The following is a 72,089-nucleotide window of genomic DNA, read 5'->3' as shown; positions in this document are numbered from 1 at the left end:
CGCCTGATTCACCATGACTGTTCTTCTTAGATCAGATACAATTAAAGAGGTCTCTTGTGCGTTGGGCCAATGATCTCCATCTTGATGGTTACAAACACTCGATGCTTACTAAATCATACACTATTATTTGATTCAAGTTATCAAGTGATGTCATTAATCTCTGAGGGGCAGATTTACAAGCCCCTTGCAACACTTTTACACCACTGTTGCATCACTTTTGTGACGCAGCGGCATCGTAAACAATGCACCATGTTGCGACACATTTACTACGTGACGCATCTAGGGAGATGCGTCACATTGTAAAGCCCTGCGCTACATTATACCTGCGTCAGGTATAATGTATGCCGGGTGGGCTTCTGACGTAAGAAAGCCTTGTAAAAGTGACGTAGTGAAATCTACAAGATATCACTGCGTCACTTCTAGAACGCCACAGCATCAAAACCTTACGCCTGCCTGAAGCAGGCATAAGGAGTGACGCAGTATAATAGAAATAGGCATTCCGAAGCATTGCTGGAGTTACGTCATGCTTGCGATTCGACTCTAGCCATGGGTTGCCTTTACGCCAACAGATGCATCACGCATCTGTCAATCCTTGCGCCGTGGTGCGCTACATTGTAAATGCTACACATCCATGGGGGCGCAAGGATTTTTTTGCGTGACGCAAATTAACTGACGCATCTCTGCTAATATGCAGGGATTCGTCAGTTCTTGTAAATCTGCCCCTGAATGTTTTGCCTATTTAAGATATGGCGCTTGCCTTCTGAGTTGTATAAAGGGTAATAGATATGTTGTGTTGATTCAAAAGGGTTCAGTCTAGATTTCCTCTCTTTGAGCATGCTTGTGTCATGTTTTGAGTAAGTGTAGATTTGCCCGTGCAAATTAAGCTTTTGATTGTCGTAGTGCTGACTAAAATCCGTTATATTTAGCTGAGATTTCATACAGCATATTACTTGTTTATATTTAACTTTAGTGCCTTGATTAGTAACCTTTGCGATTTTTATTAAAGAAGTACTCAAGTTTATATCTATTTTGTTGATCACATTTGCGATGTTTCTTAACATCTTGTTGTTTATTTCTTCATCAATATCTGCTGCAGCAAGATAAGTTTTTGTTTCTAATATTGAGGGTATTTCTTGCGTGTTATACCTGATTAATCTCAGATGTTGTTGTTTGCTTTAATATACTTTTTTGGAGTTTTGTTAACTTTCTTAGTTTATTGAGTCTATGTTTACTAACAATTTATTCAAAGCCTTCATTTTCTTACTGTTCCAGTACCTCAATGCTGTCTGTTTTGGGTAGGTTTGTATTTGTTGCCTTTCTACTTTTACGTGGGTTATTTGTTATTAACTCACTTTCTTCTCAGAGATTTGGTTGAGATGCTATTTCTTCTGGCATTGTTGTATTCTGTAGGGGAGGTTATAGTTTATTCTGTTTGAATCTGCCTTTCTGTTATCTTGAGACTGCCTCTCCAATTGAGCCTGCACTATTGGGCTGTTGGAATTGTGTTGCTATTTTTATTGGTATCAATGCATTAGGTCAATGAAATTATGAGTCTGAGAGAGGTCAGTAATCTTCGCAGCGGAACCTTTATTAAGTTCTCTTTAAATGATTTTTTCGGTTATTTTTTTTCAGTTAAAGATTTAGGGCCATATGTATGAAACTTAGGTTTTGCGATTCTCAAATAGCAATGGGGGTCTCTGGTTGGCAGTGGATGGCCACCGTCCAAGCAGGGACCCTTCTTTCTAAGTCAGAGTGAAGGGCTGCACCCCCTTGACAACCCCTGCTCCACCCTGTGGTAACGTGGCACGAGCAGTTAGGCTAATCTCAAAGGCAATGTATAAAGCGTTGATAATCATACACAGTAAATACAGTGAGGAACACTACAAATGGACACAACACAGGTAGTTATCAAAGGAAATAGTTATATTTATAGAGACTTATCACAAGACCAAATAACGAGGAAATCACAATACTGTACAAAAATAGTTCTCTCTGGATGCTGCAAAAATAGTTCCAAGGGGTAAGGTAAAGTTCAGTTCAGGACAGTGGTCTCTGCGACCCCTCTACTCACAGTTCTGAGATGTTGACAAATAATCCACAAGAAATGTCGCTCCGGCGGGTTAGCGATGTTTTTCCTCACACTCTGGTCGTGGCTGCTCACTAACAGGGGTTAGCGACGATTTTCTTTACGCTCAGCAGCTGTAGCGATGATTTTCTGGCCGCAAACGTGCGGGGCGATGATCAGGCCAGCGGGCCCTCAGCGGCAGCGATGCGACGATTTTCTTCACGCTCAGCAGCTGCAGCAATGATTTTCTGGCCTCAAACGTGTGGGGCGATGATCAGGCCAGCGAGCCTTCAGCGGCAGCGATGCGACAATTTTCTTCACGCTCAGCAGTTGCAGCGATGATTTTCTGGCCGCAAACGTGCGGGCGATGATCAGGCCAGCGAGCCTTCAGCGGCAGCGATGCGACAATTTTCTTCACGCTCAGCAAGTGCAGCGATGATTTTCTTCACGCTCCTCGGCTGCGGCGGCTCGCTAACAGGCCTTGGCAATGAAAATGAAGTCTACTGGTCCTGAGACGGATGTATGACGTTACAACGCACACTTTTACAACGCATGCACTTACAACGCATTTTTTACAACGCATAATCCATTACAACGCATGACATTACAACGCATGACACTACAACGCATTTTTAAAAAATACCTTTACAACGCATTTCCATTACAACGCATACTACCTTTACAACGCATACCATTACAACGCATAATATTAAATTACATTTAAGGTAAGTATTAGATAGTATAGGGGTAAAAGTTACTTTTCTAACTCCAGGGGGTGCAACAGTAGGGTAAGTGTTGGATAGTATAGGGGTAAAAATTACTATTCTAACTCCAGGGGGTGCAACAGTGGGGTAAGTGTTGGATAGTATAGGAGTAAAAATTACTATTCTAACTCCAGGGGGTGCAACAGTAGGGTAAGTGTTGGATAGTATAGGGGTAAAAATTACTATTCTAACTCCAGGGGGTGCAACAGTAGGGTAAGTGTTGGATAGTATAGGGGTAAAAATTACTAATCTAACTCCAGGGGGTGCAACAGTAGGGTAAGTGTTGGATAGTATAGGGGTAAAAATTACTATTCTAACTCCAGGGGGTGCAACAGTAGGGTAAGTGTTGGATAGTATAGGGGTAAAAATTACTATTCTAACTCCAGGGGGTGCAACAGTAGGGTAAGTGTTGGATAGTATAGGGGTAAAAATTACTATTCTAACTCCAGGGGGTGCAACAGTAGGGTAAGTGTTGGATAGTATAGGGGTAAAAATTACTATTCTAACTCCAGGGGGTGCAACAGTAGGGTAAGTGTTGGATAGTATAGGGGTAAAAATTACTATTCTAACTCCAGGGGGTGCAACAGTAGGGTAAGTGTTGGATAGTGTAGTGTAATATTATGCGTTGTAATGGTATGCGTTGTAATGGTAGTATGCGTTGTAATGGAATGCGTTGTAAAGGTAGTTTTTAAAAATGCATTGTAGTGTCATGCGTTGTAATGTCATGCGTTGTAATGGATTATGCGTTGTAAAAAATGCGTTGTAAAGGTAGTGCGTTGTAAAAGTTGCGTTGTAAAGGTTGTTCCCCCCTGAGACTTCAGTCAGGGGGCTAGTTCTCTCTCTAGCCCTTGGGTGATTGCAGGGTCAAGATTAAAAAGTTCTCTTACAGCTCCTTTTCCTTCCTTTTTCCAGTCCAATGAAAACTACTGCAGGCCAATCCAGGGAACAGCACACAACACCAGGACAGTCCTCTCCTGCAGCTTTCTTCAGTTCCACTGACAGAGGTTCGTCTTGAAATCCAGGGGCAATACAAATTGTAGGGGTTTGGGCACAAATATTTATACCCCCAAAGTCTTTGTTCTTAGAAGCTACAAGTCACCTATTCAAGTGCAGAAGCTACCCCTCCCCTCACTCCAAGGCAAATCTCTCTATTCAACCTAGGTCTGACTCAGCCTGCCCTGTCCCTCCAAAACCAGACAGCCAATACACATAATAGCAGAGCACACTGAAAGGCTTAGGCAAGAAAGTACGTCGGGCCCGATTCACAGAACTAACTTCTAAACTTACCACCATTTTCGTATTCACAGAAGGCACTTACTCATTTTGGTATTCACAGAAGACACTTACTCACTTCGGTATTCACAGAAGTTAGGAGTCCTTACTTTAGGACTCCTAAATGCCTTTTGTGAATACGGAAAGTCTTAAAATGAGGATTTTTCTCAGTTTAGGAGTCCTAAAGTTAGGACTCCTAACTTTACTACTACTAAACTGAGAAAAATGCTAATTTTAAGGCTTTCGGTATTCACAGAAGGCATTTAGGAGTCCTAAAGTTAGGAGTCCTAAGTTTACTACTACTAAATTGAGAAAAATCCTAATTTTAAGACTTTCGGTATTCACAGAAGGTATTTAGGAGTCCTAAAGTTAGGAGTCCTAACTATACTACTACTAAACTGAGAAAAATCCAAATTTTAAGGCTTTTGGTATTCACAGAAGGCATTTAGAAGTCCTAAAGTTAGGAGTCCTAACTTTACTACTACTAAATTGAGAAAAATCCTAATTTTAAGACTTTCGGTATTCACAGAAGGCATTTAGGAGTCCTAAAGTTAAACCTCCCATTCTGGCCTATGGAGAACAGGTAGCCTTACAGTAGTGAAAAACGAAATTGGGTGTAATTCACTACCAGGACATGCTACACACATCAGAGCATGTCCTACCTTACACATACAATGCACCTTACCATAGGGGGGCTTACATGATGCCAAGGGAAGGTTCAGGGGCTGGGAAGTGGGTGCACTTCACAGCCAAGATGGCAGTTCCAGACTGCACACAGACACTGCAGTGGCAGGCCTGAGACATACTATACAAGCTGCTTCTGTGGGTGGCGCAAATCAGCGCTGCAGGCCCACCAGCAGCACTTGGGTTACCAGCCCTGGGCACACACAGGCCACATTACTAGGGACTAACAGGTAGACCAAATAAGCCAATCAGGGATACACCAATCCATGTGTCATATTTCTACAGGGAGCATCTGAGCTGCGGCACTGAATGGCAGTGGCGCAGCGCCCAGAGCACCTATCACCAGAAAAAAACAGAGGAGGCACAGTGAAAAAATGGAAGGGAGACTCACGCCAATGGTGCCAGGTCTAACAGCGATTTTTAGAGAATCGCTATTTGAGAATCGCAAAATGCTATGTATGTAGGATTTGCAAATAAATTTGCAAATCCTACATATTCCTTAATTGCGAATCGCAAATTGCAATTCGCAATTAAGGAATACCTCCCCATTAATTACTATGGGCTTAAAGGCCCATAGGAATGAATGGGAAGACATTCTCAATTTGCGATTCTCAATTAGAGAATCGCAAATTGAGAATGCAATTTCAAGGGTGCCAGGGTGTCAAAAGGACACCCTGTTGCACCCCTGAAATGTGCATGTGTGCACATGTGGCACACATACATGCCCTAAGGGCATGTATGTGCGCCACATGGCACTTTGAAAAATGCAAAAAAGTGAATTTTTCAAAGAAATCGCAAATTAACACCAACTTGAAGTTGGTGGTAATTTGCGATTCCTTAAGGCCAAATTGCACTTTTTCTGTGCTTCTTACATTGCATTTAAGGAATAGCAATTTGCGGTTACTTAAATGCAATCGCAATATAAGGAATCGCAAATTTTGCGATTCCTTATTTTGTGAGGCAGTTTTGCTTTCATACATACCACTGAGCCAAATTGAGATCGCAAACGCCTTTGCGATCTCAATTTGGAATGATACATATGGCCCTTAACTTCTTTCGCCATTGTTTTAAGAACGATTGTTTGCTCCATAAATATGGATAAATGGTTGATTAAAGACTCAGAGGTTTAAGTCAGCATGCCACTAATAGCTCCCAATACGGAGAATAAGGGCCATAATCAGAGTTGTTTTATGGCATGGACAAAGTTTGCAATTGCCCTGCAACACCACCTTCCAAGGGCCACCCTGGGAAAGTAAACTTTCTAGCTCACTTCTGAGTATTGTTGTATCTTATTCTTTAACATACAATTCAATATTGTTAGGCACCATATGGCTTGAATTTTCAAAAAAATAAAAGTAAATGTTGTTTTAAACAGAGGCCTCCATAATATTTCTTGCCTGAGGACCCCAGAATCCTTAAGATGACACTGGCTATAATAGTATGTTCTGATTACTAATTTAATTTTCCTTTACTATTTAGAGAGCTCTCATTAGTTGATTAGTTCTGTCCCATTATTTCTTCTGTGATTCGATCTGTTGAGAGTTATAAAGATCATATGAGGGATCTTGTATGGAATCATTTGATAGGAGGTCATCTTTGCCATATACTGGGTCCGAGTCATAATCTTGGTTTGTGTGCAGTTCTGTCGCAGGTTGATGGTTTATTTGTGCAGCAGTGGTAATAGAGCTGTTAGGATTGAAGAAGTGAGCAGTCAGTGTAGTGAGGTTCTCTGCGATTTCTTCTTTGGTTGTGGTGGAAAACTGATCATATCTTTCCATCTAGGAGAATTTATTTGTCAAAAAGCAAACTAAAAACGTGATTTGTTTTATTATTTGTTTTCCTCAGGGGCCGTGTATTTAGTTAAGGCATGCAATTATGACTTCTTTTGTTGGAAATCTGAGAGTTGGTTGCAAACTTAATGGATTTTGTAATTATTAAGTAGTACTACTTTATACAACATTTTTTCAGCTGAAGTTTTATGTTTGAGGACACCTGGGTTTTTGTGATTTTGTTGTATTTGCTTGACTGATATTGCTCTAAAATTGATGTTTTTTGGGACCTAGATTAACATGAGATAAGAATGCAGTACCTTTAGCTCTATGTGAAAGAATAGAATGTGGAATAGGTAAGTGTTGACAAGTATGGTTATAGCGTCTGAGTCAACAACTTAATCTTAGTCGAAACAGGTGATATGCATCGTGCTGTCCGTGTTGCATGTGTTAATGCCCACCAGAGGTTATATTCTTTGAAATGAGGGCTGCAGCTTTCATCTAGCGCTTTGCTGTTGAATTGAGTACTATGGCCAAGGGCTCCTGATTGCTCAATTAATAAGGCTGGTCACAAGTTTTTCAATAAAAATAAAAGAAAAGAGCTTTTTACAGTTGATGTAACTGCTCTTTTCTATGATAATGCTTGTTTTCCTTAAGGCTGGAGCACACAGCCCTGCCAAATATATTGTAACACATGTTAGACTAATGCTTTTGCATTAAATAACCACATGCCCACATCCAATGACAGTTATCAGGCACACCAGATGAGCAACTAAGTTTATAGCATGTTCGCTCATCTGTTAGTACTCATCTTTATTCATACTCAGTGTACACACACAGCATGTGCTTTAGCTTTAAGTTTCAGTCAGTGATGCGACTTGGCGTGCCATAACTCATGAAAGGCGACAGGTCATTTATTTAACCCTTTGCCATTTCCACACAATTCTGGATTCACTGGGGCTGGGCTGCTGTCCTACAATCTCCTGTATGAATGCTGATAACCTTTTGCCTGGATGCAAAGAGTGACCACAGCAAAGGAGTTTAGCTGAACTGTGAGAAGCGCAGAAGCCAAAGTACGGACACTGTGCTTCACCCCCAGACTAGAATTGGAGTGTATTTACTATAGTGCACTTGAGCAAGACAAATGTAGGAGAGAAAGATGGAGGTTACGTTCTTTAGATGCAAACATAAAGGAAATTACTATTTATCCAGCCTCTGGCCAAATCGTACATAATCTCTGCTATTTACCTAGCAGCCAGCAAAATAATCCAGCATTTCTGCTATTTCACCAGCGGCCAGCTAAACATCTCAGACTGCTCTGTTTATCCGGCCATATGCTAACTAGTAGAGATCATGTACTATTTGACAGGCGGCTGGAGAAATAGTGTGAAGTATGGTCTTTATTTGGTTAGACATGAAGAAAAAGTGGACTCCAGGTAGGGTTTGTGGCGTGTATGCAGCATGGGTGAAGCACTTTTTGAAAATACCTCCATAGAAAAATGTACAAAGTATGTACAAAGCTAAATGAATTAAGGTACATTGTTTGCATGTGGAAAAACAGTCAAATGAATTTCAAATAAAACATGCATAGTAATATAATAAACAACATTAGAAATATAAGAATCAAACTTCTGTTTCCAGAGCTTCAGGATATGGCATATAGATAATTTTTTGCTGCACTTTTGGAACATTTAGCTGGCTGCAAAGAATAAAGGGTATTGTTTTAAAGCATGTTACACAAACGTTTTCTTCACACATGAAGATCATGAACATTAAAATAAACAATGTATTTCCCTTTTGACGGCTTGGCTCATTTTGGGCTTCTTATTTAGGGCATTGTAGTAGTTTTAGGCTTCTTTTTAAGGGAGATTGTGCTTGTTTAGTATTTCAGGCCCAGCAGCACAGCAGTAGGAGACAAGCAGCAGAAAGCAGGGAATGCAGAGTTAGGTGGTGTATGGGCCACAGAGGAAGAGACACTTTCAGTAGGCAACTGGCACTTGGGGACACAGTGTTTAGGGACACTAGCAGGGGGTAATTGAATGAGACACAGTAATGGGGTTTGTGTGAAAGTGAAAGCAACAGACAGATAGGCAGTACATATTTGGAATTCATGGGATGAGTTTCTATCCACTAAACTGCCATCTGAATAAACACACTGTTTCATACTACATACCCAGTAAAGAGAGTTTCAGGCATAGATGATTATTAGTCTCAAGACATGAATAGCCACTTCAGTCACGCTGACATTTCAGTCATCCACCCAATTAATCTTGGAATAGTAGTTATGTTTTTTTCATGCTATACAGTGTTTTCAGTGGGTAAGGCCCTGTCTCTACTGAGCCCCCATTTATGTCCTTGACAGTGTTGTCTTAGCAAAAGAAATCTGGAAACCAAAAAACATAAATAAAGAAATACCTTAGTGACAGGCTTGGAGGATTTACCTGACTAAAGTCATTGTGAATGGGACTTGGGGAAGGAAGTGTTGTGTAAGCTATGACTTTGGTGCAGCTTTGCAAGGGGTGCTTTCCTATCCTCGGGTGATACAGGTGAACTTGGTTCAATTAACCAACGATGAATGCGAAAGATAGGTTATTGTAGCCCCTCAAAATACTACTCAATGTGTAATTGAAATAGGGGTATTGATTTTGGGCTGCTAACAATCCCATAAAGGGATCAGGGGCTCCGTGGTAACAGTAACAAACCTTATTTCATTATTCACAGTATCACACACACTGTGTAGGAGAGTAGGATCTGCTTCTTATGGTGATCCCCACGATTTTAGTCTGGCTGGGGCCCTGCTATTCAGGACCCCAGCCTAGCTGCTTCCTCTCTAAATGGATTCCTAGTACCTTAGGTACACCACAGATTGGATTCTGGGGTGCCCTTAACAGTTTGTTCCTAGTCCACTCCTAAGTGTCCTTAAACTTTAAAATTCTAACCGCGACTTTCCCCATAGAAGCTAACGGGAGCTCGCGGCTGTGTTATCACACTGCACACGTCCCCCATGGGTCCCCTGTGTCACTACCTTGCGTGGTTCCTTGGGGTTCCAGCGATTCTACAGGCTCTAGGCCTTGTGCATAGTCAAGTCTTGGTTCTTATACCACTTTACTAATATATGGTTTGGTTCGCCCCTAGGGCCTATCGTATATTGTGCTAATTTACTGTGATATTTGAAATGTAACATGTGCTTTGACCTCTAGCCTCATAAAGAGACTAGTAGGGTGTGTTTAGAAATAAATATATATATTTTATATATATACCTGGTGTGGTCTCCTTTGATTTAGCCACTCAAGAGATTATAGACTGGTAAAACAAGCTGCTTTACATTCCTTCAAGACTTAGCCTGAAGGCTGCTCTCCATAGCTACACTAGGACAGCTTTCAAATAAGGTTGTCTTTAACCTATCATCAATAAGGGATTGTTTGGACTGGTGCAAGGTGCCACCATAACTAGTGGACAGCATATACCAGGCCAACTTCTCACACACTGCACGTAGAATATTGAACACTTTTAAGTAACAGTATTTATTACTACAAGAATAATCTGTTTCTCAGTACATCTATAACAACTGCACAGAAAAGATGGCACAAAGATGTAATAAATTACGAGAATAAAATGATAATTTCTAACATGGTTAAAGAGTCATCTAGAACTTAATGCCCTAATGCCTACTACTATGTGCTACACTAAGAGAGCATGGAAGGCAGAGCAACTTGCAGTCTAGAGTTTCTAAGGGAGAAGAGATGCTCTGCATACCTTGTTGACAGCAAAAGCTGCCTTTATTAGCGAATGTGTGAAGACAGTGTTCCACACTACGGGCAAACACACACTACGGTAGCAGCTTTGTTGTCCTCCAGGACTTGGCTTTATCAGCACCAGGCTTCAAGTGTGATGATGCATCTGCAAAGTTCGAAGTGTGGTGTAGTATGTGAGACCATCTCAGGAAGAATCTTGGGCGATATTCTGGCCAAATAACCTCTCCTGACAAGTGGTAGACCTTATACACTAAATCTTATCAGAAATTGGAATTTCAGACATATGTTTAGGAATATCTGACAGGTTATGTGCATCAAGGTGTGCATCCCACACGTTTCCTTATGGGCATATAAGGTAAAAGGACATCAATTTAGACTACACTATTTTGGTTATATGTCTGTATTTCTGGAAAGAGTATGGCGTAAACATTTTAACTCAGAGGACAAAGAAATCTATAAACAAGCCTTAAAAGTACATCACAATAAAATCTATGTGGCAAAAAAAAACATTTTTCTCCTCCACAATTCAGACATCTGGTAATAAAAGCAAGGACATTTTCAAAATTGTGAAAGGCTTTTCTTCACCAAATGCAGCTGCCAGGCCGTTTGCTCCTACTATGGAATGGACAAGCCAACTTGCCTCATACTTTCATGACAAAATCAAAACTATTCAAAACTCCTTTGTGGAGACCCTACCGGCTGAGTGATGGAGCACAGAATATCTAACACCCGAAGCTCCCGTGGAGGGTCCATCTCTAACACAGTTCCCCCTCTTCTTATGGAGACTTCCCTGGAGATTGTGAAAGGCCTTAAGTTAGGCTCCCCCACTGACCCTTGCCCTGCAAAAGTGCTGGTCTAGGTGGCCGAGGTAATTAACTCAGCTGCTAATATTGTCCTTAAGTCCTCGCTGAGGAATGGCCAGGTGCCATGCAGATGGAAAAATGCCAAAATTCTACCACTGCTAAATAAGCCTTCTGCCGACCCTTTAGTGGGATCCAACTATAGATCTATCTCACACCTCCTGTTTTCTTCTAAAGTGCTAGAGAAATATGTGAATTCAGTCATCACGGATTACGTGGAAACTGATAACATTTTCCACCAGAGCCAGTCCGGTTTTAGATCCAATTTCAGCACTGAGACAGCTCTGCTCGAAATTTCTGAGTCCATCAAGGAGAAGCTGGATAAAGGAAGTAAAGTGGTATTGATCTTGCTGGACCTCTCCATGGCTTTTGATACCGTGCCACATGACTGACTCCTGCATAGATTACAGGAGTGCGGCCTGGGTGGCATGGTGCTTAAGTGGTTTGCTTCCTTTTTGGAGGATAGATACCAAGAGGTCTGGTCCTCTCCATTCGCCGCTTCTATCCCCCTATGAAGGTGGGTGTCCAACAGGGTTCTATTTTGAGCCAGACACTTTTCAACCTCTACGTGTCCCCCCTTGCTCCCCTGGCTGAAGCTTGCGGTACGACAATAATCTCCTATGCGGACGACACGCAGCTTCTGTTTACATGTGATAAAGGCGAGGACTTTGTAGGGGAGAAGATCAACAAATGCCTGATTGGGGTTTTTACATGGCTCAGAGAGAATATCAACTTAAATGTAACCCAGAGAAATCGGAGATAATCTCCTTTGGCTCTCCTTCTAGGGACAAGTGGAAACAATGGTGGCCATCAGACATGTCACCTCCCCTCACCTCGGTTAACGTAGTCAAGAACCTGGTTGTTAAGTTGAATGACACGCTGTCCATGAAAGCCCAAATCCAGTCAGTCGCAGGAACTTGTTTGGGCCTCCTGCGGATGCTCAAGAACTTTCTCCCCCCATTGCCTCTCACTCACAGGAAGACTGTGGTCCAAGCCCTCATTGTCTCAAGGTTGGACTATGTAAATGTTCTATACCTAGGCCTCCCGGAGTACCTACTGAACAGACTTCAGAAGTTCCAGAATGCGGCGCCAGGGCGGTCCTCAAACTTGGACCGAGAGCTCGGATCTCACCTCACCTGAAGGATTTGTATTGGCTTCCCGTCCAAAAAAGAATGTGCTTTAAAGCCTTGGTTTTGGCTTTTAAGGCTTTACAAGGTACGGGCGAACACTATCTAAAAAGGAGAGTTTCACACTATGTCCCCGGCAGAACCCTGAGGTCATCTTGACGGCATTAGGCGGTTGTTCCTAAATTTTCTCACTCCCGTACTGTTGGCCGATCTTTTCAAGTTCAGGCTGCCCGAGTCTGAAACCTCCTGCCAGCGACACTTAGACAGGCGTTGGATTTACTTACCTTTAGGAGGCTGCTGAAAACCTGGCTGTTCCAGCAACAAGCTTAAGGTTTTTTCCCCCTTTCAGGGACAGCAACAGTCCAGCTAGGCACCAGGACACTCTTCCTGAGTAGCTGTGCGCTTTACAAATACCTTTTAACATAGCATAACAAATGGCAGGCATGACAATGATCCTGAATAAATCAGGAAAGATGGCGATTTCAATAATCTAAGATTGAGAAGATGGCGACTTCCATTAGCAAAGATGGAGTCAGGACTACATAAAATGTAGTCGGACCTTAGGGGATTTACATCAGAAGGAGTAGTACCAGCAGGAGGAGGATGATAAACAGTTGGAGGATATGGGTCAGGAGGTGGACCACTAGGAGGGCTAAAATGACCAGAGCCTCAAGGACCAGCGAGACCTAATCTATGAGGGCCAAGCTTACGAAGCCCAGAGGGAATCAGGAGCAAATTGACATGGAGAAAAAAGACAAGGAAAAACAGGACTAGGGGTACTAGGACCAGGGTGAGAGGATCAAGAGGACCAGGAGGATGTGCAACCGGGGGAACAGGATGCAGAGGACGAGGGTATGAAGGAACAGAGGGGTAGAAGGAACATAAGACCCTAGACCAGGTGAATGAAGAGTGCTAGGAGGGCACAAGCTTGCCGGCCATGACTCGACAGGTGAGGATAACAAGGGCCAGGATTAGCAGGCCCAGATGGACAGACCAAAGCAGACCAGTACCAGGACAACAATGGAAAGAAGGACCATAAATAGGAGGACCAGAACCCTAGAGATCAGATCAAAAAGTACCAGGGAGCAAGAAGCAAATGGACCAGGACTGGGAAGAACACAACTGGAAATGACCAGGACTTGCATGACCAGGAGACCCTAGATCAGCTGGAGCAGGAGGATTATAGAGGACAAGGAAATCCAGGCCCAGTGGGACCAGGATCAGAAGATCCATGAGAGTTGAACTAAAGGGGACCCTAAACCAGGATGACAAGGACTACATGAATCAGTGTGACTTGCAATATGGGAACAAGAAGGACCTGTTTCACAGGGACAAGGCCAGAGCCAGGAGGACCATTACTAGGAGGACCATGACACAGGGGACCAGAGTCAGATGGACAAAAACGAGTGAGGTAAAACAGACAAATCAGGAGGATTTATAGGACTAGGATGGAGTAGGAAGGACCAGACAAATCAGAACTAAGAAAGGGACTACATGGACCAGGGGGACCAGGAGCAAAAGGATTAGGACCAAGAAATGGGGTGAGAAAGATGAAAGAGTCCAGGAACTGGAGCTTGTGAAACCAGGACCAGTGACAGGAGTACATGGGAATGATGACCAGACATATCGGGATGTACAGGGGCAGGAAGTTCTAAGGCTAGCATCAACTGGAGGTCCTTGACCATCAGAACTAGGTAAGGCAAGGATGATCTGTGATAGACCAGGACACATTATTATATAACCATAAAGAAGAGGAGCAGGAAAACTAGGGCCAGTAGGATCAGAACCAGAGTGAGGACTATGAAGTCATGAGCAGTGGGCAATGCCCAGTAGGACCAGGAAACCAATATAAACAGGCCAGGGTTAAGGAAGCTCAGGGGTTCCTGGAGCAAGGTCACACAGAGGACCAACTCAAGGAAGACTTGGTGGACTAAAAGGATCATGACCAGGAGGACCTGAAATAAGACTTAGAGGGCCATGAAAAACAGAATCTAGGGGACTAGGGCTCAAATTACCAAGTAGGTGAAGTACCGGGGATTTTAGGACCCCAGCGGTGCCAGAGGTAGCACCCTATGACTTTGTTTTCCATGTTGGCGTAGTATTATAAAATTCCACTCTCATGGTAATATAACAAAGAACTTGGCAAAAGAAGCTGAAATATGAAAAGACATCTTTATTAAACTCAAATGAGTGAGACTACGTCGCACAGAAGCCTTAGCAACTGAATGAGGCAGTCTACAGAACAAAAACCAGTCTTCTCTTTTATACAGAATATTACGCTCTGGGCAACACCGCCCTTCTCTTGCAGTTGGTCATTCACATATTTTACTTCAAAGAACAAGCAGAGTCATGATTACAATCCCACATTTCAGTTCAGCCAGCCCGCAATTATTTACCCAGCGAGGCTCAGATCCCTCATCAGATATCAGCAGGCCCCAATAAACACGGGCACCTCCTGTTTGTAAAACAAGCCATAAAGCAGGAAGAGTCAGGTGTGAAAGAGATTAGTCAGGGTTTGTGTGGGAAGAAGGAATTTATGATGCCTCGGGCCCTGATGCTAATCCCATTTGGCCGCAGTAAAAGGAACCGGCCGGACAGGGCTGACCTCGGGCAGTGGAGTCAGTTTGCAAAGGTCACAGAGAAGTCAAAGGAAGGCGCATGTGTTCTGGAGGCCTGTATTTGTTCTTAAAGTGTAGCCTATGTGAGGGCAACTATAAGATGGCCACCGCTCCAAGATGGAACCCACGGAGTCAATGTATAATAACGTATACATAGTGCATTCATAGCTAAAACGTTACACAAAGCACTTGTACATACCGCATTGACCATTCGCGGTTCGCTAATACCGGGATAGACAGGGGTAGGTCCCTGCCTCCTACGCGGTCCCAAATTTTAAAGTTCGACATAGGGAGAGCAATTATCTCAGATAGCAGGACCAAGAAGAAGAGGAACAGATGTAAGAAGGCCAGCCAAAGTCAGGAAGACCAAGAGGAATGGACAATGATGGCCAGGAGGACCATAACTAAAATGACTAGGCTCAGGAGGACCTGAACAATATGATCCTGGATCAAGAGGACCAGGACCAGTGGGTCCAGTACCAGTAGGACCAAGAGGATGAGGAACAGATCCAGTAGGACAAGCACAACCCAAACCAGGAGGACTAAGACTAAGAGGGCCGGAACACAAGAGGCTAACAGGACCAGGACCAGTGGTACAATGTCTAGGAAGTCCAGGTTGAGGAGAACCAGGCTATGATGACCAAGACAACCAGAAAAGAATAGGGATGGGTGCGCCAAGACTGGGCGGAACCAAGAAGGTCCAGGATGTCCACAAGACAAGGTTTAGGAGGACCAGCACAATAGGACATGAAGTACCCTGATGACCAGGACCAAGGAGAACAAAGCTACAATGGCAGGCAAACTATAAGGATCAAATACCAAGAGCATCAGGGACAATGTGCACAGAATCATTAGAACATCAAGGGTTTTGGAGAATTAAGAATATAACCAGGCAGGTGATACCAAATACCCAGGGAACCAGAGCCACAAGGATAAGCTCTAAGAGGACAAGGAAACAAAGGAGCAGGAGGGCAGGAACAGGCCAAAGAGGACCAGGATGAGAAGGAAAAGGAGGATCAGGACTGAGGACATTAGGACCACGATGACCACAGCCAAGAGAACCAGGCTGCAGAGCTAAGAAGAGGATGGCCAGGAGAATGAGGAGCTCATGTCCAGGCCTAAGTGTGCCAGAACAAGAAGGACTTTGGCCAGTGGGTGTAGTGGGTGTAGAAACACAAGGGCAAGGAGCAGGAGGACCAGGGCCAGGAGGATCAGGACTAGATCCAGGAAGACTAGATAAGGGAAGAATATGGCTATTTGGACCAGAATAAGCATGTAGCTGAAAGGGACAGTGCCAAGAATACTAGCAGGACCAGGACCAAAGTAAGGAGGATTAGAAGGGTCAAGACCAAGAGGATTGGGAACAGGCCTAGGAGTGCTAGTGTGATTATGACTTAGTACTAGGTCCCAGATTACCAAATGGAGCAGAAAGACCAGGACCTGTAGATAGGGGGATGAAGTCAATGACGTTCAGGAGGATTAGAACAGCCAGAGCCAGAAAGACAAGGGGACTGGACTTTGATGGCCAAGAGAGCAATGATCAAAATGACCAGGATCAGAAGGACCCAAACAAAGAAAACCAGGACCAAGAAAGCCCAGACCAGTGGGTGAAGTACTAGTAGGTTAATTAGGACAAAACACAGGGCCAGAAGGACTAGAACTATCCAAACCAGGAGAGAAAGGGCTAGGAAGGTGAAGCCTAAAAGGACCTGAACACGAGAGGCCAAGTGTACTGGGGGGGGCCAGGAACTGGTGTACGAGGAATGGGATGAACTGGGTGAGGAGATCAGAAAAGGCAGGTGAACGGGACAAGGATCAAGAGGACCAGGAAAGAACAGAAAGAGCTAGTAGAGGTGGGTGGAGGCAGGAGGACTAGGCCTACAAAGTCTCAAACACGGAAGAAGGGAAGCAAGAGGATCAAATCTAGTGGGCAAAAAACCAAGAAGAGAACACAGACGGTGAGAAACAGGAATAGGAATACCTGGACTGGGACGATCAGAACCAGAAAGACTAGTGCTAGGAAAACCAGACTGAAAATGAGGCTGAATATGACAACCAGGCCTGAATAATAAGGAGCAGTTGCCCAGGCAACCAGAGCCAGTAGGACAAGAACTAAAGAGACCAGGGCAAGGAGGACCAGTGGGATCACAATCAAGGGGACTGTGAGAAGTTGGCCTGCTATGCTGTCCACTAGTTATAGTGGGCACCTTGCACCAGTCCAAACAACCCCTTATTGATGATAGGTTACAGACAACCTTATTTGAAAGCTATCCTAGTGGTAGCTATGGAGAGCAGAATTCAGGCTAAGTCTTGAAGGAATGTAAAGCAGCTTGATTTACCAGTCTATAATCTCTTGAATGACCAAATGAAAGGAGAACCCATCAGGTATGTATATTAAATATATGTATTTATTACTAAACACACCCTGCTAGTCTCTTTATGAGGCTAGAGGTCAAAGCACATGTGTTACACTTCAAATATCAGAGTAAATCAGCACAATACACGATAGGCCCTAGTGGCGAACCAAACCATATATTAAGAAAGTGGTATAAGAACCACGACTTGACTAGACACAAGGCCTAGAGCCTGTAGAATCGCTGGGAAGGAACCACCCAAGGTAGTGACACAGGGGACCCACGGGGGACGTGTGCAGTGTGAGAACACAGCCGCGAGCTCCGTTTGCTTCTATGGGGAAAGTCGCGGTTGGAATTATAAAGTGTAAGGACACTTGGGAGTGGACTAGGAACAAACCCTTTTGGACTTCGATGGTTCTAGGGTCAACACCCACGGGGGCACCGGAGTACTTATGTTACCTACCCAGGGAAGCCGGGTGCATAGGTGTCAAATGGTGTTGGTTGCGTCGTCGTTTTCAATGGCAAGATGTTGAAAAGTGCAGCTGCCGGGAAGAGGAGAAGTGTCTGAAGAGATCCAAGCCTGGATTGAAGATGTGAAGAACCTGAAGGCAGAAGGGACAGAGTCTGGGTCATTTGCCAGTGACCAGGGGCACGATAGTCGAATGCTCACCGATGTCGGGTGCTTCAGGTGCAAGGAGGGGAAGCTTGACTCTTCAGCCACGAGGACCCAGAGGTGCCGAGGACAACCAGGAGCTGGATTCGAGCTGTCCCACAAAGGATGTCCAGCGCTGCAGCATCAATGCCCGGATTGGACACAAGCCTTGGCAACAGCAACCCACGCAGGAATAGGAAAGATGCTTTGGTGCGGACCAGCAAGGCTCTGGGGACTCCCCAAGCAATGGAGAGTCAGGGCACATATGGAGCAACCAGGGAAGCCCAAATAAAGTTAGAGTTTCCTTCACAGGGACCCACCAGTCGATGGACCAGGGATCGCGAAGGTACCTCAAGCATAAACACAAAGGGCCGGCTCACGGAACACTCGTCGAGTGTTGGCCAGCAATCTTCAGTGGAAAAGGTGCTCAGGGTCTGTGCTACAAGTAACCCAATGCACAGCCTCAAGGGACGTCGAGAAGCTGATGCACTTGCAAATGTGCACGGTGTCCAGGGGTTCCGGTTCCACGGTACCCACGAGGGCTACGGGTCTCAGCTTTGCTGGGGACTCGGGTCAGCCTCTGGAAAGTCTGGAAACCCACCTCCTGTGTTGCAAATACTTTGGAGTCTGGTGGGAGCTTTGTAGATGCAAACCGGTCAGATGCATCGTTGGTGCCTGCCTTGCAGGGGAGGAACTCCTTTACTCCAAGGGAGATTCTTCACTCATCTAGTCGTGTAGATCGTCGAAGTTCCGGGATTTCAGTATCTGAGTTTCGTCCAGGTGTAATCTAAAGAACTGTAGTCAGGGGTTCCTTTCTTATACCCAAGGAAGGGGTTGGACATACTCTGGGGATCCACCTATGGGAGGGTCAGGAAAGAGAGGTGGCTACATCCATTTCCTGTGTCCAGTTTCACGCCAGAGCAGGGGCTGGTAGCCCCTGCAACCGGTTTGAGCTGGTCTATGCACAGGGACACCAAATGTGCCCCCAGTGCAGACTTCAAAGCACTCCTGGAGTGCTCCCACCCAGCCCTAATCCACTAAGGCCTGTCTGGGAGGTGATAACACCTCCCTTTTACAGGAAACCTCTTGTCCAGGCCTCCCCTGCCAGATTTGCGGTCAGCAGCAGGAGGCCAGACTTGTGTCTGTGGCTGGCAGCATCCATTTTGTGATGCCAGGGCTCTGTTAGCTGGTACCGGGTATACCAGTGCTGTCATGTCTCTCCCTCTGGAAGGGTGGGATCATACTTCCACACCAGTTACTGGTGTGTGGGTATGATTCCAAGGTGTTTGACACCAAACACGACATGTTTCCGTGCAGCCATCCCAAAGTTAGCATTTACCGCAAGGTTATAATGCACTTAAAAGTATATGGTCAGGCTGCATCACAGACTACCCCGGAGAATAGATTCCGAAGGCTGCAGAGGGGCTCTGCTCATGCAGGGGCACCCTCTCACATAAAACCAAGCACCTTGCCTTCAGGATTTCAAGGCCTGCCGTAGGGTTGACTGATAGGGTGAGATATAGTGAACCTATATCTCAGTAAGGGGTGCATGCACTACCTTACTCAAGCTGCAGTAGCAGACCTGTGGTGTCATTTTGGGTGGCTTCCCAGGGGTGGCATAATACATGCTGCAGCCCCTGGTAGGACTTTTGGGTACCTATGCCCTTGGTCCATAGTATACTATATACTAGGGACTTATAAGTGCACCCCAGAAACCAATCTGTGGTGTACTTAAGGTACATGGAATCCATTTAGAGAGAAGCAGCTAGGCTGGGGTCCTGGATAGCAGGGCCCCAGCGAGACTAAAGTCGAAAAACAGTGAAACATCAGGAAAAAGTGGGGTAACCATAAGAAGCAGATATTACTCTCCTACACAACCCCCCTCCCCAAACACAGGGACATTAAACTAACCTTGACCAGTTGAGTCTTCATGTTTTAAGTGGAAGTATAGGAGAGTCCATCTGCATTGGCATGGTTACTCCCAGGTCTCTGTTCCACTGTATAGTCAATCCCCTGTAGGGAAATGGACCACCTCAAAAGTTTGGGGTTTTCACCCTTCATCTGTTTTAGCCAGAAGAGGGGCTTATGGTCTGTCAGAATAATGAAGTGAGTGCCAAACAAGTATGGCCTCAACTTCTTCAGAGCCCAAACCACAGCAAAGGCCTCCCTCTCAATGGCTGACCAACGTTTCTCTCTGGGGGTCAGCCTTCTGCTAATAAAAGCTACTGGCTGATCCTGACCTTCATCATTCAACTGTGACAGTACAGTCCCTACCCCCAACCCAGATGCATCTGTAAGCACAATGAATATTTTGGAGCAATCAGGACTCTGCAGAATGGGAGCAGTGCACATGGCCTGCTTCAGGTCATCAAATGCCTTTTGACAGCTAACTGTCCAATGAACTTTCTTGGGCATTTTATTAGAAGTAAGGTCATTTAATGGAGTCACTATGAATCCATAACCTTTTACAAATCTTCTGTAGTACCCAGTCAGGCCCAAGAAAGCTCTGACCGGAGTCAGGGTGGTTGGAGCAACCCAGTCCATTATGGTCTGGAATTTGCTCTGCAATGGTTGAACCTAGCCTCCACCTACAAGGTGGCCCAGGCACACAACCTGACTCTGCCCTATCTGGCACTTAGTGGCCTTGATAGTTAGGCCTGCTTTTTGCAGGGCCTCCAAAACATTCCTTATGTGGACCAGGTAATCCTCCCAGGTGGAGCTAAAGACAGCAATATCATCTAGATAGGCTGCACTATAGGCTTCCAGGCCTCTAAGGACTTTATCCACCAACCTTTGGAAAGTGGCAGGTGCATTCTTCAAACCAAAGGGCATCACCACAAATTGATTATGCCCACTAGGGATAGAAAATGCTGTCTTTGACTTCATCATCAGCTAGTCTGATCTGCCAGTAGCCAGCTGTCAAGTCAAATGTGGTCAGCAACTTGGCTGAGCCAAAGTATCTATAAGCTCATCTGCCCTTGGGATGGGATGGGCATCAGTCCTAGTGACTGCATTGAGACCCCTCTAGTCCACAGAACCTCATCTCTCTCTTGCCATCTTTGGTGTGAGGTTTAGGCACACAGACTACTGAACTAGCCCAAGGGCTATCTGAGGGTTCAATAACACCTACACTTCCAGATTCACACCGATCCCAAGACCACCTTTAGAGGAACACTAATCTACAGACCCCCGGGTCCGCGCACACAATTCAGCGAAACCATCGTCGACTTCATCAGCCCGCACGCCCTAGCCTCACCAGAATACATCCTCCTAGGGGACCTGAACTTCCACCTGGAGAAAAACAGCGACAACAACACCTTCACCCTGCTCGCCAACCTCACCAACTTCGGACTCAAACAACTGGTGAACACCCCCACCCACCTCGCCGGCCACACGCTCGACCCCATCTTCTCCGCCAGCAACCACGTCTCCTTCAGCCACTCCACCGTACTAAACTGGATCGACCACAGATGCATCCACTTCACCTTCAATAAGAATACATCCCACCACCGCACACAACAGATCCCCGCAGATGCTGGAGCAAAATCACCACAGACCAGCTCCTCTCATCGCTAAGCCAGAACCCGCCAGCCGACACCGCTGACACCAACGAAGCAGCCCACAACCTCGCACAGTGGATCACCAACTGCACAGACGACCTCGCCCCACCGAAGAACCCCCCAAGCAAGACCGGCTACAGGAAAACCTCATGGTTCACAGACGCCCTCAAAGATTCAAAGAAATCCTGACGAACCCTCGAAAAAACCTGGCGCCACGAACGGACAACAGAAAACATGACAGCCCTCAAGAACGCCACGCGCAAACACCACCAGCTGATCCGCACCACCAAAAGGGCATCTTTCAAAAAACGGCTAGACAGCAACACCCACAACAGCAAGGAACTCTTCAGCATCGTCAAAGAGCTCTCCAACCCCAGCGCCAGCAACAACGACATCATACCGACACAAGACCTCTGAAACTCCCTTGCCACGTTATTCCACCGCAAGATCGCAGATATACATGACAGCTTCGGACCCCAGACTCCACCTCCAGTCACCGAACCAACGACCCCGACCACCACCCTCCACGCCTGGACCCCCATCAGCACTGAAGACACCACTCACGTCATGAACACTATCCACTCCGGCTCCCCCTCGGATCCATGCCCCCATCATATCTTCAACAAAGCCGACATCATCATCGCACCCCACCTCCTTCACGTCATTAACAACTCCTTCACGTCAGCCACCTTCCCTGAGAGCTGGAAACACGCAGAAATCAACGCCCTTCTGAAGAAACCCACAGCGGACCCCAAAGACCTCAAAAATTTCCGCCCCATCTCTCTTCTTCCCTTCCCGGTGAAAGTCATCGAGAAGACCGTCAATAAACAGCTGACTGCATTCCTCGAGACAAACCACTCGCTCGACCCGTCCCAGTCTGGATTTCGAGCCAACCACAGCACCGAGACCGCCCTCATCGCAGCCACCGACGACATCAGGACCATGATGGACAACGGAGAAACAACCGCTCTCATCCTCCTGGCAGCCTTTGATACCGTATGCCATCGCACCCTAATAACCCGCCTCTTCAACACTGGGATCCAAGGAAAGGCCCTGGACTGGATCACCTCGTTCCTCTCAGACAGAACACAGAGAGTCCGCCTCCCTCCCTTCCGCTCAGCGGCCACCGAGATCATCTGTGGCGTACCCCAAGGCTCCTCGCTCAGCCCAACCCTCTTCAATATCTACATGAGCCCCCTCGCCGCCATCGCTCGCAAACACAACTTCAACATCATCTCCTATGCTGACGACACCCAGCTGATACTCTCTCACCAAAGAACCAGCCACCGCCAAAACCAACCTCCAAGAAGGAATGAAAGACGTCACAGAATGGATGAAGCTCAGGCGCTTGAAGCTAAACTCAGACAAGACAGAGGTCCTCATCCTCGGACAATCCCCTTCCGCCTGGGACGACTCCTGGTGGCCCGCAGCACTGGGCTCCGCGCCGACACCCTCGGACCATGCCCGCAACCTGGGATTCATCCTGGACTCCTCCCTCACGATGACCAAGCAAGTCAACGCCGTCTCGTCCTCTTGCTTCAACACCCTGCGCATGCTCTGAAAGATCTTCAGGTGGATCCCCACCGAAACCAGAAAGACCGTCACCCAGGCCTTCGTCACCAGCCGACTGTACTACGGAAACGCCCTATACACTGGAACCACTGCCAAACTCCAGAAACGACTACAACGCATACAGAACACCTCCGCACGATTCATCCTCGACATCCCTCGCCACAGCCACATATCCGCTCACCTGAGAAACCTGCACTGGCTCCACGTCAGCAAGAGGATCACGTTCAGGCTCCTCACCCACGCACACAAGGCACTCCACAACATGGGCCCCGAATACTTCAACAACCGCCTCTCATTCTACACTCCCACCCGCCAGCTCTGCTCCACCAGCCTTGCCCTCGCCACCGTCCCACGGATTCGCAGAACCACCACCGGAGGAAGATCGTTCTCCTACCTGGCAGCCAAAACATGGAACTCCCTCCCTGCACACCTACGACTGACCGAGGACGATGTCACCTTCAGGAAACACCTCAAGACCCGGCTATTCAAGCAGTAGCAGCCCCCCCCCCCACCCCACAGCGCCTTGAGACCCTCACGGGTGAGTAGCGTGCTCTATAAATGGATTGATTGATTGATTGATTGAATAACACCCAAATCCAACATCTTTTGGGCTTCTGTCCTGATACAGTCCCTGACATGATCTGGTTGCCTGTAAATCTTATTTTTAAGAGGCAGACTGTCCCCAGTGTCCACTTCATGAGAGCACCAGGTAGTCTGACTTGGAGTCAGTGAGAACATATGTCTGAACTGGCTGAGAACTTTTCTGCAGTCGGTTTGTTGCTGTTCTGCAGTCCATCATCAGGGTTCTGAGAGAGCAGGTCAGGGAGTGGGTCACTCTCTTCCTCCTGTCCCTCATCAGTAGCCATGATCAAGCCCATGTCTGCCCTGTCAACATATGGTTTCAGTCTGTTGACATGGAGTACCCTATGGGGACTCCTGGAAGTTCCAAGGTCTACCAAGTAGGTAACCTCTCCCTTCTGTTCAACAATTGTATGGGGGCCACTCCACTTATCTTGGAGGGCTGCTGGGGCCACAGGCTCCAACACCCACACTTTCTGCCCGGGCTGGTAAACAGTCAGCACAGCCTTTTGGTCATGCCAGGCCTTTTTTAATTCCTGGCTAGCCTCAAGGTTTTTAGTAGCCTTTTTCATATACTCTGCCATCCTGGAGTGGAGACCAAGTACATAGTCCACTTTGTCCTGTTTAGGGGGTTTGAGAGGTAACTCCCATCCCTCCTTCACCAGACACAATGGACCCCTAACAGGATGTTCAAAAGGGCTGTAACCAACCCCCTTTTGAGGAACCTCGCTGTAGGCAAATAAAAGGCAGTGCAAAAGGATGCCCCATCTACGCCTAAGTTTTTCTGGGAGACCTTTGATCATGCCCTTTAAGGTTTTGTTGAATCTTTCAACTAAATCATTGCATTGGATTGTTACTGTAGACTTTGGAGGCAGTATTTACCTGGCACACGGCTCGGGTGTGAACCACGCACCCTCCGGGCTTCCTCAACATCAACCTCAACCTCTTGCGTTTCCCGCTTCGCGGGAAACACTCGCTCTTGGGACTACAGAGGAAGTGTAGCGGGGAAGACTACCTGGCCCAGAAGCTCTTGGGGCACACCAACACCTTCCCGCAACACCCAGAGGAGGCGTATTTAAACACACCTGACCCGCGCACCGCGGTACGCGCGCGGAACGAGCTGGGCTAAGCCCGGGCCAAGGGCGGTCCCCGTTTAAGCCCGTTCAAGAACGTGCAAGGACGGGACGGGCCCCCCCTCTTTCGTTTTGCCTGGGGGATTGACCTGTGAGTACACTGCATCCTATTCTTTTTACTGACCTGTTGGCCTTGTTATGTCCCCAAAGGAGGCCAGAGGGAGAGTGGTTAATGCTAACCTCACAGGAACTATGGACCAATTCATTACCAGGGTAAATTGTGTTATAGACCAGGAGATCACGATGATGGAACGTCGAGTTTCCCAGGACCTCGAGATTGCGAGGAGGTCTTCTATGGGGCATATTGCTAATGTACGGACTCCTGCCCATCAAGGCCTAAATAGTGGTATTACTGTATTACCAATTTCCGAATCCCCGATTACACATTTACCACCTTGTGGTATAACCCATGTTTCCTTGGGGGAACAGTCCACGGCTCCCGATTCGTTACTGACATCTCCCCATATGTTGCCTTCTGTCCCCAGTATAGCAAAGGAGAATAACACCAGGCAACTGCGGGAAAGACATCCAGGGGCTATTCCTAAGTATAAGCAAGGGCTGTCCAACAACAATGGTGGGAAGAAGAATAATAATGGTGGGAAGAAAAAGAAAGCCACGAGACACACTGGAAACCCTAGAGTAATTCCTGCTATATTGGAGCAGCCTGATATGGATATGGATGCCTCAGCAAATATAGTTGCACCTTTAGCTCACTTAACATCCACTAGAACGGCAAATCAGGCTGCAAGCGGGGGGATAAGCCAAGCTGAAAGGGCAGAGGGGATGGTCCCCGAGTTGACCAATATTTGTGATATAATTAGACTTCTCCTTCGTCCAGTGGAGGATAGATTAAGCAAGATTGAACAGCATTTAATAAGGATTGAGCTTGACTTTATGGGAATCGTCGATTCCTTAAAAAAGGATGCTCCTTCCAGGGTTTCTCAACCACTAGATAAAGCCAGAGGAGAAAATGTCCCGGTTGTCCCGAAAGTCCCCTCAGCATTGACTATAGATCACCAGGCTCCAGTTGAAGCCTATAAGGGTTCAGCTGCGGCTGTTGTCAGTAATTCTTGCCAGTACAACACACCTCAGCTTAGTGAGGGTGATGGGGTCCCTATAACCCAAGGTCCTAGGGGGAAAAATATCCTAAATTTACCCCCGGAAGCTTGTCCGTTTGTGGTAATTCTGGCAGGGGTCCCCAAATTGGGTAAGCATGAAGTTGAATCTCCTACAACTTTGAGGAACAGGGTTGTCCATTGGTTAAACAAAAATAGACCATTGCCATTACATATAGTGTGTAAAATACTTATGGTTAGAAGGATGCCATGGGTAGAACACCTGGTCAAGAACATAAGGGGGGATTGCATTTTGATCAACTTCAATGACCCTAGAATAGTTGAGCATATTTGTAATTGGAGATACCCCAGTCCAGGAGTAACTATTCGCTCTCTCCCATTGACCTACTTTTATCCCCCAGGTCACTTTACATCTTTAGCGGATGGGTGGACATTAGTACAGCGGAATGGGAGGGGGCTGCCGCAGGGGGGGTTGGCATAGGCCTCTATTATCCTTAGACCGCACCCCCATTCACAATCGATTCAGCGGTTTGGAGGCTGTTGATTGACTCCAGGATAGAGCAGGAGTACCGATTAGTCCCTTTTTCCCTTTGGGCTGCCATACTCCTAGTTCTCTTGTACCACCCCAGTTTCTGGGTCTTGAACTACCAATTCCTGTCAGAGTACCACAGAGGGTTAACAACATTGCTGGCCGAGACTTAGATCATTCCCCAGGTGCCTTAATCTCCTGTGATGGTTTTACCAGTCATTTTAAACTTGTTTCGTGGAATGTGGCGGGCCTACGAAATAAGCTTTCCTTACCGGACTGGAATGATTTTATTGATGGGTATGATCTGTGTTTATTTCAGGAAACATGGAGTCTTGAACCGCTGTATAAGCCTGGCTTTTCCTGTTTCTATGTACCAGCTACCTCGGTAGGTCGAGGTCGCCCATCTGGAGGGCTCATGGTATGGGTCAGGGTAGAGCTCAATCTTAAGATCACTCATCATCATTGTACTACACCAGATGTAATGAGACTCTCTCTTAAGGGTACGAAGAGTAATAATACCTGGGAACTCTTTAACATATACGTTAGAGGCACCCAAGGGGGGGCAAAATCCTCTACCATTTCTGTCCTCTCAATCCAATCCAACAGCTTTATTCGACAAAAGTCATAAAAGCGATACAAAACAGCACAGGTACACAATAGAACAGTCTAAAAATGTTACTATTTAAAATATGTACATATTTTGTTAAAAAGCAATTAATATACACAAAAATCATTAAGGGTAACGTCCAAAGTGTCTAACGCTACTAGCTAAAGTGCTTAAATCTGATTACCCATGCCCACCCCAGGAATTTGGCCAAGGCCACAACAATGACCGGGTCTGTGCAGGTACGAAGGAGTCTTAAAGCTTCTACACTCCGTCTTACGCCCAGTAGTTTACAAACGGGTCTCAACCATACACGCCTCGGGGCCGCATAAGCAGGGCAGGCAAAAAACTTATGTGCAAGGGTTTCTACCTGAGATTCACAGTAAGAACATAGGTTGGTACTTATAGGCTTCCATCTAGCTGAAAAGCATTTTAAAGGCAACGCTCCCACCCGCATCTGGAAAAATAATTTCCTATCGAGCACTTTGGTGACAAGATCCCAAAAGTGTTCTAACCTTGGAACTGGTTTAATACTCAAAAATTCATCAGTTAATGAGAGGGATTTAGTTTCATGGAAAACCTTGGCATTTACCAACTCCCAATATTTTTCTTTCATGTGTGCTTTAGATGGAAAGGTAGCAGCCAAGGGGTTTTCCCAGAGATCACTCATCCCAAGTGCCACAAGGGATTTTCTAGTCTCGTTGAGCCAAGCAATCTTCCGGGAGCCCACCAAAGACATTATATCCAGAAAACCCTCTGCATAATGGGCTAACTCCGGGGTAGTCCACAGGCGACGCCAATATAAGATAGGACGAAGCCTGGCTATTGAATTTTTCCCAAGGTCATATCTTAAAGGAACAATGGGCGTGCTCTGGGGGAGGGAAGTGATGCTACGCAGGAACCTGTTTTCCGAGGTAACTAAAGGAGACAGGTTCTCATAACCCCACAGCTCAGCTCCATAGAGAGCCGAGCTCACCTCTTTTGCACTATACACCTGGAGCACAGGTCGGATAGGCTTCGAGGGGGACTTTTTAAATTCGCCAACAAGAGCTCCAGCAATTTGCCTGTGTTTTAAGGTAGACATATCACGCTGTAGTTTCCACGAAAAATTATTTTGGATGTTAACACCTAAGTAGTTAAAAGCCTGTACTTGTTCAAGTGGATTTTTAGATAAAACAAAACTATTTTTAAAAAGTTTATGAGGCCTGAATACCATAAGCTTGGTTTTTTTAATGTTCACCTCAAGGCCTCGATCAACACAAAAGGTCTCGAAAATATCCAATGAACGCTGAAGGCCGCAAGGTGTTTTAGCAATTAAAAGCGTGTCGTCAGCGAACATTAGGATAGGGACCTTAGTGTTGCCAAGAATGGGTGCGTCTACGTGGGCTTCCAAGAGTCGCTCCGCTATGTTGTTAATAAATAATGAAAATAGCGTTGGGGCCATAGCACAGCCTTGCCTGACTCCTCTTTGGACGGGAAAGTCCTCAGTCGTTATACCCTGCCCTCCCCATCTGATTCTGGCAGAGTTGTCCGCATGGAGCCTCTGGATCAAGGACAACAAGCCGCCGTGTAACCCTAGATCTTTCAATGTCAACCAAAGTTTGGGACGGGGTACCAGATCGAAGGCAGCCCTAAGATCCACAAACACCGCGTACAAACTCCCCTTGCCCAGAACAACCGTCTTCCAATAGAGGAGTACGAAGCGGAATACTTGGTCGATAGTGCTAGTGTACTGGCGGAAACCTTCCTGAAAAGAAGATAAAATATTGTTTGACGCCATCCAGAGATGAACACGGTTAAGGATCAACCTACCTGTGATCTTCTGGATGGCGTCAATCAAACTAATAGGCCGGTAATTCTCCGGGAGTGAACGATCCCCCTTCTTGTACACCGGGATTATTTCCGCGGCTTTCCAAGAATTAGGGATAGGGGCACCGTGAGCCAGCGCATTAGCAATCAGCTGGATGTATCTCCCCCATCTAGGCTTATCATACAGGAAGATATCCGCAGGTACACCATCCGGGCCGGGTGCTTTTCCGGATGCCACCCCCAACAATGCGGAGTTCACCTCAGAACTAGTAAAATCATCCTCATGATTAAACAACTGGTAAGACCCCGAACTTTCAAGGGGGTCGATGGGTGCAGCATATTGGGGTTTAAAATACTCAACCCATTTCTCTTGGGAAACATTATTTTGGGGGCCCTCTGGATGTCCACCGGAACCCCACTTTACAATACTCCAAAACAACTTACAATTATTCTGAAGGCTTGCTTCAAGGAGGTCCTCCCATTTTTTCCCATCCCAGAGGCGTTTAGCTCTAGCTACACAGTTCTTATAAATGATTCTTCTGTGGCGAACTAGGGAGACATCCCCACCCTTCAGAGCGTTCCCAAGTAGAAGTCTAGCTTCCCTACAATCCTTGTTGTACCATGACGCTTGATGGGTAACACCTCTTGATCCTGGTCTAGCTTTAATGAGAAAATGGGACTTCAGGTTAGTAAATAAGCTATTGTGCACAGATGTTACATCCCATAAATTACCATTGGAGGCTAGAACTGACTCCATAATAAAAATGGAACCATCCACCTCTTCCTGGATTTGAGCTAAAGTAGCTGGATTTCCCATAAGTCCAGACCATTTCAAACGGCGCATATCATTGGAAGGGACCACCTCAGGGGGGCTCGGCTCCCCAACCCTGACAGTGCCACTATCAGCCTTCCACCATCTATGCCATAAGCAGAGAGGGTTATGGTCACTCTACGGAAGAGGAACGATCTTCATATCAACAAGGGAGTGCCATAATTTCATATCGGCCAAAATATAATCTATTCTGCTCCTAGATACTCCATTATTAAAAGTACAAGCACCCTCGCGGTCGCTAGGCATTCTGCCGTTCAAAGCCCTCAAACCTCTATCCATACAAAGGGAATTAAGCTGAATGGCCACTTCCGGCCATCTTGATAGAGGGGATATCTCCAAGGATGGGATACCCCAACCTAACTCTTCAATATCCTGCTTGTCCCATTTATTTTCAAGAAGAGGTTCAAACGTTATATTAAAATCACCTGCTATGATGACAAAGGTATCAACTGAGTACAGATCCAGTAAGCTAAATAAATCATCAATGACCGTGGACTTGGCACCCCTGCAACTTCTTATATACACATTATAAATATCAATTTTACCTATTGGTCCCAACTCAAGTCTCAACAATTGAATATCACTATTTCCTGTGTGAAGAAGTTTAGTGGTCAGAGACAAGTGACTTCTTAACCAAATAGTTAGGCCCCCTGATGGCCGCCCATGAGATCCCTTAATTGCCGGAATGTGGAAATTTAAATAACCCACACAAAAGCGTGGCTCTAAAAGCCATGTCTCCTGGAATAAACAAACGTCCATTGTATTAATAAATGAGACCCAATCGGCAATAGCTAGCTTCGAGTTTAACCCAGCAATATTCCAAGAGCATAGGGAGCCACTAAACGAGACATAGCCAACTGAATCAGGAGTAATAGGCTGCGCAACTGATGAAGGACCACCAAGGGGTTGGACTGGCCCCTGACTTCGGTCTATATCAGAAGTATGATGGGAAGTATTAGGGGCTAAAATAACAGGGCACACAGGACGGGAATTGGGATCAATGCAAAGGCCGGCCATACTAGGCACTTGGTCATTGATCCCGGCCCGGGCACCTCTGGTCCACTGGCCAGCAATCCCCTCATCATGAAGTCAGTCTATATTGTCCAAGGAAGAACCAGCCACCCCCCTGGTGCTACAATATCCCCTCTTGGGCCCACCTAGATCGTGCGGGGGGCAACTTCGCAATTGGATGGAAGAACTTTCCGGCGGGCTGGATCTAAACTCCATGAGTAGAAGATTTTCAACAAGATAGGTATTATTGAGAGTTAATTCAATACAATCCATGGAGGCCCTAGATGAAGAAAGTCTAATGGCTCTGGAAATATCTTCCCTGATGACTGAGCGACAACCCCTGACGTGTCTCAGCCAATGAATCGCTTTGTTGGTAAGTGACTCGGGAGACTCAGTGCCACTAAATGAAGTCAGTTTGGGGACGTTGGTCATAAACATTTTTTTAGAGCAATCCATTGCATTACCCTTGGACTGGACAATAGATTGGATAGTATGGACACCCCAGCCAGCCAAGAAACCCTGGTCTGTTTTAGCAGGGTCATTACCCACCCCCAGCCTCTTGGTGCAACTTGAATGCGCATGCAGCGTACTATTACCATTAGCTATCGAACGACCTAAAGGTTGCTTCGTTCCAGTCTTAACAGCATTGCTATATAAGTCAATGCCTTTGTGACAGGAGTTGGGGAGACCTAGACAAACACCCTGGGAACCTAGTGGGTCTATTGGGACAGGTAAAGTAGAACTTAATGTGAAGTCAGGGGTAGAGGATGGAACAGCAAGACACAGCCCAACTTTACTAGTCAGAGACTCTACCACTGATTTCAATGAGCTAATTTCATCCCTCAACGACTCAACCATCTTAATAAGGTCGTGTACAATGTTATTAGGTGACTCAGCGGAGTTACCCAAAAGGGTATTAGAGGAGCATGACAGAGGGTCGGGTGAGGCCACATAACTATCTTCCTGCTCATGCAGCAATGGAGAGAACCTATTATGGCAAGGCACAGTAGGGACACATCCCCCAGGAGCAGCTGCATGAGACAATGGAGAGTTATCCTCAACAACCAGAACCTCGGGAGCAGACGTTTTGTTTGCACCTAGTGCGGGCTTAGATCGAAACATTTCCGGCACAACAAGAACTGGCGCAGGAATTGCATGCCCAGGGTCGATAGAGGGGGATGAGGGAACAACAACCCGGTTATCAGCCACCAATGGCTGGTTACACCCCAATATTGCCTCACACTCCCCCACCAAATCGTCAATGCGCGAAAGAGTCCCTGTCGGGTCGGGCTGTTTAGTAGCACGTCGTGACTTCTTAAGTTTCCGTACTTTGGGCAAGGAACCACAGCCCCCTGAACCTCCAGAGTTATCAGCTAGCTTTCTCTTGCCCATTTCAACACATGACCTTTAGGTTAGATGGGACAACGGGGCAGAGTCTCTGGGCACGACGTGTAGTCACCTTATGGCGCCAAACTGCTCCTTGCTGCTGGGCGGTGAAGTCCACGTCCAAGAGGGGTGGCCCAGCCCGGCCTCCTCTGGCCCCGGACGGCCACAGACGGTCCCGCCCTTGTCCCGGGCTTCTCCCGGCGCTACCCGCGCGCGGACCCGCGACGCGGGAGCAGCGCCGAAAATTTAAACTCCTCCTGGCGCGCTCCGATTGGCCAGGTGGTTGAGTCCGCTAGGGCTGCTGGGTCATGTGGTCCCGTCTCCCCACTGCGGCCGCGATGGTAATCACGCAGCGGCGGGAGAACGGGACGGCTGCAGGAAGTAGGGCAGCAGGAGCAGGCAGGGTAGAAATCCGCCGGTCAGAGGCTGCAGGTAGGAAAATTGACCCTCATACGTTCTCGATAGTTGACCCGCTCGGCCGGAGCAGCGCCGAAAATTTAAACTCCTCCTGGCGCGCTCCGATTGGCCAGGTGGTTGAGTCCGCTAGGGCTGCTGGGTCATGTGGCCCCGTCTCCCCACTGCGGCCGCGATGGTAATCACGCAGCGGCGGGAGAACGGGACGGCTGCAGGAAGTAGGGCAGCAGGAGCAGGCAGGGTAGAAATCCGCCGGTCAGAGGCTGCAGGTAGGAAAATTGACCCTCATACGTTCTCGATAGTTGACCCGCTCGGCCGGAGCAGCGCTGAAAATTTAAACTCCTCCTGGCGCGCTCCGATTGGCCAGGTGGTTGAGTCCGCTAGGGCTGCTGGGTCATGTGGTCCCGTCTCCCCACTGCGGCCGCGATGGTAATCACGCAGCGGCGGGAGAACGGGACGGCTGCAGGAAGTAGGGCAGCAGGAGCAGGCAGGGTAGAAATCCGCCGGTCAGAGGCTGCAGGTAGGAAAATTGACCCTCATACGTTCTCGATAGTTGACCCGCTCGGCCGGAGCAGCGCCGAAAATTTAAACTCCTCCTGGCGCGCTCCGATTGGCCAGGTGGTTGAGTCCACTAGGGCTGCTGGGTCATGTGGTCCCGTCTCCCCACTGCGGCCGCGATGGTAATCACGCAGCGGCGGGAGAACGGGACGGCTGCAGGAAGTAGGGCAGCAGGAGCAGGCAGGGTAGAAATCCGCCGGTCAGAGGCTGCAGGTAGGAAAATTGACCCTCATACTTTCTCGATAGTTGACCCGCTCGGCCGGAGCAGCGCCGAAAATTTAAACTCCTCCTGGCGCGCTCCGATTGGCCAGGTGGTTGAGTCCGCTAGGGCTGCTGGGTCATGTGGTCCCGTCTCCCCACTGCGGCCGCGATGGTAATCACGCAGCGGCGGGAGAACGGGGCGGCTGCAGGAAGTAGGGCAGCAGGAGCAGGCAGGGTAGAAATCCGCCGGTCAGAGGCTGCAGGTAGGAAAATTGACCCTCATACGTTCTCGATAGTTGACCCGCTCGGCCGGAGCAGCGCCGAAAATTTAAACTCCTCCTGGCGCGCTCCGATTGGCCAGGTGGTTGAGTCCGCTAGGGCTGCTGGGTCATGTGGTCCCGTCTCCCCACTGCGGCCGCGATGGTAATCACGCAGCGGCGGGAGAACGGGACGGCTGCAGGAAGTAGGGCAGCAGGAGCAGGCAGGGTAGAAATCCGCCGGTCAGAGGCTGCAGGTAGGAAAATTGACCCTCATACGTTCTCGATAGTTGACCCGCTCGGCCGGAGCAGCGCCGAAAATTTAAACTCCTCCTGGCGCGCTCCGATTGGCCAGGTGGTTGAGTCCACTAGGGCTGCTGGGTCATGTGGTCCCGTCTCCCCACTGCGGCCGCGATGGTAATCACGCAGCGGCGGGAGAACGGGACGGCTGCAGGAAGTAGGGCAGCAGGAGCAGGCAGGGTAGAAATCCGCCGGTCAGAGGCTGCAGGTAGGAAAATTGACCCTCATACTTTCTCGATAGTTGACCCGCTCGGCCGGAGCAGCGCCGAAAATTTAAACTCCTCCTGGCGCGCTCCGATTGGCCAGGTGGTTGAGTCCGCTAGGGCTGCTGGGTCATGTGGTCCCGTCTCCCCACTGCGGCCGCGATGGTAATCACGCAGCGGCGGGAGAACGGGACGGCTGCAGGAAGTAGGGCAGCAGGAGCAGGCAGGGTAGAAATCCGCCGGTCAGAGGCTGCAGGTAGGAAAATTGACCCTCATACGTTCTCGATAGTTGACCCGCTCGGCCGGAGCAGCGCCGAAAATTTAAACTCCTCCTGGCGCGCTCCGATTGGCCAGGTGGTTGAGTCCACTAGGGCTGCTGGGTCATGTGGTCCCGTCTCCCCACTGCGGCCGCGATGGTAATCACGCAGCGGCGGGAGAACGGGACGGCTGCAGGAAGTAGGGCAGCAGGAGCAGGCAGGGTAGAAATCCGCCGGTCAGAGGCTGCAGGTAGGAAAATTGACCCTCATACTTTCTCGATAGTTGACCCGCTCGGCCGGAGCAGCGCCGAAAATTTAAACTCCTCCTGGCGCGCTCCGATTGGCCAGGTGGTTGAGTCCGCTAGGGCTGCTGGGTCATGTGGTCCCGTCTCCCCACTGCGGCCGCGATGGTAATCACGCAGCGGCGGGAGAACGGGGCGGCTGCAGGAAGTAGGGCAGCAGGAGCAGGCAGGGTAGAAATCCGCCGGTCAGAGGCTGCAGGTAGGAAAATTGACCCTCATACGTTCTCGATAGTTGACCCGCTCGGCCGGAGCAGCGCCGAAAATTTAAACTCCTCCTGGCGCGCTCCGATTGGCCAGGTGGTTGAGTCCGCTAGGGCTGCTGGGTCATGTGGTCCCGTCTCCCCACTGCGGCCGCGATGGTAATCACGCAGCGGCGGGAGAACGGGACGGCTGCAGGAAGTAGGGCAGCAGGAGCAGGCAGGGTAGAAATCCGCCGGTCAGAGGCTGCAGGTAGGAAAATTGACCCTCATACGTTCTCGATAGTTGACCCGCTCGGCCGGAGCAGCGCCGAAAATTTAAACTCCTCCTGGCGCGCTCCGATTGGCCAGGTGGTTGAGTCCGCTAGGGCTGCTGGGTCATGTGGTCCCGTCTCCCCACTGCGGCCGCGATGGTAATCACGCAGCGGCGGGAGAACGGGACGGCTGCAGGAAGTAGGGCAGCAGGAGCAGGCAGGGTAGAAATCCGCCGGTCAGAGGCTGCAGGTAGGAAAATTTACCCTCATACGTTCTCAATAGTTGACCCCTCGATAGTCTGTCCTCTCTGATATGCTCCTTTCCTGTCCCTCTGATTCCTTTATCATAGTTGCCGGCGACCTTAATTGCTCATTTGAGCCTTTAGCAGTAGATGACATCCTGGGAATCTATGATGAGGATGCCAGATGGGGCATCCCCTCCTTGTCGCTTAAGCCAGTAAAGAGATGGTTACCGGTTGTCATTCAATTGAATGCTCTAATGCTAGAATTTGGGTTAAGAGCTGTAAATGGGCGCACGACCTCTGATGTAATGGGAGCAATTACATACAACAGGGTCTCCTGTCAAAGTAGAATCGATTATATAATGGTTGACAGGAGGGCATGGAGGTTTGTGGATGATATGGTCATTATACCGTCAGTAAACAGTGACCATAATCCTTTGTCCCTTACAATGATGGAATTGTGGCATAGGAAGGAGCACACCTCCACCACTGGATCGAGAATGTTAACTAAGACAGTCTTATCGTCTAATTGTAACAGGTTCCTCAAATGGCCTAAGTTTATTCTGAATGAGCTAAGATTAAGTATCCTAGAAGAAATCCTTAGTGATCAGACTATTCGGCTTTCTGCAGCTTGTAAGGATAGGTCTGGGCCCGTTGCTGCAGTAACAATTTATGTGGACACTATAGATTTGATTGGCAGCCTGTTTTTAGACCCCAGTAAAAAGCGCCTGATGAGTGTCAAGCCAGTACAGAAGTGTTTCAATAGAAACTGTAGATTGAAAAAAGCCAGTTTGGTCCTTGCTATCAAATCTAACAACTCGAGTGACGTCCGGCTGGCAAGACTGTAGTATAGGCAGGCCATTGTAGATGCAAAGAGGGATTGGGAAGAATCGCATTGGGATAGTCTAAAAACTGCGGGTCAGTCCAAGAACGGCAAGCTTTTTTGGGCTTTAGTGTGAAGATCCAATGGCCGCGAATTGGACCAAATCCCTAATCATATAACGGATAGGGAGTGGTTTGAGCATTTTAGGAAACTGTATGTAGGGGATGAGCAATTAGGTGGCCTTGGGCCCTCAAGTGGCATCATAGCCATCGACCCTGTTCAGGTTTCATTTACTAGGATAGAGAACAAAGAGGTGGAGGCCGCTATAAATAAGATTGTACCCGCTAAGGCCCCGGGACAAGATGGTATTCCGGGCGACCTGTTTAAAGCCAATACTGAGGGTTGGGCCTCCTATTTTGTGATTCTCATTAATGCTTTGCTGGAAGGCTCACCGGTCCCGAATTCTTGGAAGGGGGCCGAAGTAATTCCTATTTATAAGAGGGATTCCAGGGGGGACCCTGCCAACTACCGTCCAATTAGTCTCATAGACGCTGGACAGAAGCTGGTAGGCAGGGTTCTCCTGAAGAGGGTCCTCTCATGGGCGGATGAAAATAATATTATCTCACAGTTCCAGGCGGGCTTTAGGGCCTGTACAAGTACGATTGACCAGGCATTTAGGTTGGCCCTTTTGCACTGGAAGGTGGTTACCATTGGCAAAGGCGGTCTTTATTTGGCATTTATTGACCTGAAGACCGCCTTTGACTTGGTCCCCCGTGACCGCCTATGGCTGGTACTGCAGGAGATGGGGATTCCTCTGCCCATTTTGAATCTCTTGGCCCGTATGCACGATGGTAATTATGCCTGCATTAGATGGGGGTCACAGGAGCAAAAAACTGATAAAATCCCTGTGAATAGAGGGGTCCGCCAAGGATGTGTACTGGCTCCAACACTCTTCACGCTTTTTGTGAACGGTGTAGTCTCTTTTTTGCTTGAAGTCAATGCCGATGCCCCGGTCCTGGCGGGTGATAAAGTCCCCGCACTACTTTTTGCGGACGATACGTTGTTAATATCGAAAACTCCGGCAGGATTGCAGAAGCTGTTGGACCGCTTCTGTTTGTTTTGTAAGTTGAGGGGCCTTGTTATTAACACTTCCAAAACTAAGCTTCTTTACTTTAACCCGAGTAGATCGCCTAGATCTACCTTGTCTCTCGACGGGGTACCATTAGAGCGCGTCAAAGAGTTTGACTACTTGGGGATTAGAATTTCTGACAAATTTAAATGGCAGCCTCATATTGATAAAATGGCACTAAATTATAGGCGGGTAGTAGGAGTACTAGGGAGGGAACTTCGTGCCTCCACCTCTAAGCCCATTGCTCCTGCTCTGGAAATCTACGCTGCAAAAGCTGTAGGCTGCGCCCTTTATGGTGCAGAACTCTGGGGCTTTGGTTGTGTAGACGTGCTAGTCACTTCAGAAAATAAGTTCTTCAGGGAGCTTGTATCGCTCCCGAGGGGCACCCCAACCAAGCCACTTTTGAGGGATTTGGGTCGGCGTTCTATCAAAGACCTAGTCACTCTGCGTCCTCTTCTATTTTGGGCGCGGTTATGGCGTACTCCAGAGCTCTCCAGGTATGCTGATGGCCTAAGAGAGGTCATGAATCTTCAAGGAGCCTATAAAATTGAATGGCTAGTTAATATAAAGAAGCTTTTTCTGGCAATAGGCCTTGTAACTGCTTGGGAGTCTGGGGCAGTGCTATCAAAGACAGAAATTAAGAGAGCCTTTTGGGCATGGGTCGATAATCAAGAGCAGAGGTATCCAAACCAAGGCAGGCTGACTGAGGCATTTCGGCAGCACAAGCCCACGCCCCGCCTGGAGCCCTATCTAGACTTTATTAAGAAGCCTAGAGATAGATCCCTTTTTATTCAGTTTTGGTTGGGCACCCTTCCTCTTCGCGATCGTACTAGTAAGTGGAAGCCCCCACACCAAACCCCCGTGGATTGTCCAAATTGCTTAGGTGTCACTGAAAATATTCCTCACCTTTTTTTTGTATGCTCAGCCTATTCGAAACCTAGACTGAAATGGTTAAAACCTGTGTGCCTGCAGCTTGGAACTAGGGACCACTCTGTTGCACTTAGAATACTCAAGGCTGACGCTAGTACAAGCTTAGTGTGCGGGGTGGCTAAATTTCTAAGTTGGGCTTGGTTGATTAGGCGGAAGGCTATATGATGAATTTGCTCAACTAAATGTCCTTTTATTCACAAAGCTGTTAAAGTTAAATACATTTTTTAACTATTTATTGTAACAAAAAGGTTTTTATACGACTCTTCTTTTAATGTATCTTTTATGAATTGTGTTTTAATTTGTAAATGTGCTTTTAATATATCAAATATCGAAATAAAGCTTTGTTGACTTGACTTGACATTGCATTGTGGGTGATAGGGTGTGGTGAATTTGTAATTCACTCCACACTCCTTCCACATTGCAGTCAAGTAACTAGACATGAAGTTTGCATCCTTGTCTGATACTACCTCCTTAGGAAAACCCACCCTTGAGAATACTCCCAAGAGGGCCCTTGCCACCACAGGAGCTGTGGTGGTCCTAAGTGGAATTGCTTCTGGGTACCTAGTGGCGTAGTCCACCACCACCAGGATAAATCTGTGCCCAGAGGCTATCTGAGGATCCATGGGACCAACTATATCAACCCCCACCCTCTCAAAGGGAACCCCCACCACAGGTAGTGGTATCACGGGGGCCTTTGTGGTTCAACCTGCCTTCCCACTGGCTTGACAGGTGACACAGGAGCGACAAAACTCCTTTAGTCTTCAGACATGTGGGGCCAATGAAAGTGAGGGACAATTCTGTCCCACGTCTTGTTTTGGCCGAGGTGTCCTGCTAGGGGAATATCATGGGCTAGTGTTAATAGGAAGCCCCTAAACTTCAGAGGTATTACCAACCTCCTGGTGGCACCAGGCTTGGGGTCTCTACTCTCTGAGTAACGGAGTCCATCATCCCAATAGACTTTCTGGGTTCCACTAGCATTCCCAGCAGCCTCATCAGCAGCTTGCTTTCTGAGGGGATCAAGAGAGGGGCAGCTCAGCTGCTCCTGGCTCAGATCTACCCTGGAAGGGACCCCTGTCCCTAAGAACTCAACATGATCTGGCTCAAGCTCCTCTGGCACAGTTCCTTCTTCAGGACTAAGATCATCTTCCTCAGGAGGCTGATCTTTCTTCTGGTTTAGGGGGGGGAGATGCTGCCTTAACCCTACAGGTCCTCCTCTTGGGAGGCACCTGGTCCATTCTTCCAGGATCCAGGGCCTGTTCAGTGTTTGACATTTTGGCCTGTGACCCGGTCACAGCAAATACATGTGCAGGGATTCCTAGCATTTCTGCATGTGTCCTGAGCTCCACTTTTGCCCAAGCTGAAGTTTCTAGATCATTGCCAAGCAAGCATTCAACAGGGAGGTCTGCACTTACCACAACTTTCTTGAGGCCAGTTACCCCTCCCCAGGAGAAATTAACAACTTCCAAGGAATGGTCTGTCCTGACATTGCTAGCATTGGTCACTTGGTACATTTCACCAAGTATAATCTGCTCAGGAGCCACATGATCTGTTGTTACCATTGTGACACTTGCTCCTGTGTCCCTGAATGCCAAAGCCTCTTTTCCATTTATCAAAGGCTGCTGTCTGTATTTGCCTAAGTTACTGGGACTCACAAAGGAGGACATATCCATGCCTCCATCACAGATCAGGACAGCCTGAGTTGGAACTCTGACTAGGCCAGAGTCCATCTCAGAACCCAGGGTTAACCCTACTACACCCTTATTCTGAGTACCACCAATTGTAGTTGCACTAGGGGGAACAGTTGCCTTAGGGGCAATGGTGGCTGGAGTTGAGTCTTTGGACTTTGTACAGTCACTAGTCCAATGGGTGTTCTGCTTACAGATTTTACACCATGGTTTCTTTTGGCCTTTTCCTTTGTTAGATTGGGACTCCCCCCCCAGATGCAGATTTTTGGGGACCTTGAGAAGACTTCTGGTCTTTACCCTTTTCCCCACCCTTGTCAGAGTTCTTAGAATCTTGCTTCTTTGGGTTACCACCTTGGTTCTGAACCTTCTGCCTCACCCTGGTTCTGACCCATTTGTCTGCCTTCTTTCCCATTTCTTGGGGAGAGGTCAGATCAGAGTCCACCAGATACTGATGCAACAGCTGGTTTTGACAATTATTAAGGATTTGCTCCCACATAATTAAGTTGTACAATCCTTTGAAATCACACACCTTGCTGCCAAGCAACCAGCCCTCCAGAGCCTTAGTAGCACAATCTGCAAAGTCCACCCAGTCTTGATTCTGTGCCTTTTGGGTATCTCTGAACCTTAACCTATATTGTTCAGTGGTTAGGCCAAATCCTTCAATCAGTGCACTCTTCAAGATTTGGTCATCATCTGCATCCTCTTCTCTTACAGTGAGGAGCTTATCTCTACCTTTGTCTGCAAAGGAGAGCCACATGATTGCTGTCCACTGCTCCTGGGGGACCCTCTGAACTTTACAGGCCCTTTCCAGTGCAGTAATCCAATTGTGGATGTCATCCCCACTCTGGTAGGGAGGGACAAACTTGCTTAGGTATCTATGGTCATGAGACCTTTCCCTACCACTAGGGATGTTGCTGCCACCATGGGGCTCTAGCCCCAACTTTCTTCTAGCTTTCTGAAGCTAAAGGGATTCCCTTTCTAAAGCCAACTGCTCTCTACAGATTCTAAGCTGAGCTTCCTCATACTTGAGCAGTCTCTCTTTCCTCTCATGAGAGGATTCCCTCTTATGAGAGGAAACAGAGGTCCCAATGGAGGTGTCAGAATGGTTAGACTCCTGAGAAGGATATCTTGACCTTCTAGGCACACTCCCAACTCTCCCTTTTGGAGTAAAGAGAGGGCCATTGCGGCCATCTTCCTCATATTCAGGAGGAGTTGCATTGTCCATGTTAAGATCATTATCATCTTCCTGGTCAGCTTCAGAGGTAAGGTCATGGGTATCTTCACCCCTGGGCCTTTCCTCATCTGCTGCTCCACCCACTCTGCCTACCCCTTCAGACCCTGAGGTCTTTCTGAGAACATCTAAGAACAGTACCTCTATGAGGCATTGGGTGTTTGCACTTTTCCCTGTCTTCAATTTCCTAGTACTCCACAATGCTCTCAATTCCAAGAATAGGAGTTTGTCATACTTGGATGCTAGAAGCCCACTGGCTTCTGGCTGGGACCCACTGGTTCCTGGCCTTGAAGACATCACCAGTGAGGTGTGGTGTATGCACTTACATACTCTAGTGTGGCCTACTAAACTCTCTTGAGTTGTAGAAAGGGTGTGCTGAGCCCTTGACACACAACTCTAAGTTCAGTAGAATTTACTGTAATTTAAGCTTGAATTATATGTACCTCAGGTACCTTTAGTGGCTTTCAGTTAGTCACTCACTTGAGATTATCTGGTAAAACAATGGCAAGCTTGAATCCAAACCGCTGCACACTAATGTGAGAAGTTGGCCTGGTATTTGCTCTCCACTAGTTATAGTGGGCACCTTGCGCCAGTCCAAACAACCCTTTATTGATGATAGGTTAAAGACAACCTTATTTGAAAGCTATCCTAGTGGTAGCTATGGAGAGCAGCCTTCAGGCTAAGTCTTGAAGGAATGTAAAGCAGCTTGTTTTACCAGTCTATAATCTCTTGAATGACCAAATGAAAGGAGAACCACACCAGGTATATATATAAAATATATGTATTTATTACTAAACACACCCTGCTAGTCTCTTTATGAGGCTAGAGGTCAAAGCACATGTTACACTTCAAATATCACAGTAAATCAACACAATATATGATAGGGCCTAGGGGCGAACCAAACCATATAATATGAAAGTGGTATAAGAACCATGACTTGACAAGACACAAGGCCTAGAGCCTGTAGAATCACTGGGACCCCAAGGAACCACCCTAGGTAGTGACACAGGGGACCCACGGGTGACGTGTGCAGTGTGAGAACACAGCCGCGAGCTCCGTTAGCTTCTATGGGGAAAGTCACGTTGGAATTTTAAAGTTTAAGGACACTTAGGAGTGGACTAGGAACAAACCCTTTTGGACTTAGATGGTTCTAGGGGCAACACCCACGGGAGCACCAGAGTACTTGTGTTACCTCACCCAGGGAAGCCGGGTGCATAGGTGTCAAATGGTGTCGGGTCGCGTCGTCGTTTTCAATGGTAGGATGCTGAAAAGTGCTGCTGCTGGGAATAGGAGAAGTGTCCGAAGAGATCCAAGCCTGGATCAAAGATGTGAAGAACCTGAAAGCAGAGGGGACAGAGTCTGGGTCACTTGCCAGTGACCAGGGGCATGATAGTCGAATGCCCACCGATGTTGGGTGCTTCAGGTGCGAGGAGGGGAAGCTTGACTCTTCAGCCACGAGGACCAGGAGGTGTCGAGGATGACCAGGAGCTGGATTCGAGCTGTCCCACAAAGGATGTCGAGTGCTGCAGCATCGGTGCCCAGATTAGACACAACAAGCCTTGGCAACAGCAGCCCATACAGGAAGAGGAAAGATGCTTTGGTACGAACCAGCAAGGTCCTGGGGACTCCCCAAGCAATGGAGAGTCAGGGCACATCTGGAGCAACCAGGGAAGCCCAAATAAAGTTATAATTTCCTTCACCGGGACCCACCAGTCGACGGACCAGGGATCGTAGAGATACCTCGAGCAGAAACACAAAGGGCCGGCTCACGGAACACTCATGGAGTGTAGGCCAGCAATCTTCCGTGAAAAGAGTGCTCGGGGTCTGGGCTACAAGTAACCCAATGCACAGCCTCAAGGGACGTCGAGAATCTGATGCGTGTCCAGGGGTTCCGGTTCCACGGTACCCACAAGGGCTACGGGTCTCAGCTTTGCTGGGGACTTGGGTCAGCCTCTGAGAAGTCTGGAAACCCACCTCCTGTGTTGCAAATACTTTGGAGTCCGGTGGGAGCTTTGGAGATGCAAACCGATCAGCTGCATCTTTGGTGCCTGCCTTGCAGGGGAGGAACTCCTTTACTCCAGGGGAGATTCTTCAGTCATCTAGTCGTGTAGATCATCGAAGTTCCGGGATTTCAGTATCAGAGTTTCGTCCAGGTGTAATCTAAAGTCCTGTAGCCAGGGGTTCCTTTCTTATACCCAAGGAAGGGGTTGGACATACTCTGGGGACCCACCTATGGGAGGGTCAGGAAAGAGGGGTGGCTACACCCATTTCCTTTGTCCAGTTTCGTGCCAGAGCAGGGGCTGGTAGCCCCTGCAACCAGTTTGAGCTGGTCTATGCACAGGGACACCAAATGTGCCCCCAGTGCAGACTTCAAAGCACTCCTGGAGTACTCCCACCCAGCCCTAATCCACTAAGGCCTGTCTGGGAGGTGATAACACCTCCCTGTGACAGTAAACCTATTGTCCAGGCCTCCCCTGCCAGAGTTTAGGTCAGCAGCAGGAGGCCAGACTTGTGTCTGTGGCTGGCAGCATCCATTTTGTGATGCCAGGGCTCTGTTAGCTGGTACCGGGTGCTGTCATGACTCTCCCTCTAGAATGGTGGGATCATACTCCCACACCAGTTACTGGTGTGGTGCTATGATTCCAAGGTGTTTGACACTAAACACTACATGTTTCCGTGCAGCCATCCCAAAGTTAGCATCTACCGCGAGGTTATAATGCACTTAAGAGTATATGGTCAGGCTGCATCACAGACAACCCCGGAGAATAGATTCCGAAGGCTGCAGAGGGGCTCTGCTCATGCAGGGGCACCCTCTCACATAAAACCAAGCACCTTGCCTTCAGGATTTCAAGGCCTGCTGTAGGGGTGACTGATAGGGTGAGATATAGTGAACCTATATCTCAGTAAGGGGTGCATGCACTACCTTACTCAAGCTGCAGTAGCAGACCTGTGGTGTCATTTTGGGTGGCTTCCCAGGGGTGGCATAATACATGCTGCAGCCCCTGGTAGGACTTTTGGGTACCTATGCCCTTGGTCCATAGTATACTATATGCTAGGGACTTATAAGGGCACCCCAGAATCCAATCTGTGGTGTACTTAAGGTACATGGAACCCATTTAGAGAGGAAGCAGCTATGCTGGGGTCCTGGATAGCAGGGCCCCAGCCAGACTAAAGTCGAAAAACAGTGACACATCAGCAAAAAGTGGGGGTAAGCATAAGAAGCAGATTCTACTCTCCTACAAGGACTATGAAGATCAAGACTCACAGGCCCAGGAGGAGCAAAACCCACACCAAAACAAGGGGTGGCCAGGATGACAGGAGCCAGGATGATCAAGTTGGGTGGCGAAGAACATAGTGACCTGTAGGTGATGATCAGGAAGGAGTGGATGATTTAGTTTTGGCTCTCCTGCTCCTATTCATTCTAGTTCTTCACTATCGTGACAAGATGGAAGATGACCAGAAGGAGATTGCTATGGTCAACTAGAAGGATCAGAACAATCAGGAACACATCTAGAAGGACCAGGGGACCAGAGCCAAGGGGACCAGGGTTCGAAGTATTAAGTGAACCTGGAACTGCTATAGGAGGATCAGGATGTGAGGATCAGGGGCGCCAGAGCTAGTTGGACGAAGATGAACAACGGGAGGACCAAAACAATTCAGAAAAGGAGGACTTGGAACAGAACCAGAAGGAAGACCAACACTAGAAGGCAAACAAGGACCACGATGAATATAAAGGAGACTGGGAGCAGGAGGACATATATGTGATTCTAGGCCACATGTCCTAGGATAGCCCATTTCCAAATGGTTCTTATTCATTCTTTTTATGCTGTCAACTGCTATAGTCCTCCACCTTTTAACCCACTTATAGAGCTGGTGAGTACTTTAAATCCAAGCATGTAAAGTGAATATAAATCCAGGACGTTAACACTTTGGCACTGTCTGATGCTGACACAGCCGTCTGATGGTGGATCAGAGGGCAAGGAACTGAAACTTGGCAGAGGATGAAAAGAGGTTTTGTCTGTGATGGATGGCAGAAATAATTTGAGAAACTCAAAGGGCGTAGATCAGAAAAAATGGTGAATTGGTAACAAAGGGGTCAAACAGCAATAGCAATCAAGTAAGAGGATCTCAGTATCATAAGATGGCTCCAATGAGCAGAAGAGTGGGTGAGAACAGCTTGAAATAGATTGTCCCAGATGGATCACAGAGGGATTCTGAGTAACAAAGGGCCATGATTACCAGCTGCGATAGCACTGGGAACCAAGGCCAGCAGTGATAGACCAGATGAGTGGTCTGCGAAACTCTGAGGACTGCATGACGGGTGGATGAGTTATATATATGGCAGAAGTGTTTGGAAGGCCAGAAAAGAAGCACTGAGTGTCAAGACCATTAAAGTAGTCTATGTGACTTCCATCCCTTTGCACTGACATTTCATTTGTGTGTATATGTTGTGGATGTGTAGCAAGTGTATAGAAGTATGACTCCATGTGTGGTGAAATTCTTAGTGGTGGGACTAGTGGGATGCATTTTAAATAACCCCTGGTTTGGCATGGCACGTGATGGAGAGTAGATACAACTTCCCAAGCAGTGGAAGTTTATTGACTGCATCCCTGTCAAAGGGGGTTGGGGGGTGGGTGGTGATCCAGATACTTACGTGAGGAAGGATGGAGAAACGACTACCAACAGAAGCTCAGTGAGGTGCTTCTTAGCAAAAGGCCGCTGATTAGTCCTTTCTGAGCAACAATATAGGGTAGATGGTAGGAGTTGAGGGGTAGGGCACAGGTTTCTCTTGTTATAGGGGACCCAGTTGTCTGTGCCTGATGAGTGCTTTAGGAATTTGGTGACAGCCAGCTGTCTAAATCTCACACTAGATTGTGCCCTATTTTTATATAATCCTGTTTGGAGCCAGTACCATTACTAGTGCTTTGAGATCTATCACTTAGCACAAACGCTGTGTTTAACCTGCAGACAAAAATGATATTTGAAAGAGAATCAGCCCAAATCAGTTCTGAAATCTTAGACAGTGGATCCTGTTTCTGAAAAATGAATATAAAGTGGAACTGTAAAATTATCACTCTGTAGATCACCAAAATTGAGGTAACAAAAATACTTTATTCACAGGGTCTTATTTCCTGTAATATTTGTAATGTGCCATTAAGAACCTTCACATGCAAAAGGGAGAAAAGCAGATCTTTACCTTCCCACTTTCCTTTCTGCCCGCTGCTTCAAGAGATAGAGAAACATTTCCTCTTCTTTTGCCGAAGCTACGCTCTGCACTGAAGAGGTGGATCATTGCATTGTGCAAGCTCATGGGCACAACACACTATTGGGAAGCGTTTAGGGTCCTTAAATGTGATACAAAAGAGCACATTGTGTTTGCTGTCTCCAGGTTATAATTTTGAGCATGGAGAATTAGATCAAACAAGCTATCAGTGAGGCTGAATAGTATAGCCTGAAGGCTTTTTGGCTTTAATGTGTGTGCTTTATTCTACAAGCCGTATTTGCTTTTTAATTATTACTGCTGCTAGGCTACATTATTTCAAAATAATCATATTCATGTTGGATTTTAAGAAGGTCTTTCAGTACTGTGCATTGAATTCTTTAATGTGATAAAATGTTTTACTTTATTTTGTATATACTAATGTTATGGTTTTTATAAGCCGAATAAAAGTATTATTGATTGATTGTAATTTGAAATATTGTAATAGTCAATGAATAAAATATCTGTCAGTTTCCTTTGTTCTGTGTCTTTGATGTCTATATATCTTTGTTTTACTTTGCTGGGAATATCCCAATGAAACTTAGTTAAAAAATGTTTGTCCCATTCCTTTGCTAGTAAAGAAGACATTATCCATGGGTTGACCATATGATGGGGATTGGCTGACTCCTTCAGATCCTTTCATCCATAAACCTCATTAGGAAAGTCTTCCCTGTACTGGAAGAAAGAGGAAATGGACATGGTCATTTCTGGTGTGTAGCCTCAGTTCTTATCCTTAACGCTAAAGTATAAATTTGTTTTATTCCCCTGGCAATTCCTACTTCAGAGAAAGATGAGGCAGTGAACATCTCTAGCATGTTGTCTGAATGTTTCCCAATCTGCAATCTCTTTCTCTCTCCTTTATATAGGATAGAGTTCAAAGAGGATCAGGGAGGGCCCAAAGCATCTGTTTTCCTAATGGTGAAGTCCCAGCTGGAGGGAACAGCCCTAATATTCTCAGTCTTGCCATTAGAGGGCAAAGAGCTCCAGGAAAAGCTGGTTTCTTGAGGAGTACTGTGGTCCACTATGTCATCCCTTGGAAAGCCTGGATTGGAATTGAGTTTGATTTCCTCTTCAACATCCAGGCACTGCTGTCCAGCACTGCTGGCAGTGTCTGCTCTTGGGTTCCTTTGCTTTTTTGCAAACCTTATTTATTTATTGGAATTTAGGTAGTGTAAGCATAGAATATACAGGTACAATTACAGTTAGACAGACCATTACAATGCAACATTAAAAGGGATAGACACAGGTGAGAAGCCACACCCCTGATGTGGTATGACAGCCCATGAATCAGGAGAACAAGGTGATTGCAGCTTCTCGGCCAAGCTCCTTCCCCATGGCACATCACTGCCAGTCAGGGAAGGCCAGGTGTTGAACAGTCGGCCTACTAGCCTAAATATTGCATTGGGGATAAAGAAGGGAGGCCAGGGAGATACGGAGAGGGAAGATGGAAGATGTAATGGGGGAATGGGGGTCAGGTTTGGAGAGGTGAAAGAACCCATATGTGTGACAAATGTTCTGAGTACTCTGAGCACCTAGATACCCTAATGGATAATGAACTATGATAATAACGGTAACAAATAGCATGTAGCATGACGTGTCTCTCTTCTGTATGTCTGGTAGGGAGGCAGGGGTAGGTCAACAGTGCCTGGAGTGTGGGAATGCGAGAGGAAGGAGTATCAGGGAATACCCACCACAGAGGCCATGAAGTGACCCCAGAACCCGTTACATACTTCTAGTTTGTTGTTGAGTTTGTAGGTGGTCCTTTTGTGACCCACCACTTTGTGGAGTTCAATCAACCATTCTGTGCTTGTTGGGAGGGAGGGCTGTAGCCAGTGCTGGAGGGTGCAAACTTTGGCTATCGCAAGAGCTATTGCCAGCCATTGGTGAAAATGGGTGGGTTAGGTCCGCAATGTCCGAGGTGTCATGGAGGAGAGAGAGCTGAGAGTGGTGTTAAACGGAAAGAGGCTATTGCGCTTCAGATGTGTCCACACCTCTGACCAGTAGCCAGCCATCGCTGAACATGATCAGACATTTTGATAAGGACTACAGATCCCACTGTTGCAACTCCAGCATAAGTCATGAGGTATCAGTTTGGCCGTCTTGAGTTTCCAGCGGGACAAGTACAAACGTCATTCTCTTGTGTTCCTCTGTTACACTGAGGTCTATGTTTAGTACATTATTCGTTGTTGTGTTTACCAGGTAAGACGCTTATTGGGCAGGATCTTCTTTGACTCTTGTCAGAAGGACCTAAACCACCCACTTTATTTAGCTTTTTTCTGTTCAAGGAAGGAAGTCCTTTGCAGAATGCTTAAAAAGCTGCTGTGTGACCAGGGCTAATGTCATGTAAAGGTGCCTACAAAGGAATCCTTTTTAATTTTTAACAAACTGTTTCAGAGGACCCAAAACAGTGGCCTCGATCAAAAAAATTGTTAAGCTTAATTTGAAAAATTATAAAGAACTAAATCAAAACAAAACAAGCAAACATGACAAAACAAAACCAAACAAAATAGGACAAGCGGGTGTATTCTTTTTCTACACAAATTTAAATAAATAATTAAAAAGCATGACATGAGGGTACAAAAAACAGTCCACATCACCAAGAATGACTGAGAAAAAAGCTTTTACAATAATATTATCTCTGAGCCATTTTTGTAACAGCCCATTTCTTATATATGTAGAAATTGTAATGAAACATATAATGATCAACTCTTTTATAATAATAAAAGTGAATGTGGGCTATAGTTGTTGACGTTTCGGTCTTATCTTGTAAATTTTCAGGAAGACGATCTTCAGGACCAAAGAAGCAAATGTAGACTGAAGACCCTTAGAGCATGTAAATTTATGAGCTCATAGCAAATCCGGCTCAAAATGAGGAACTCAATTTCGTCTGGATAAGATAAATCAATTATCGTGTGCCAAGGGAGGCTCTCTGGGCTAAGTTAATGAAATGTGGAATACTGGCTAAATTACTGGAGTCAATCATCCAGCATCATACCGACGTCAAGGTGAGTGAAACAGGATGTGTGTTAGCTCCCCTGCTTTTTGACCTATTTTTAGGCGACCTTTCAGCAGAGTTGGATGCACTAAACAGCCACCCCCCTAGGATTGGTGGAGCTCAGATCAGCAATCTCTTATATGCCGACAACCTTACTCTTTTCCGTCTCACAAGAGTTGGACTGCAGCGGCTGCTAAATACATTATACAGTTACACCACCATGAACAATTTGTAGGTAAACTTAAAGAAAACTCAAGTGGTTATATGTGGCAGGAAGTGCTACAGAGGTGGTGGTTCTTCGTATAACAACCTCCAAATTTCAGTTGGAAAATCCTACAAATACCTGGGAAACTACATCGACTCAAGGTGCACTTTAATTAAACATCGTAGAGAAATTGCCATGGCTCTTCAAGTCAGTCTCTTCAAAGTCTCTAAAAAACTAACAGGTTATACCTTGGCTTTAATGCTGGAAGTAATGCAAGCCAAGATAGGTCCCACATTGTCATATGGCTTTGAGATCTCCTTGGGCAAGCTCAGCATCACACTTAATCAACATGTGACTAAAATCTACAAAAAGGTGCTTCGGCTCCCAAAGACCTTGTCAGCTTCCAAGATTCAAGTAGAGCTAGGCCTTTAAAATTATGTTCTGCAAAGTGCCGGGGCCTTTCTTAACCTGTGCCACAAGCTGAGACAGGCTAAATCTGGCTCACTTGAATGCCTGTTATGGACTGACATCAGCTCCAACAACCCTGGTGGGTCACTCAGTCTGTTTTTCAATGAATGCATGCTACAACTTATAGCAAGTGAACAGTGGTCTCTCAACCCAAGTAAAAAAGCATTCAAATCAAGCGTCAAGAAGCGAATCCAACTGTATTCCTGTATGTCCGACAGAGAGATTTTAGCCAAACGTAGGCATGAATGGACTGTAATTAAATTTTACCAGTGTGCCCCTCCTTTGCAACACTTTGCTTGCACATACTCCCTACATCTAAAACAGAGATTTCTTGCATTTAGGCTGGGCGAGTGGCATTTTTTGAAACACCTACCTCCCTTGCGGCGCTCTTCAAAAGATCTTGTGTGCAGGGTTTGCAGAAAATCAGTCGAATCTCTGGAGCACGTTGTATGCATTTGTCCAGCATTGATGGCCCTGCGCAGATCGAAGTTGAGGCCTGAGTGGAACAAACTGGGAGTCCGGACCTGTAGGCAGGACATTATCACTGCTTTGAACCCAGAGAATACGGCTCTAAACATCAGCTTTATGATTTGTATCAATCTGGCATTTCGTAGGTTCAAGCGGCCCATTAATTACTAATAAAATCAAGGCAAAATGAGATAACTGCCAGAGTTGGACACAATAAATGGAATATAAAAGAAGCAGCCGCTGGCGTCCGCTGAACCCTCGAACTGGTGGCTTGGCAATCTCCATCTTAGGTTTCACCACATCGGATCAGGTGATAAAGCCAACAACATGCCTTGGAATGGTCTCTATTACCATCAAGCACCACTCTACGTGCTACGTAGAACCATCTGTTTTAAATCTAAACATCAACGACCTGTTCTGATCAGTGCCATTCTGATCCCCTTGCCTAAACTGCGTCAGTACATTACGGAACATTCTAGCTCTTTTTAGAACTTTTCCAAACTACTCACCTCCGGACTGACCAACATTCGGGCTATTTGGTTTTATGCACCGCAGTAACTTAATATCCTGATCTTGCACTAGACTGTCAACATGTATGCACTTTAGAGTAACCTTTCTGCTCTCATAAGATGACTACCTCGTTTTTAGGACATTTTTATCCATTGTATATACTAATATAGAAGCAAAGTGTAAAAAGCTTAATTATTGTTTTATACCTCTTGTAATGATTTTATTTATCAAACAATAGACTAGTGAAAGAAATCCTTGAAAATGTTATTGTGGAGTTCACAGCATTCTAAGTTAGAATACAGGGGTAGTATGGCTGCGTCAAGGCAGCGGGAGGTGGGAGTGAACCCTTTCTTTGCTTAAGCCTCCGGTACCAGTCGTGGTGAACTCACCTCTAGCACGGCATACTACCTACTACATGTTCTTGTTTTCAACACAGTTAAAAGAATAAAATTTGGTATGGGGTCAGACCAGCGACTCTTAGGGGCATATTTATAAAAAAAGTGGTGCAGCTTGTCATTAAGGCAAGAAGGCTAACGACATGCTTCGTTACTTTAGAAACGAGGGCTGCACCATATTTACTAGAATAAGGGGGACCTTCCAGAACATAAGCAATCATTGGCGTTTTGCTATTTCTGCTAAGGCAGCACACATGGAAATAGCAAAAACAATGAGAAATTAAGTATTTCTCCTGGTTTTGCCTGTTTAAAACCATGTTTTTTTTGCTCTTAATTTTGGCGCTGCCCCATATTTACGCCACCCTTGTAAATTGGGGCAGCGTCAAAATCAATGGGTGTTGTGGTGGAACACCCACCACAACACCCATTGCCCACCCTTTCATGCAAAGTGTAGCGTGAAAGGAGGACTTATCTACATGGCAGCGTCAAGCCACGTTAAGTGGCTTAACTGCCTTGTAACTAAGGCAAAGTTACTATCGCCATCACAACATCACAGCGTTGTGGTGGCACTATGGCTTTGTGAATATGCCCCTTAGTGTCACTTGTTGCAAGGAGGGATGGGTTGATGGTACTGCCCAGAGGGTGAAGGGAGTTGTGGGTAAAGGCAGTTACTAGTTTGTTACAACACAGTGGGTGGGTGGGATACACAGGAGAAAGGAGAAAGCTTTGGTCGAGATGAGGCGACATGTTGAACTTTGTCCAGAAATGGACCAGCCCCAGCAGCTACAACCAACAACAGATAATACATTCAAATTCATAACATAGAATGCTAGAGGACTACTGCAGCCCAAAAAACGACAGAGAGTACACGCATACCTTAAAAAGTATCATAAAGCGGTAGCCTTTCTCCAGAAGATGCACGTCTCGGGGAATTGATTCCTGGCATTGTAAATAAGATGGAGGGGTTAACTGTACGCAACGTCGTTCTCGGGGATAGCTAGGGGCACACTAATATGGATAGCTCTGGGAGTACCATTCCGGCATGCTAACAATGTGATTAATCTCAATCGCCGCTAAGTGATCCCATCAGGAACGTTACACCGGCATGATCTCTGTTTAATTTCAGTCTATGCCCCGAACTTGGATCACCCGCATTTCTTTACTGAAATAGTTCCGGCAGTGATCCCGCTCCTAGCCAATGACATAATACTTGCTGGCAACTGCAACTGCATATTGGACTCTGTCCTAGACCGCAAACCCACCACACGAAGCCATACATGATGGCACGTTTACAGACATTACTGCAAGAATTTGGCCTTAAAGATGTCTGGAGAGAAAGGCATCTGAATACCAGGGCTTTTTCCTGTTACACGCCGGCAGCGGGCACTTACAGTAGATTAGACTACTTTTTCATGACCTGAAACATTGCTACTTTTGCTTGTGAAGTGACATATCTGGCTAGATACCTTTCCTACCTTTTACTGCCATTGGCGTGGGACCGACCACGCCTGGTGGTACCACAATGGAATTTATGTGCATAGGCACTGACAGACCCACCTTTTTTGGCAACAGTTCAAACAACACTTGGCCATTATTTTTGTGAAAACTGGGGTACCTCCACGACAAGAGCTCACGACTGGGAGGTGATGAAGGTGGTTCTGAGGGGAGTGTGTATGACTACATCTTAGGGGGACTGGAAACAACTAGTGTGTGATCTGGAGCACTATTAAACCAAACTGATAGAAATAGAAAAGAAGCTCCCAACACAACCCGCTAGGTTAGAGGAATGGTGCTGTTTGCGCAGCACAGTCCGTGACAATTGGCACAGGCTCGAAAAACATAATTATATGGCTCACAGACAACGATTACATGTGGAGGGGGAAAAGACAGGCGCATTGTTGGCCAGACAAGTGAGACAGCAGCTGTCACAAGATCCAATCCTGCCGTTGTGCGACTCAGGGGGCAGGCTACGTACATCACAGGCAACCATAAACAAATAGATAAGAGTACATCTTGCAGACATATGTGCATTAGAACCAACAACATCAGAATCTGTAGTAAAAGATTTTTTAGCAGAACTAGAATTGCCTTGTCTGACAGCAGAGGATAGGACCATACTCAAAGTAGATTTGACTGGGGACGAGATTCTCACCTCATTGAAACACCAAAAGGCAGGCAAAACCCTGGGAGGTGATGGCTTACCTGCTGAATTCTATCATAAAACTTTAGGTATACTTACAGAGAAGCTGTTAGAGGTATAAAATGAGGCCTATGAGGTGGGGCGGTTCCCTGACACAATGCAGGAGGCAATCATGGGGTTGAAACCTAAACTAGGTAAGCCTGTGGATGAGGCAAAGTCTTACAGACCTCTCTCAAAGCTTAATGTTTATACAAAATACTGAGTGGACTACTGGCATCTCGACTCCTCCTCTACCTACCCAGACTTATACATGAAGACCAATGCAGGTTTATTCCTAAGAGAAGCACAATGTTAAATCTTCGTAGACTTTTTCCTATCCTCCAGGCCTCTGAAATTCATACAGGTCCATACACACTCACATTCTTTGACATCGGGCAAGCTTTCGATTCGGTAGGGTGGGACTACCTATAGCAGGTCATGAGAAAACTGGGGTTCAGGCCCAAATATATCAGATGGGTACAGATCCTATATACCGCACCGACCGCCCAGGACTTTCCCATTATGCTGAGTTACCAGGCGTTTATGCCCCCTATCCCGATGTCGCGATGGCGATGGAACCGCTGGCGGTGCTGCTCCAAAGCAGGCTAAAGCAATGGGGAATCCTGGTTGGGGGATCCATCCACGTTTTCTTATGCCAATGACGCCCTGGTGTACTTATGAGAACCTTTACAGACAGCACTATTGGAATTTGCGGCTGACTCTGTCCTATTGGTGAACACCCAAAAGTCACAAATTATGCCACTCAGGACACTAGCGAATTTAGACCTGCACTGTTCCCACATCTCTTTCTGCCTTGGTGCTTGGAAGGGATCCGCTACCTCAGTATCAGGTTAGCTCTAGAAAGGCAGAGATTCCTAGACTTAAATATAGGAAGGGTCCTGACGCAGTTATGTGCTTCGGTCCAACTCTGGAAAGATCTTCTATCAACACTAATTGGGAGGTCAGCCCTGGTTAAATTGGTGATTCTACCTCACTGCTTATATGTAATGCAGAGTTCATTATATGAAATTCCCCGACAATACTTTTGTAAGATAAACAGTCTCATAGTAGACCTTTTATGGTCCACAAAGTGGAAAAAATCAGCTTACGGATGCTGCAACAAACATGGGTGGAGGAGGAGTTGAACTCCCTAACTTAGAATTCTACTATATGGCTGCAAAATTATAATACGCGATTCATTGGTTTGATGAGGGGAATAATTGGGACAAGAGGTTGATGGGAGGCCTGGACGGCCGTACAGGCCTACAGGAACTCCTTATGCTGGGAGCACGTGCTCCTGACAACTACCCGTACTTGTCTGGGCTGATAGGCCGTACAGGGGAAAGAGTGATCACCACAGTCCTTCGTAGAACCCCATTAGCACGAGATGTGGCAATATGGGTACTCAAACCCCTCACGGATATGAAAAATACTATATCCATGAAAGAATTGAAAAATAGAGGTTGTGAAGTCCTAGGTGACCTTTACTTGGGAGGCCAATATATAACCAGAGAGATGCCATCAACTAATTTGCTCTGGGCACAGTACAATATCTGCGATATAATAAAATGTCAGCAACAGCACGCAAACTCTGGCCAAACTTCCTGGAGGAGCCCGTCCCTTCCAGATATTGACTAGGTTGCTAGACATGACAGGGGGTCTGAAACTCAGTACCCATCTATACTGGGCTATACAGGAGGAGGCTCCAAGGATTAGTCCAAAAAGCGCACTTCAGATGGGAAGAGGGTCTTGGAGAGGACATTAAGCTGCGATACTGGCAGAAAGTCCACGAGGAGACACGTACAGTTAGCTCAAATTCCAATTTAGATTAATTCAATTTAATTTTGTCCACCAGCTGTACTTCTCCCCCAAGATTCTACACAATATCCATACTGACAGATCAGATGAATGCACACGGCGCAGGACCCCAAGGAAGACTTTTGCATGTGGTCTGGTGTTATGCACGTATAAAGACATACTGGAAGGAGATAATTGGAACACTCAAACAAGCAAATAAAGGGAATTTGAGGGTACTCCCTGTGAGAGACTATTGGGCCTACTCCCGACCCCAGCCAATAAGAAACTTAGTCGTAAATTCATGAATTTGGGACTGGTATTAGCTAAGCGCCGTATAGCCATTAAATGGCTTTAACGCATGCCCGCCAAGTCATGGGGAATGGTTGCGGGATATGATGGAATGGGCCACTGCAGAAGAAGTTAGAATGAAACATGGTTAGATGAGATGAAAATCTAGAAGATGACCTGAGAGCATGGAGGCAGATGATATAACCAGGGAAACATGCCTGTCCATGAGGGTACACCTAATTAAACAAAATTGATATATATTCCTTCACGCCAGACGCCTGGGGAATGATCCGGGAAAGGTTGCGGGTGGAATGGGAGAATCACTTTCTGCTGTTCCGCAATGTATCAGGGAAATATTATGCTATATATGTATCTAGGCCTCAAATCTATGCTACTGTTATTTCTCAACCATCTAATTTTCCACTTGGGAGGGAGGTGAGAGGGACAGAAAAAGGGAATGTTTTGTTAAGATTTAAACACAAGTATCAGCATAATGATGTACAATGCATGCTAAGACAGTCTTTTGATGCTGCAAAATCAATAAAAATGTTTAAAAAAGAAGTATGGCATGAAAGGGCGCCTTATTTACAAGGCCGCGTTAAGTGGTTTAATGCCACCTTGTGAATAAGGCGAAGTCCCTATTGCGGGCGATAGGGGCTTTTAAATATGCCCCATACTGTACAAAGATACTTCAAACAGTCATAATATTGGTCTTTGAAAGAGGCTAAGCAGTGGTTAAACTCCAGCATCAGTAAAAATGAATAAGGCATGTAGGTGCTAAGATGAGGTTCATGCATGTCGATGTATGCATGGAGTACATTTTAGTTCTGTTCCAGGGCCTGCTTCAGCTGCGTCACAAGCCTCAAGTAAAAAACATCATATAAAAAATGCATAGTTATCAAATTGTGGCAAGTATTCTGAACATGTATGAACCCAAAGTTCTCCATTGAGGTGTGCCTTATGGCTGAAAACCTTCTCCTCTTATATTCAATATATACATGCACCATCTGACCCAATTGCTGCAACATTGTATATGCACACAGAAGACACACAATTGACCTTTGGGATTGATAAGAACCAATCTAATTCTTCTTTCCTAGAGCAGAGTCTGCTTCTGGTATGCTCACGGATGTCAGAGAACTGCTTGAAATTAAATCCAGCAAAGACTGAGTTGCCGCTGGATTCTCTTAGCTGGTCTCCATTAATTCAACCCCTGCCCTCCTTCTGAACAACAATCTATTATTTGGGAACCTAGCTTGATGCTCACATATGTTTGGCCCTCATGCTTCCAAGATATCAAGCATCTTCTTTTTCTATTTGAAATCTACATGAAATACTCTGCCAGTCATACATAATAGATTTCATGTTCCTCTGATTAATGCATTTGTTCAATCTCACCTCAATTACAACAATACGACTCTTATCAGCCTGTGACAAATCACTGAAACAATGTGGCTGCCCAAATGATTTGCAAAGTTCCAAAATTCTAAAATATTTCACATTTCTTAAAACACTTACATACTCTTCAGGTCCAATAAAGAATTGTTTTAAAGTGCATAAAGCTGTTTTTCAACAGTTCCCAAATTGTATTGCGTGTAGGTTCTGTTGGGTCAGGCACTCCCTGAGTTGATGATCGAATGATACGTTTCTTCTCATGATCCCTAGAACAAGAACCATCACCTTTGGTAACAGCGCCTTCTCAGTTGCAGACAGTAGGAAGAATACTTCTCTACCCTTATCCATTAATTCTAAATCTTCACTTACTGCACTTGAAAACATACTTAGGCTTAAATTAGCTCTGCCACTGTCATTACGGTTATGCTTATTGTAGTACCAAGAAACTTCGGTGTACTGGCACTGTATAAGTAACCTTTACACAGCATAACATACTTTGACTTGGTATGTTTGCCTCTCATTCATGTTATTTTCACCCACTACAGCATTGAGCAAAGGGCAATGAGTCAGCCAATTGCAGCCACGGGCTGTCTTGCAATGGGACTGGCATCATTTCGTCTGTACACATAGACACATCTACTTCAAAACAATGGTGTTTCACTGACAGGGCTGGTGCACAAGTACATTTTCCTTTGCCAATACTTTTTATTTTCCATTCATTATCTTGTTTAATAAATCCTTGTGCGTGAATAGGTATTGAGGGGCATGTCCATTGCTCCGTTCACGTCCGGTTAGTTGCATCGTAATAGAGCCCCATCCACCCTTCGTTTACCCCCTGTCGATCCCCCACAAATGGGCAGGAGCCGTGGGGGAGACCAGGGCACTAAAGCAGAGCCTGGCAGATGAGGTGACATTACTGCACACAAAGTACTCTCCTATTAAAAAAGGGTTATGGAATAAGGTCTTATGGGAAATGATGGTCCTAAGACCCTACTGCCTTTGGGCAGTAGGGTCTTAGGACCATAATATCCTATAATCCGATAATATACCATAAGACCCTATTGCATAACCCTTTTTTAATATCCCTGTCAGATCCAAGAATAAATGGAAACCGGGATCTGACAGAGGAGTTTTAATCTTTATCCCCCTCTGGCCCAAAAACATTCTAAGCGCTCCCTGAAATATGGTCGAGCCCAACCTGACTTCTAGGCATCAGGGTGTCCCAATGATGAAGCATGACACCACTAGGATGTGTGAGGGAATATAAATCAAAAGGAGTTGCCTCTTTCCTCACCGTCAGGTGAAGTACGATCTTAGCTTCACATAGAGACATTCCACCTTTATTATCTCAGATTCAGTGATTACGGACATCCGGGCATCCCGGATACACAATCAGGGGAGTACTTTGTGTGCAGCAGTGTTCAAACATGGGAGGGTGCACTCCCCACGTATGTTCCTCTCATCCCTTTAAGAAGTGGGACAAATTCTCACTCTATCAGTGGTAAATAGATGAGGTGACAAGTCTGGGCCCTGTCAGCATACAACACCCCGGTGTTAGAGTTGGTGCAGTCCTCACTGCCCCTCGCCGAGCACCACCCACTGCAGCTGTCAGCCAGGCAGACGGCCAAACACTCCTCAAGGAACAAGGGAAGGGGTCCACATCCAAAGGTCCCCTCCTTGCACACAGATTGAAGCCAGATGACTGGGCCCAGCAAGCGGATTGCCCCGGACAGCGGAAGGTACTCACCGGATTTCATCGGCCTTATTGACGCCCCCCTCCAGCCCACTCCGTGACCCCCGAGCAGAATCAGTACACACCAGGCAGTGATGAGTCTGCGGATCAGCAGAGCGATTACCGCCGGTACCTGCCACCCCGAGGCTACAGCAGCGGACAGCCTTTACTTATAGAACTGAGCCAGCATTCACCAAGACCAGAGGGGCTGCTGCTCAGCCGTGTCGCACACAGAGGTCGGGTCCGGAAAGCAATACGGAGATCTCCAAAAGAGGGCAAGGTGCAGAGGCCCCCCTTTCAACGACAAAGTGTGGACAGTGGGTAGTGTGAAGATGGCCCACCCCACCAGTACACCGTGCTTGGATGCATCGAGCAAACCAAAGTGGTGCAGAACCAGATCCAGTGGAAGGCCTAAGGGACGACACTAACTTTGGTGATACCAGAGCCACGCAAAGGCAGTGCCCTGATGCAGAGAAGGCCTGCGGAGGACCGGGTGACACCTTGCCGGGCCTAACGCCCAGTCCGCCACAAGAATATCCAGGTAGGAGATAGGCCGCGGTCTCCCCCCTGTGCCCCCCTGTGCCCCCCAACACAGGACATTGTTCCTCCAGCTGATCAGAAAATCAAATTACAAGCCCACTCCGAAGATCTTGAAAACAGGTCCAGAAGGAATAATATTCAAATCAGGGGGTCTCGATGGCTTCAGATGGCTTGGACCTGGAAGAATACAAAAAGTCCCTGTTTCGCACTGTCCAGGGCACTGCCACTGAGAGCAAAATCTAACTGGATCGATGGTATCGGGTGGGTCCTCCCCGCAAAATGCCCCGTCATCCAACAGACATTTTGGTCTGCGTTCATGACATTAAAACAAAGGAAGCAATTCTCTGGAATGCGCAAGATGCCCAGAGTCTACAATTTAGAGGACACTCCCCACAACTCTTCCAAGATCTCACAGCTATCATACGGAATTTTGCCCCATCACACACCACTTGAAACAAGCTGGCATCTCCTACTCTTGGGGGCACCCTTTCCGCATCATCTTCCGCTGGGAGGGCAAACTCCACCAGATCCGCTACCTAGCTGAGGCATGCAAGTTCTTGAACTTGGAACTCAAAAAGCAAGAATCGCACCCTGCTCCCACATGCAACCAACAACAGGGCAGAAACCGCCGCAGGGCCAGCCACAAATCGCAACCTGTACATCACTGACCTAGACACTATCGCCAAAGAAAGGTCGATGGTTCTTCGCTCACTTTCCAGAGAAGGAATGGACGACACAACACAGGCCCTTCCTCCTGAGATTCCGTTGAGACTCTTCAATAGGGTGGGTGGTATCTGGAGTGTGGGGACAGTTTTGGTGAGAACACTACCCAACAGTTGACAATCTTGCCCATGGTTGGCCCCACTCATTTCTTGTTGTCCATTCTCATGGACTGTATCTTATTACTTGGTGTTCATATGCATGTTTTCTTTATCTTATTGTTGGGGCTTTGGGTTAGTTTATGGGAATCTCCTTCCAGCATGCCTTCCTAAAGACACAAAAACCACAAACAAGGGACTATCCATTGCTGCACCCAGCCAGCCGATCTCCATGGGCTTCGCTGCCTTCATGGTGAGCTAATGGTATGGCCCCTAGCAGATTTCTCGCACCTCCACACCATTGCGGTTAAAGTAGTTAGCCTCAATGTTTGAGGCCTCAGCAGCCCCACTAAAAGGTCAGAAGTCCTCTCCCTGCTTGAGCATTCACAAGGGGACATATGTCTATTACAGGAAATGCACCTTCTCTCCAAAGCTACATACAGAATGCAATCCAAACGATCCTCACAGCAATTCTGGTCCTCTGGGTCTGGGAAAAAGGGTGGTGTGGCTTTCCTTTTCTCTAAACGTTTCATAAATCAATATTAGGGACTGCAGCGGAAATCAAGGGGCGTCTTTTGGCCCTCTGCTTGCAGATGGGCATGCTCCCCCTTACACTGGCAGCGATCTATGCCCTGAACGAGTGACAAGGACCCTTTTTGACTGACTCCCTAGCCAAAGTACTCCACTTCCCTGATGCAGCTGTAATTGTTGGGGGAGACCTAAACATCACGATGGATGCAGAGTTAGATCGTTCGGGGCATAAGTTGGGTCAAGCCGGAGCCCGCCTGCATTGGATATCTGAATGCCGCCTTCGAGATGTGTGGCGCTCTCATCACCCAGGAGACCAAGACTTCATCTTTTGTTCTATGGCACATAAGACTTACACCCGCCTTGACCATTTTTTGCTTCCCCATCAGCATGGGACCATGTGACTTCTTCCACTATCGAACCCTGCTCATTGTTTGATCAGGCACTTGTCACCCTTACCTTTCACACGCCCCCTCTCCCACACAGGCACCATGCTGGCTTCTCCATGAGATGATGCTCTACTCACCGGCCACTCTCCGGGAATCCATACAGGATTTCTTGGCCCTTAATGACACTGGCTCAACTGCCTGTCGTTTGTGTGGGAAGTACTGAAACTAGTGGTACGAGGAGAACTCATTGTGACAGCTGCAAGCGTGAATAGAGTGAGATAGGACAAGAGGGCAACACTTGAGGAAAAGGTCCTTGAATTGGAAACCATCCATAAACGCACAGGCGCACCCTAGGTCTGGAGAGAGTTAGAGAAAGAGCTCCTGCACTTAAAGCACCTCGACCTAGATAGAGCTGAATATGCAATGCTAAGCCTCAAGCTCAAATATTACCTAGGGGGCAATAAAGGAGGCTGAATGCTTGCACACAGACTCTGCAGTAAGCAATATGCACACTCAGTACAGTCTGTACACTCAGTACAGTCTGTCCAGACAGATCTAAGGTCAGAAGTGAAGGACGCCGACAGCATTGCAGACACTTTCCAGGCCTACCATGTGAACCTCTACTCCTCGGATAGTACCCCTCACACCGAATATCGAACATATCTTAGCGGTGCGACAATCATGCTTCTCCCCCCAGCAGAATCTGAAGCCCTAGACAAACCCATTCACGTGGCACAAGTGATCTCAGCAGTTGCCTGACTAAAGCCTCTTAAATCCCTCGGCCCAACAGATTCAGCGCAACATTCAATAAGACCTTTTTCCCGTCCCTTTCTCCACTGCTTACCCGCCTATTTAATTCCTTTGCCGACACGGGCACACTACCGGATTCTAGGTTAGAGGCCTCCATATTAGTAATTACAAAGTAGGGAAAGACCCGAAGCAATGTGGATCATATCGGCCTATCTCGTTGTTAAACATAGATGCTAAGCTATTCGCCATCATCTTAGCCCATCGCCTTAACCTGCTTGTGCCTGGACTGATCAAGCTGGGTTCATTCCCTCCTGACAGTGCAGTGACAATACAAAGTGCATTTGCCACTTAATTGATAAAGTGCACCGATCTCGAGCAGAGGCCCTACTGCTAGCCATTGATGCAGAAAAGGCTTTCGACCGTGTACATTGGTATTACCTGTTCGAGACTCTTAAATGGTTCGGTGTCGGAGACTGCTTCAGACGTTGGGTCTGAAGCATCTACAGTTCCACCCGAGCGGTGGTCCAAGTGAACGGAGACAGGTAACGCGGATTCGCTATTCAACGTGGCACTAGACAGGGATGCCCACTCTCCCCACTTCTCTTTGCACTTTACATGGAGCCCTTAGCACAACGACTGCGGGACAACCCCCAGGCAGTGGGTATCCCATTTGGGGCCGACACCATCTGATAAGCCTAAAAGCAGATGACGTAATTCTGTCGATTACACAGCCTTTGACCTCTCTTCCAGCGATTATCGTGGACCTACGAGACTTTGGGAAGATCTGGGGTTTTCGAGTGAATATGCAAAGTTTTAAACCTTAACGTAGCTCCTGACACTGAGAGAGCTCTACAAGCCCAATTGTACTTTCAATGGATCACTGAAGGCCTCTCACATCTAGGCCTCACACTGTGGCGTAGCCTTACTAAAACCGCTGCGATGAATTATACGTTGCTGACCACCCAGGTTCGCAGGGACTTGGCACAATGGCACCGCCTCCTTATCTCCTGGCTCGGCCGCATCACGGCCGTGAAAATGAACATCTTGCCACGTATCCTTTACTTATTCCAGGTGCTCCCACTTACCCCACACCAGGCATGATCCACACATTCCAAATGGACATTGATAACTTCATATGGGAAGGTAAGAAACCTAGGCTGCAGAGACAGCTCCTCCAGCACTCTAAACAAGAAGGGGGCTTGCAGTTCCTATTCTTCTTCCTTACTACCAAGCAGCCCAACTACGATACCTTGTTGAGTGGAATCGCCCGCTCACTGAGAAACATTGGGTGTCCATGGATCAAACAGTGGCAGACTCCCACATATGGAGGGCAGACTAGCTCCCCCGACACCTCAGGGCTTGGGGTCTCTATTCCTCACCCGTGGCAAGCCTGACTTTTAAAGCCTAGGATAAGGTAGCGACCAAAGTGGGACTCACTTCGTTTCCATCACCCACGATGCCCCTCTCCGCAAACCCAGATTTCCCACCAGGTATGACACTAGGTAATTTTAGACAATTGTTGGTAGGCGGATGTTATGTTATGTTATGTTAACGGGTTTCAAAGAGCGCGACAGCTGCCTCGGCTAAGAGGCGTCCCGGTGCTGAGCAACAAAAGAGCCATATGCAAGTAACACCAAAGCCTACAAAGAGGGGAACAAAAATGTCTTAATAGCCTTCCTGAAATGAAAATAGTTGGTGAGCCCACGAATATGAGCCGCCAAAGAGTTCCACAGAATAGCAGCTCTGTTACGAAAAGAGTGCCCACCAGCTCTCACTCTTCTCACCCGGGTAACCACCACCAAGCATTGTCCCATAGATCGAAGTGATCGTGTAGGAGTGTAACGTAGAAGAAGGTCAGACAGAATTTGTGGAGAAGCCAATTTCATGATTTTAAAGGTAATACACAGTGCCTTAAACTCAATTCGCCTGGCCACAGGCAACCAATGAAGATGGCGAATTGCACTGGTCACTGAGCAAGTTCTGCCCAAGCCCAAAAGTGATCTTACGGCCGCATTCTGGACTCTCTGTAGCCTCTGAACTTCGGATTTGTTTGCTCCCAGGTACAGCAAGCAGGCATAATTCAGCATGGACAGAATCATGCCTGAATAATAATCTGTCTGGTCGAGGCATCAAAGAATGCCAGAATAGGCTTGAGCCCACGCAACAGGCCGAAACAAGTCCCTGCCACCCTTTTTGTCTGAGTCTGGAAGCTAAGTGAACTGTCCATCCAGACCCCCAGGTTCTTTACTACAGGTTTAGGGGTAGGAGCCACCCCCAAAATCTTAGGCCACCACAATTCACTCCAGCAATCATGGTTTCCTCCCACCAGCAGCACCTCATACTTGTTGGTATTCATTTGAAGACAGTTGGCGGACATCCACTCGGCGATCACCGAGAGGTCGCCCTGAAATTTCCTGGCGTCCTTCTCGGGGTCACTCGAGAGAGCCACCACCAACTGAGTGTCATCGGCATAGGAAACCATGGGTAGCCCTCTGCTCCTGGCTACATCCGCTAGAGGCTGAACATAAAGGTTAAAAAGCAGGGGGCTCAAGGACGAGCCCTGTGGGACCCCCTGGCCAATAGGAAAAACGCCAGAAGCAAAAGGGGGAGCAACCACCTGAAACATCCTATCGGTGAGAAAGGAGGACAGCCACCCAAGCACCAGGTCAGTGACTCCAGCCTTAGATAGACGATTCAGGAGAATGGCATGCGACACGGTGTCAAACGCAGCGATGAGATCCAAAAAGGATCAGCGCCGACGTTTGCCCTGCGTCGAAGGCTGTCCACAGACGTTCAGTCATGGCCAGAAGCGCAGATTCAGTGCTGTGGCCAGGTCGAAAACCACTTTGGGAAGGATCGAGCCTCTGATTAACAGTAAAAAAGTCCATCAGGAGGGAGTTGACATAAGCCTCGGTGATCTTCGCAATCCAGGGTAACAGGGAAATGGGACGAAAGCTATCAGCTTTATGAAGGTCTAGAGAAGGTTTCTTAAGCAGTGGCAGAACCCTGGCCTGCTTCCAGGCCATGGGCACGACCGCTGCGCTCAGCGACCCATTAATCACCATTTCCAAAGGAGAGATGATAGTAGGTAACAGTTTTTTAAATTGGTCCGGCTTCAAAGGGTCGGCCGGGGAGCCCGACTTAACCTTGGAACAGAGTTTCAGTAGAACCTCTTGCGTTATAAGGGGAAAGGTTTCAAGAACACCATCAGTGAGGTTACAAGCGGTCTCAAGAGGTCCTATGGAAGCCATAGGGAAGCTTTTATAGATGTCCTCAACCTTCTTGACAAAACAGTTAGCCAGATCTTCACACTGCGAGTCAGAGGTGATTACTGAACTTGCGGCATCCTTCTGAATTTTAAGCTCTGTAACTATAGAAAAGATGGTCTTAGCGGGATTTGAGCTCCCACGGATCTGCTCAGCATAGAATGCGGCACGTTCAACGTGAAGAGCCCTATGGTAGCGCTTAATAGCAGCACGATAGAGAACCTTAGCAGAAAGATCAAAATCGAGCCGCCAGGTTCTCTCCAGCTTCTTACAGCTCTTACGTAGGGCCTCTAATTTCACATTATACCAAGGATTGGATTCATTGCGCCGGTTCCTGGACAACCTGACAGGAATAAGCAAATCCAGAGGCCGCGTGATCCAATCGGAAAAAGCGGAATAAGCCTCGTTGGGGTCAGCTGAGATAGCTGGGATGTAGCTACAAGATGGCTTTGAAGATGTTCCCAGCTCAATTTGTGCCAGGGGCGCTTAAAAGACGGGGTGCTGACTGGCTTGCGCACTGGCAGGATGTCAACGATCACCATAGAGACTAAAAAGTGGTCGGACCAGTCCATAAGGACAGGAGCTAGCACCACGAGTGAAGATATATTAGTAAAAACAAGATCGAGTAGATGTCCAGCCAAATGTGTGGGGCCTGAGACTCGTTGCTCGAGCTGACAGGCCGCCAAGTCAGCCAGAAAGGATAGCACAATAGGATCGGAAACACTTGCTAGGTGTAGGTTAAGGTCACCTATCACCAAAAAGTTGGAAGCATTAACTGCTAGGGTATTAACAGTTTCGGACAAAGCAGTTCGAAACTCTGTAGATGGACCCGGAGGCTGATAAATCAAAAGTCCTGACAGTGTAGTTAGGATTAAAAGTCATTTTAAAAGAGGCGCAGTCGCAACCAGTAACAGTCTGAGCGCATGGACTGCCTGGAAACTAGTCATAATATCGAATTCAAAATATAGAGTGGAAATAAATATCGAGTTTTGAATATCGAGTGGACAGGATATCGACCTGCAAAAATATAGTGGTTAAGAATATCGCCATGCAGGTAAGAAATATCGTTTTTATAATATCGAAGTTAGTAATATCATTTGTAAAAATATCGTTGTTAATAATATCGATTTTTTGTGTGTGTTTTGTATGTTAGTATATGTGTTAAAAGTATGTATTATTTTTGTAATGAATGTTTGAATTTTTTTTTAAGTAATGAATTTTATGTTTAATTAATTTTTGCGTAATTTAATTCAGTGGGGTTGTGGGTTTATAGGGGAATAGGGAGGGAAGTAATTTAATTATGATATATTTTTAAAGAATTATTTAGAATGAATTAATTATATGTTAATTACTTTTTCCATAATTTAATTCTGTAGCGGGCTGTGGGTTTATAGGGGAATAGGGTGGAAAGTAATTTAATTGAAATTAATTAAGTAATTATTTTATTAATTAATAATTTAGTATTTAATAATTTACATTGTTAATTAAGCTAATTAATTAATTATAAATTGATTAATAACAACTAATAATTAATTGGTAATTATGTTAATTGTGTTAAAATATTTTTATTAATTAGTAATTAATTAGATATTAATTATTAATAATTGATTTGTAAATATGTTAATTGTGTATTTTGTTAGGAGCCAGTTGAGGGCTGATAGGGGAGTAGGGTGGGAAGTAATTTAATTTTAATGTCATTTTTTTTATATATTATTTATTAAAAGTTATTTAATAGTGTTAATTGTGTGAATGTATATAGATTTGATGTTTTATAATTGTATTGTTAATTGTTCTTAGTTAATTAATTAATTGTTAATTAATTGTGTTAATTTATTAATATGTTACAATATTATAGGTGACGTTTATAGGGAAAAATGTTGGGAAGTAAATTAATTTCGAAAAATAATTAATTGTTAATTAATGTTAATTATATTGCTGGAGTGGGTATACTAAATTATTCCCCTACGCTATCCAACTATTTCCTTACTGTTACACTTGGTGGAGTGGGAATATTAAATTATTCCCACCCGCTATCCAGCACTTTCCCTACTGTTGCATTCGCTGGAGTGGGAATAGTAATTTTTACCCACCCGCTATCCAACACTTTCTCTACTGTTGCACTCGCTGGAGTGAGAATAGTAATTTTTACGCACCCACTATTCAACACTTTCCCTACTGGTGCACTCACTGCAGTGGGATTATTAATTTTTACCCACCCGCTATCCAAAACTTTCCCTACTCTTCCACTCGCTGGAGTGAGAATAGTAATTTTTACCCTTCCGCTATCATTATTTTGAATTTGAAATAGAGCAGCAACATCATCTCTAACTAACCAAATTCAAAAGGAGCCCATTAACATAGACTTTTAACCAAAACCACCTTCCTCAGGGATCTCAAATTACTTCCTGAACCACCCAGTCAATGCCCCTACCTAAATAAATTGCCACACCCGTAACCGCTGCTTGAGCAGAGGCAAAAAATGACAAAACATATTTGTTTGGGAAAACATTTTTAGAGTATTTGTCTTGAGGTGAGTCTTTTGTAAAAAGATCACTTAAGGTGAGAAAGATGTATGCCATCTCATCAAACCCCCATACTTCCATTTATTTATAATGCCATTGTCATTACAAGAAGAATACTAACTTTCTGTATCATTAAAAAGATGGATCATAATGCCCTCTCTACTAAGCAAATTGGAATCAATCATTATTATGCAGTCTACTTTCCTCCCGCTCCCTTTTTCCTGAAAGTGAGACCTCGTACCCTGCAACCCACCATTAAGGAACTTTACCTTGCCACTCATGGTCTTCATATTTCTCCAGAAAACACCTTCCAGCCCATTTTATTTCTGCTGTTTTTTTCTGAGTGTGCTCACTTCCGCCCCCGACACTGACCCTCAAATGACCATGTGAACCTAAGTGCTCCCATACCCAGTGTAGGGGATTGCTCATCCTACCCCTCACCAACACATATTAAAGAGTGCCTTGGTATGCCACTTAGAGCCTGCCTTCTGCCACCTGCTGACCTTGCAGCAGGTTCCCTTGAAAACCCCTCAAAATTGTACAAAGACAAACCACCTTCAATATGCTTAAATCATCGCCACCCACATATATAGGAGAAGCAAAATACAAAGAATTGATCTATTAGTAGCCCCGCTTGAATTGAAAAGCCACACAAAGGTGTATATACTCATATATGTTTGGGTAATAACAACTGTGTAACTAACATAGAAATATTAGCTATAATAGCTGAGGGCCTCAGTGGATACCCAATTCCAGCAGAAAGTTCATTAAAAATTTCTGAGAAGTTCCAGAACACTCATATCACTTTTACCTGTGCAGCTGATGTAGACATTCATCTATCTGCTTCACCGTCCCCAATATTTGAAACTGTCTTTGACTAGCACCTTTAATTTTGACTGCTGCACCAGGGCAGCTTGTACACCTTGTTTCTTGAAATGTTCCAACATGGACTTACACTCTCGGTGACGCTGAGTTTCAGCCGCAAGACATATCGGAGAAAGCATTAACACGGAAATTATCTGGAATCCCTTTTTCTTAATAGCGTGGGATAAAATTAACTCTTTCAAATGAAAATCCCCAAAATTAACAAAGAAATTACGGGGATACCTAACATTTGCTTGTTGGAAAGATGACACCCGATGAGACGGCATGATCAAGAAAAAGTCTGCCTAAGGGCGACTCTGAGGAAGGGCATAACTGTGAATCAACTCAGAGATTAATTTTATAGGATCTTGGCCAGACTCCTGTCCTTCTAGAAAACCTGTAAAGCGGAGATTCAAGCGCGTGGACCGATTTTCAACCGCTTCAAGTTTCAGCTGCCTTTCTGAGATCTCTTGCTATAGTCTATCTTGCTGTGGTACAGAGCTTTTCTGAGAGTCTTCAGGATCCTATGGGCCTTTCCATGTGCACCTTTTATCTCCCTGGTTTCTGCGAAAACTAGTTGGAGCATTTCCCCAATCTGGGCACTTCTAAGTAATGTTTCTGCGGTCTCTGCAAAAACAGCTTCTTCGACCTGGGCTTGGGGCTCACAAACCTAGGCTGGCTGCAGTTCTTGTGTAGGGATAAGGGCAGGTAGCATAAACTCCTCGTCCTCAGCTGACATACTCCTACCCTCCTCTGCAGGAGATTTTACACCTTTTAAGCTAAATAAAGGATATGGAGGTTTCTCATTGCCACCTGAAGCATGTGTAAGAGCCAGATTGCACCCAGACAGCTCCTCCTGGCATGATCAAGAATGAATTTCTACAGGAGAATCCACCTCCTGGGCCAGTGCAGCACTGAGCGGGAGAGAAAGCTGATTGAAAACAACAGTGGTGTCAAGGTATGAACTGCGATGATATTCATGCTATTCATGGTGACATTCATGGTGCATAATGAGACAGGAGGATGTCTTAGTCACTCTACTACTGTCAGAACCATTACCGACAAGAAACCTTCTATCTGCACTATCAGTGCCCATCAACCAATGAGAAACAAAAAGATCCTAAGAACTCTGACTTGGAGCAAGGCCTGGGAAGTATGGAACCTTAAGATGGCCGACGCTCTGGGGGAGTTAGCGTTCTAGTCTTTCTCATTGTTCCAGAACTCTATGAGAAGCGCGCAACTTAGAACGTTGGCGCACTTCACCTGAACCCGTCACCCTAGCAGCAACCTTGAGTCCGAGTTAGTTTTAGTGAGGGCATTTCCCGTAGTTTCCTGACAGGAAGAGTTTCCAATTACGCTTACCTTGAACCGTAGCAGTTTCGGAATTCGTGTCTGCGTGTTAAGTTTCACCTCGAGCCTACCGCTCCTGAGGTAGTGTTCGGCTGGAGCTCATGCGCAGTTCAAGAAAGAGTCTGGAGTTCCGCAACAGAAAACCCGTCATCTGTTTGAAGGAGGAGAACCTTCGTCTGAGAGTCACGCGTCAGTGAGGCGCGTCTGTTCCAATTGTTGAGAGACATTTGACTGGAGAGTCAGTGAAGAGTTCGAAGTTCCATGAGAAGCACCAGAGCTAAGTTTTGAGTCTAAAGTCACACCGTGTAAATGTTATGATGTAAATAAGGAATAGTGTTGTAGTACTACCCAAGTTCATCTATCTACGAACTGTTCCTGTGAAAAAGAAAAAGAATATTAGAAATTGATACATTCCTGAGAGTAAAAGATAGGTATGACGTAGTTTTAGGGAGTTAAATAGATTGTTGTGAGGTACAAGAAAAGACCACTAACTTTTGTGTTAACATTAGGAACTATTAGAAGAGAGATACGGAGCAGAAAAAATAGCTGTCCAATAGAAGAGAAGCAACACTGGGTTTACAAGCTGGTATGTAGAAGGGGCTATAATATAAGACTAAAGGTTATTAAGAGGAAGGAGATTAAATAGAACTAATAAGTCTAATGTTTATTCAGCCTCCTGAATGATCTAACCAGAAGCCAGTTTAACAGAAAGAAGACCCAACAGGAAGCAGTCAACCAGTGGCAGTCTCTTCTCTTCTCTTTTGTTATTTTATCCAATCCCCCTACCCCCTCCGGAGAAGGCATTAACGCATCTTTTCATAGTGCTGCGTTGGTGGTTCTTGGAGGTGGTGTTGGGAAAAGGCATCTCTGTTCCTGCGCAAGAAAGAAAGGGCTTCTGACAGAGTGAAGTGCCCACGTATTGATTGCGCCCGAACAGAATGGCTGAAGGTTTGGAGTTGCAAAAATTAGGAGAGGTCTTGCACATAATACAAAAAGAATTAGCCGCAGTTAGGGATGAAAACAGGGGTTTGAGACAGGAGGTAATGGACACAAGGAGGGAAACAGTCGAGCTGGCAGCTAAGATTTCCAGTTTTAATCCGACATCCAGTTTGAAATTCCCAGACACAGAAGGTGAACACTCCACTTCTAGTGTAGCCACACATGTAGTCCATTCTCTTTCTCCTGTTATTCCTCTAGCCCCCCCAGAAAGATTCAGTGGTGATCCTCAGAAGGCTCAAATCTTTTTGACGCAATGCTCCCTGCACTTCATGTGTCGTCCTTCGATTTTTCCAGACGCACAGTCCCGTGTGGCCTTTATTTTGTCATACCTTAGCGGAGATGCCGCTAGTTGGTCCATGCCCTTAGTCACCAGAGACGATGCTCTTCTTTATCACTTCGAAGATTTCAAAAAAGAATTTTTGAGGATATTTGATCGCCGAAAGATTTCTCAAGCCACAGACAATGAACTTTTAGAATTAAAGCAGGGGAACAAGGATCTTTTAGCATATCTAGCTCAATACAATAAGTTGGTGGTAGAAACGGACTGGCCGGAATGTAAAAGAGCAGCAGTCTTCTATCGTGGATTAAAAGACGAATTGAAGGATGTTTTGGCCCAAATTCCAAATCGACCTACCGACGTTTCAGCCTTAATCGATTTGGTTTTGGAAATCGATTTTCGTCAAAGTGAGAGGAGGGGTGAAAAGCGAAAGGATTTCAAATTTAGTATACCGAGATTCGACAGAACTAAGAATGACTCAACGAAAGTACCAGACAGTCAATCTGGAACCGAGCCTATGCAGATTGGAGTGGTTCGGGGTCCTCTGACCAAGGAGGAGAAGGAGAGAAGACGACAGAATAATTTGTGCCTGTATTGTGGAGGAAGTGGACACTTCGTCAGAATTTGTCCCAAAAAGCCAAAAATGTTCTCAAAGGAGAAGGAAAACTCCACGCACCACCAATAGGAGGAGTTGGGTTGGTAGGTGCTGAGGATAAGGCAACTCCAGAAGAACATCATATCGCGAACACTTTACAGTCTTCATCTCCCCACCTTGTAATTTCAATGAAAATAAAGTTCAGGAATGTCATTTTAACTGAGGTGTCAGTTATGATTGATTCAGGGGCAACAGGAAACTTCTGCGATATCAAATATGCAGCCAGCGTCGGACTAAGACCCATCTTGAAGTCAAGAAGTGAACCAGTAAGAGCCGTAGATGGAACTAATCTTTCCTCCGGACCGATCACTAGTCACACGGAACAAGTAGAGTTGACCTTTCAAGAGGAACATCGCGAACTCATCCAGTTCAATTTGATCGATGCTCCTCAGTTCCAGATTATATTGGGCCTGCCGTGGTTAACGGAACACAATCCAAGCATCGA

Source organism: Triturus cristatus, chromosome 5_2 (genome assembly GCF_964204655.1).
Source record: "Triturus cristatus chromosome 5_2, aTriCri1.1, whole genome shotgun sequence".
NCBI lineage: Eukaryota > Metazoa > Chordata > Amphibia > Caudata > Salamandridae > Triturus > Triturus cristatus.
Note: the sequence above shows the minus strand (reverse complement) of the source record.